General features: G+C 35.9%; 2 long non-coding RNA genes across 3 annotated transcripts; one reads left to right on the forward strand and one right to left on the reverse strand.

The window, feature by feature from the left end:
• The first annotated feature begins 14695 nt into the window (after positions 1-14695).
• LOC123598901 lies at positions 14696-55263 on the forward strand. 2 transcript variants are annotated; one of them, XR_006712869.1, is made up of 3 exons: positions 14696-14815; positions 30774-30902; positions 54013-55263. It is a non-coding gene; the product is annotated as an uncharacterized LOC123598901 (long non-coding RNA). The 2 variants fall into 2 exon arrangements; XR_006712868.1 differs by lacking the exon at positions 54013-55263 and adding an exon at positions 42304-42590.
• LOC123598902 lies at positions 41505-44198 on the reverse strand. The gene is made up of 2 exons (XR_006712870.1): positions 44049-44198; positions 41505-41739 (listed from the first exon to the last, which is right to left on the reverse strand). It is a non-coding gene; the product is annotated as an uncharacterized LOC123598902 (long non-coding RNA).
• Positions 55264-72089: the final 16826 nt, after the last annotated feature.

Consider the following 72089-nt stretch of genomic DNA (forward strand, 5'->3'; position numbering starts at 1 on the left):
CAACAATTTTACTTTTTCCTTACCAATTTGGATGTATTTTCTTTTCTTGTCTGATTGCTGTGGCTAGACTTTCCAGTACAATATTGAGTAAAAGTGGTGAGAGTATACATCCTTCTCTTGTTCTTGATTTTTAGGAAATCTCTGTTTTATACCATTTAGTATGTTTTGTGGGTTTATCATTTATGGCCTTTATTATGTTGAGGTAAATTCCCTCTAAACACACTTGGTTGAGAGTTTTTATCATGAATGGATGTTGACTTTCTGTCAAATACTTTTTCTGCATCTACTGAGATGATCATATGGTTTTTTTCCTCCTGTTAATGTGATCTATCATGTTGATTGGTTTGCAAATATTGAACCATCCTTGCATCACTGGAATGAATAAGTCACAGTTGATCTGGTGAATGAACTTTTAATGTATTGTTGAATTCAGTTTGCTAACATTTTGTTGAGGATTTTTATATCTAAATTAGGGACATCAGCCTACAGTTTTCTTCTTCTTTTTTTTTTTTTTTCAGTGTCTGTCTAATTTTGGCATCAGGGTCTGGTCTCAGAATAAATATTGAATTTTCCCCTCCTCTTCTGTTTTTTGGAATAGTTTGAGAACAATAGGTATTATTTTTTTCTCTAAATGTTTGACAGAATTCAGCTGTGAAGCCATGTTGTCCTGAACTCTTGTTGGTTGAGAGTTTTTTGATTACTGACTCCATTTTATTATAGTAAAGTTTGTTCATATTTTTTGTTCTTCTTGATTCAGTTTTGGAAAATTGTATATTTCTAGGAATTTATTCATTTCCTCTAGATTGTTCAATTGTTAACATATAGTTTTTTATCGTATTCTCTTCTAATCCTTTGTATTTCTGTGATGTCAATTGTTATTTCTCGATTTCTGATTTTATTTGATCCTCTGTTCTCTTGATGAGTCTGACTACAGGTGTATCAGTTTTATCTTTTCAAAGAACTAGCTCCTGATTTCATCAATCTATTTTTTTTTTTTTTAGTCTCAACTTTATTTCCACTTTAATCTATTGTTTCCTTCCTTCTACTAACTTTAGACTTTGTCCTTTTTCTGTTTCCTTAGGTGTAAGGTTAGGTTGTTTGAGATTTTTCTAGTTTCTTGAGGTATTCATAAATACTCTCCTAGAACTGCTTTTGATGTATCTCAGATATTTTGGACTGTTTTCATTTTCATTGGTCTTTATGTATTATTAACTTTGTCTTTGATTTCTTCATTGAACCCTTGGTTGTTTAATAGCATGATGTTTAGCATCCCTGTTTTTGTATTTTTTTCCATATTTTTTCCTATAATTGATTTCTAGTTTCATACCATTGTGGTTGGAAAATATGCTTGATATGATTTCAATTTTCTTAAATTTTGAGACTTGTTCTGTGGTTTAACATGTGATTAATTATAGAGAATGTTTCATGTGCAGATGAAAAGAATGTGTACAGTTTTTGGAAGGAATGTTCTATATATATCTGTTAAGTCCTTCTGGGCTAATGTGTTGTTCAAGGTCAACGTTTTATTATTTTTGTTTTAATTTTTGTCTGGGTGATCTATCCATTGATATAAGTAGGGTGTTAACATCCCTTACTAATAGTGTATTACGGTCAATGTCTCCCTTTATGTCTATTAATGTTTTCTTCATGTGTTTAGTTGTTCCTATGTTGGGTGCATGGATATTTACAATAGTTATATCCTCTTGTTGGGGTGATTACTTTATCACTACATAAAGCCCTTCCTTCTATCTTGCTACAGTCTTTGCTTTAAAGTCTATTTTTTTTATGATCTAAGTATGGCTACCCTAGGTTTTTTTTTCCTTCCATTTCCTTGAATTTTTCCATGACATTTTAAGACTGTCTGTGTGTGTTTGTGTGTGTGTGTGTGTGTGTGTGTGTGTATCTATCTTTATATATATATATATATATATATATATATATATATATATATAATCCATTATGCCACCCTATGCATTTTGGTTGGAGCATTTAGCCATTTACTCTTAAGTAATTATTGATAGGTGTGGACTTAGTGCTATTTTTTTAGTTGTTTTCTGGTTGTTTTTGTAGTTCTCTGCTCCTTTCTTCTTCCTCTGCTCTCTTCCCTTGTGGTTTGATGGCTTTCTTTACTATTAAGCTTGGATTCCTTGCTATGTATTAAAGATTTTTAATTTGTGTTTATCATGGAGTTCATATATAACATCCTAGGTGTTTAGCTATCTAAATTAAGTTGATAGTTACCAAAGTTTGAAGACATTCTAAAAGCACTAAAATTTTACCCCTCCCATGTTTTGTGTATATATCATATTTTACATCTTTTTATTTTGTGTATCTCTTGACTAGTTTCTATAAATGTAATTGATGTAGTGTGGACTTCCTTGGGTTCATCTTGTTTGGGACTCTCTTTGATTCCTGGACATAGATATCTGTTTCCTTCCCCAAATTAGGGAAATTTTCAGCCAGTATTTTTTCAAATAATTTTTCTGCCCCCCCGCCTTCTTCTAGGATCCCTATAATGTGAATGTTATTATGCTTGACAATGTCAGAGTGGTGTCTTAATATATTCTCATTTTTTATTATTTTTTTTTTCTTTTAGCTGTTTAGCTTGGTTGCTTTCCATTACCTTGTATTAGCAATCACTGATCTGTTCTTTGCATCCCCTAAGTTACTGTATTCTTCAGTTCGCCTGGTTATTTTTGTTTTTTCTCTTTATTGAAATTCTCACTGAGTTAATCCACTCTGCTATCAATATTAGTATTTTTATGACCATTACTTTGAAATCTTTATCAGGTATATTGCTTATCTTTGTTTCATAGCTCTTCTTGTATGATTTTAGTCTTGTTCTTTCATTTGGGACATATTCCTTTATCTCCTCATTTGTCTGTCTCTTTCCATGTGTTAGGTAGGTCAGCTATGTCTCCTGGTCTTAAAAACAGTGGCCTTGTGCAGCAGAGTCCTGTGGTGTCCTGTAGCACAATCCACCCTGTTCACCAGAATCTGGTGCTCCCTATGTGAGCTGTAGGCATTCTTCTGTTGTGGCTGAGACACAATTTCTGTGGACACACTGGGGGCCAGGGCTTGTTGGGGCCAGCCTTCGGGCTGGCTATTTACGTTTGATGCTTGGGATAGCTTTGGGCACACCAAAGAGCAAAGAGTAGGACTTGCTTTCTGCACACTCCGCTAAGAAGCCCAGCTGTAGAAACCGTGGGTGCTTCAGTGTGTATGGTTATCTTCCCCCTTGCCTTTACTTCAGGGCAGTAGTCACTTTGCAGGCAGGTGTGTTTGGTAGGGCAGGTACACAGGAGAATTCTAGTAAGGTAGATGGAAAATGTTGGCTTCCATGAGCATCGGCTATTTTGACTGAGGAAGGGCAAGAAAAAGGGTACCTACTGGCACTCTTATTCTTGGAAAAATCTCCTGCAGATTCCTGCTCCTCTGGCACATGTTCTAAAATAGGTAAATCTTCATGTAGACTCCAGGCACCTTCAAGCTGCTGCTTCTGCTTTTCTGCTGTCTCTGGACAGAGTAACAGAAACTTGGTTTCCTCTAACTGTCTGGCCTTTCTGGCATTAAGCCTTGCTGATTTTCAAAGCCAGATATTACAGGGCTTTGTCTTCCCAGTGTGGGTACTGTGAGTGCCCAGTGAGAAGTCTGATTCCCTTTTTCTTCCCTGAATGTGATGTCTTTTTCATTTGTGGTTAGTCATGCTGAGGGTTTTGTTCCCAACCATGTCTCCACCCATCCTATCCTTTTTGATATGGCCTTCTCTCTCTGACCAGCTATGGAAGATCTCTTGTGTCAGTGTTCAGGTCATTTTCAGAGTGAATTACAATACATGTAGTTGTCACCTCAGTGTGTCCAAGGGACAAGGTGGGCTCAGGATCCTCCTACTTTACCATCTTCCCGGACTCTCAGTGCAAAACCTTTTCTAACTTGCAGTCTGTGTGGAGACTACAGTTTTCCCTCTCCTGCTGTAAGTCAGAGTTTCCCTCACATTCACCCAAATCCATTTCCCCCCTCCCATACACCACTAACTCTCCACCAGAATCCAGTCAATTAATTCAAACTATTTGGACCTAGTCCCAAGTCCTGTCTTTCTGATACATGGTCCATGTTTGCCATGTAAGATAATATTCAACACAGGTTTGTTGAATGACTGAATGAAGAACTAGAAGAAAAAAAAATTAGAAGGAAAACATCTGATTCTTCTTTAAGCAATTCTTCTAGCATAATTTCTTTTTCCTAGCATAATTTCCTTGGAAAGTAAGAGAGCCATGCAGAATGGTACTCCTGAAAGGTACCCAAAGCTGTCCTCTCTATCAGGCATCAGGCTGACTAGTCAGCCAATTGAAGGGACTAAGTGTGGATAGTAAAGGAAAAGATTGGCAACTGGACCCCTAGAACTTTATAAAAAAATTAATGTTTATTCAGTTTTGAGAGACAGAGACCGTGTGTGAGCAGGGGAGGGGGCAAAGAGAGAGGGAGACACAGGATCTGAAGCAGGCTCCAGGCACTGAGCTGTCAGCACAGAGCCCAACACGGCTCAAACTCATGAGCTGTGAGATCATGAGCTGAGCCGAAGTCGGACACTTAACCAAATGAGCCACCAGGCGCCCCTGGTGGCCCCATACTTTGAATGTGAACACGGAGAGTTCAGTCTGAAGGAGAAAAATCGTAAATTGGCAGCATATTTATGGTTGAGTGAAGCCAGACACAAGGCTGAAAAAGGACAAATTTATCATTTTTAATTAATCTAAAGTTTTCTGATATTCAAATGTTATCATAATTGCCAAATCAATTTCCCTATGAGTTTAAGCATTCATGTAGGAAATGAAGTAATTTCTCATATTTAAATTCAAATATCTTATGTTTTAATATAAGAAAGATAAAATGCTAATATCTTCTTGCCAAGGAGAAAAAGCCATGAATTTCATCCCCAGCTTCCCAGTCCCTGACTGCACTTGCGAACTTGCCACACCTACCAGAATTCCTATTACAGGCAGAATATGTGTCTGTAGATACAAGGAAACCTCTAAGGGTGTCTGGTTTGTTAAACAATTATAGTTCTAAGAGCCTGGAAAAACACATCTGGCTCACAAGAGTGAGAGTCTTGGGACTGACAATATTAACAAATGTGAAAAATCTCTACTTTCTGTTCTTGTGAAACAAAGTCAGAGGCTCCATGCACATGGTCTTGGGCATTCTCCTACTCTGTCCCAACCTTGATCCTTCCATTTACCATCTTTCTTCTCCCTCTCTCATTCTCTGATTCTTCCTTCTTCAAAGATCAAAACAAACATAAGTGATTTTTCACATTCCAATACATCCAAATTGGAAAGATTCAGAAGCTTTTCTTCCAAATGCAATAGGCAAAAACCAACTTTCTGCAAATAAGATCGCTAGCTCAGGTGTCTGCTGCCACGTAATCATTCATATGTACCATATGCCAGGAAGGCATAGCTCTTGGTGCTTGGGAAGGGTAGTAGGCAGAATTTTGTCCCTCATCACCTTTACTCCCTGTTATTACTCTTGGGAATATGTTACATTATATGGCAAAAGGGTCTTTACAGATGCATTTTAGATCACTAGCCAATTGACCTTAAAACAGGGAGATTATTTAAATTCTTCCAGAGGGCTTAATGTAATCACATGAGCTCTTAAAAACTGAAGTGAGGGCAGAGGGGAAGTCAGAGGGACTTGAAGCACGGAAAGTATGCAATGTGCCATTGCAAGTTAGAGGACGGAGGGCCATGTGTGAAAGGATTGTAGGGAGGTCTTTGGGGTGTTTAGGAACTGAAAATAAGAATTCTGGCTGGCATCCAGTGAAGAAGGGAGACCTCATCTGCACAACTGCAAAGAAGTGAATTCTGCCAAAGAGTTGAATGAGCTTGGAAGTGGATTCTTCCCTAGGGCCTCCAGATAAGAGCCTAGCCTGGCTAACACCTTGATGTCAGCCTTGTGAGACCCTAGGCAGAGAACTCAGCTGAACTATGCCGGACTTCTGACTATAGAGAACTGTGAGCTAATAAAATCACACTATTTAAAGCCACTATATTTGTTGACCATTTGTTACTCAGCAATAGAGAACTGCTATAGAAGTGTCAGGGAATAAGATGGGGAGAGAATTGTGCCTATAGATTGCAGTGCATTTAATAGGTGGTCAGGGCCTCATGAGAAAGCATTTGAGCAAAGAGCTGGAGGAGGTGAGACATGAGTCAAACAAATACTTGAAGCAAGAACATGAAAGGCAGAACAAACGGCACAAGTAAGGTCCTAAAGCAGGACAGGGCGGGCTGGTCAGGGTCCGGGAATGCCTAGGAGGACATACTATGGAGCAGACTGGTCAAGAGAAGATCAGTAGAAGGGCAGTCAGAGAGGAGACAGGAAGCCAAATAACATAAGGCCTTCCAGGTTGCTCTGAGCCTTGGTTTTTAGTAAGAAAAATGGGAGAGCAGGGTTTTGAGCAGAGGAATGACATGAGGATTTCTAATAGTCTCAAGGTAAAAGGAGGATAAAAGACTGAAAACGAGTAGAAGGCAAATGTAATGTCCAGGTGAAAAATGACAGCTTGGACCTGGATTGTAGCAATGAAAGTGGTGAGAAGTGGTCTGTATATATCTTGAAGGTAGAGCCAACAAGATTTCACATTGGATTGGATGTGTGGTTATGAAAGAAAAGATTTTTAGAATGACTTCAAGGTTTTTGGACTGAGCAACTGAAAGTCTGAGTTGATATCAACTGAGTTGAGAAAGGCTATATATAGGTAGAGCAAATTTTATGGGAAAGAGAATTGCAGTCTTAAGCATGTTAAGTTTGAGGTGTATATTAGACCTATAAGTAGGGATTTTGATTAAGCAATTGTGTAAACTCAGTCTGTAGCTCATGAGAGAGCTCTGGACTGAAGAGCTAACTGGGGAGTCACCAACATATAGATGATTATTAAAGATACTGGGATAAACATGATTATCAAGGCTGTAATTCAATAAAAGAAGCTAGAATGAAAGTAGGAAATATGCCAACATTAAGAGGCCTGTGAGAAGAAAAACTTACAAATGGGACCTAGAAAGAGCTACAAGTGAGGTCACCAGCTTCATATATTTTCCCCAAACCCTTGACATGAATTCTTCCTTTCAGTTTCACTCCCCCTTCATCCCTTCCCAGCACCCAAATGCAAGTGATCGAAAAGCAACATTTCAAAATCCCCAATCTGCAAATTGCATGAGTAAGGGACATCTGGAAAAGGTCATTCTTAATCAAGTCCTATTGGCTAAACCAATCAATTTCATGCCTGCCAGAACATATGTTTTTGACCTAATTTTGTCCGTGTTCACATCGGTTGTGCCTTCTTGACTATCTTTATTTTCCATTTCCCAAACTCCAAAAGTGTTTGCTTATGCAACCTTCACAGACATTTTCAGATTCCTTGCATTCTTTATTTGTTGAGTCTTCCCTTGCTACTAGATTAAACTTTCCTTGAGAATTGAGACAATATTCTCTACTTTTTATAGTTGATAACAATTTCACTGGATTTATGAATTGTATCTTTGTTTTTCCACACATCTGATTTGTAGAAATTAGTTGGATCAAAGCATAAACTGTGCTGCCAAGTGACAGGTTAGAATGACAAAAGAGATTGTGTTTCTTTTGCATTAGATTTGAAAACTGAGCTTATGTTTGAGTCAAGTGTTTTCTTTTTTTTCTTTTTTCAAGCATAATTAACACACAGGGTCATGCTAGTTTCAGGTGCACAACATAATTCAACAATTCTATACATTTCCCAGTGCTTATCAAGGTAAGTGTACTCTTAATTGCTTTTATCTATTCTCCCCGCCTGGGCCCCACTGCTCACCTCCCTCTGGCAAGCACGAGTTTGTTCTCAGTGTTTAAGAGTCTTTTTGATGGTTTGTCTTTTTGTTTCTTTGTTCATTTGTTTTGTTTCTTCCTAATAGGAGTGAAATCATATGGTTATTTGTCTTTTTCAGACTGACATTTCATTTAGCGTTGTGGTTCATCTGTGCTGTTGTGATGGCAAGATTTCATTCTTTCGTGTGTGTGTGTGTGTGTGTGTGTACCATTTCTTCTTTATCCATTCACTGGACATTTGGGTTTCTTCCATATCTTGACTATTGTCAATAATGCTGCAATAAACAGAGGGGGCATATATCTTTTCAAATTAGTATTTTCATAATCTTTGGGTAAATACCAGATAGTGGAATTACTAATCATGTGTTAATTCTATTTTTAACTTTTTTAAGGAAATTCCATACTGTTTTTTAGAGTGGATGAAACAATTTGCATTCTTACCAACAGTGCATCAGAGTTCCCTTTTCTCAAGATCCTTGCCAGCATTTGTTATTTGTGTTTTTTTTTTTTAATTTTAGCCATTCTGACAGGTATAAGGTGATACCTCATTGTGGTTTGAATTTGCATTGCCCTGATTATTAGTGATGTTGAACATCTTTTCATGTGTTTGTTGGCTGTCTTTTTTGGAAAAGAGGACCCATGTCCTCTATCTATTTAAAAAATTGGATTATTTGTGTATTTTTTGTTAAGTTGTATAAGTTCTTTATATATTTTGATATTCATCCCTCATTGGATATATTATTTGCAAATATCTTCTCCCATACAACAGGCTGCCATTTCACTTTGTTGGTGGTCTCCTTCACTGTGCAAAAGCTTTTTATGCTGGTGTCATCCCAGTAGTTTTATTTTTGCTTTTGTTTCCCTGGCCTCAGAGACCTATCTGGAAAAATATTTCTACAGCCAGTATCAAAGAAATCAATTCCTATGTTTTCTTCTAGGGATTTCACAACTTCAGGTCTCACACTTAGGTCTTTGATCCATTTTGGATTTATTTTTGTGGATGGTATAAGATAGTGGTCCAGTTTTATTCTTTTGCATGTAGCTGTCCAGTTTTCCCAGCATCATTTGTTGAAGAGACTTGTTCCCTTTAAATATTCTTTCCTCCTTAGTCATAGATTAATTGACCATATAAGTGTGGGTTTATTTCTGGGTTCTCTATTCTGTTCCATTGATCTATGTGTATTTTTGTGCTAGTACCATATTGTTTTGATTACTACAGCTTTATGGTATATCTTGAAATCTGAGATTTTTATACCTCCAGCTTTGTTCTTCTTTTTCTGCTATTTTTAAACCTGGTTTAAAATTCTTTCCTGGGTCTTAGATACCCTTAACATGACAGCAAAAGAAGAAATTTTCAATTGGAAGAAAAGGTGCAGGGGAAAAAAGCAGGACTGCTTCTCACCTACATCCCATCTAATGTGTTATCAGCCATTATGTTCACTCATCTTAGAGGATTTTTTCCTATTTTCACAGATCACAGAGAAAATAATAACAATCCCAGTATAACTATTCCATTTTCATGAAGTTAATTGCAATGAGAAAATTCTACCTAGAAAAGTTTGGAAATGATTAGAGATTTCTTACTAGTTTTCTGAGGGGAGATGAGAAGGATTGGATTGCCCTCAGAAACAGACCCCAAGATTAGGAGGTGTGCATAAGCAATTAATGTGAAAGCTCATCTTAGGAAGAAGAAAAATGGAGAAGAAGCCAAGGAAGGGAAAGAAGCCAATAAATAGTGTTACCATGCCTCCAAGATACCTTGATAAAGGACAGAGGGAGCTGAGGTTTTTATCTACCTGTTCTTCCTGAATCATTGGTTGAGGTATGCCTTTAGGGGCATTCCCCCTCACTGACTTCTTGCCCTGTAGGTTGGCCTGGCCAAAAGAAAGCTCTTGGGTGGAGGTAAATTTAAGGGCTATAGGATGCTGTGAGCATGTTAGTGGAACAGTGAGTACTGAGGAATATGAGTGAAGCGCCAAGAACATGTGTTACACGAGTCCTAGAATGTTTGTGTTCATTCTACCTCACTTTTCTTTGGACAGAGTATCTTTTATTTCATGTCTATCCTGAATCCATTCTTTTCTGGAGCTGATGGGACTGTCAGTCAGTTTCTTCTTCTTACACCAACCCCTGGGCCAGTGAGGCAATTAGAATTGACCCAACATACTGGGTCACAGTGATTGCTTCTAGGGTGGGCATGTAACTCAATAAAGCCCAGTAAAAATCCTTCAGGACTAAGGGAATGAGACACATGTTGATAAAGAAGCTCCTGCCTTAAGGATACTAGTTAAAAGGGCTATGTAGGCCAGGTGCTGCTTAAGAAAACAAAGTAAGAATAAAACTAACACAGGGAAAGAAGAGGTGGAGAGAAACAGAGCTCTGATGACATTACCTGTGCACCCTAGATCAAGCTATATCTAAAGTAAATCCTAAGCCTGGGGCTGTAGTTTCTTAAGACAATGAATATTCATACATTCATATTCTCTATTTTAAGATTTCTTTTTCTTCTATAAGTTTGGGTTGATATTCAGTCACATGCATTCAAATAAATCCCGACTAATATAAATTTTATGAGCATTTCAGCAAATGGATACTTTGTTGAATATTTATCTAAATAATACCTAAGTTATTTGCAAGAGCATGTAACAATTAGAGGTGAAGCTTAAATAAATGAATATAATTTTTATGTCAATCTTTTGTGTACATTTTTTTCAGAACATATTGGAAGTAGAAACAAGAAACACTAATGTATATTGATTCTCTGCTAAGACATTCATGTTGACAAGTGATGTAATCCTCACAGAGACTCAAATTTTGTTTGTCCTGAGTCCCAGAGCTAATAAATTGCAGGTGGTGGGATTTGAATCCAGTCTTTTTGACTTTTCTTTAGCAACTTCTACTGAGTGCCTATGTTTAAGTCAAGTGCTGTGGGAAAGGGAGCTATAGAGATATAAATAAGGAAGCTCCAGACCACAAGGTAAAAAGGACAGAACAAACATATGAATAAATCTAGTCAAAAAAGCATATACTCCACTCAGTGCCATGTCAGTATATGGATGCAGATCTTCAGAAGAGGGACATTTGGGAAAGGTTGTGTTAAGGGAGTGCATTTAAGCTGGATTTCAGCAAGAAGACATGGGGCCAGTAGACATTTTAGATAGGATAGCACTGAAGCACAGAGACCTTTCAAGTTAAATACTATATGGAGATCCTTAGAGAGCAGTTGGGAGAACTAAAAAAGTATAAGGTCATATAGTATTTCCACAACTGTATTTCGTTCTTTCCCACATCTGTGGGGCAGCTGCACTATCATTTAATAATTTATATGAAAACAAGTTTGAATCAACTCACTTGTTTTTTGTTAAATTTAGTAATAGTATATGTAAAATCATGTTTTTTTGTATTATATTTTAAATGCATATTACAGTAAATACATAATTACCAAAATATTTAAATATCCCCTAAAACTACCTCATACTAGTATGGTGCAATGACCAGGGCTTCAGAGCTAGCTTGACCTGGTCTGTCTCCGAGATGTGCCCCTTAATTTTGATGCTGGGTACTGAACATTTCTGATGCTCCATTTCCTCCCTTGGAGTGTTGTGAATATTAGACGAAATAATGCATTTGTGACTCATGAGATACATTGTTTATACCACCACTCTTAACCCCATCCCCACCCAGCACAGATGCTGAGGCAGATGCTTTGTTTTGCTGAGCCAGATTAGAAGTGAAGATGCAGTGGAGGAAGAGAGAGTTTTCTAAATAATGAAAGGATGATGTAGTACCTGGGAAAAGAGGAACTTTGGAAGAAGAGTGGACATGTTTAGAGGGCATCTGGAGGCCATTTGTGTGTATACCTTGTAACTTTACATGCTCTTCATGAAAAGCTTCAGTAAAATCTTGAATCAGGATATGAGGTCAAGGAAACATAAGAATCAGCTGAGACTGGCCTAAGAACAAGAACAGACAAGTGGAGGCTGCTGGTGGCATTTTTGAAGACGATCAATATGAAAAGAGAAAATTATGTGGACAGGAGAAATCAGGATGGGTAGGAGTATAAGTTCTGGAGGCAGAAAAGCATGAAATCTGTTAGTCAAAGCAGGGGTAATAGAATCTTAGCTATGGATGAAGGAATAGATTTTTTTAAAAGGGAAAACATGTGGGAACAAATGAAAATAACAGTTTGTTGCCAAGCTTTGTTTTGTTGATTATTTTACTCTAGGCCTAGATCCAAAAAAGAAAAAAAAAAACTTGCAATACTTTCATGAAAGTTATGAACAATATTGACCAAACAATCTACAAATTGAGTTTCTGTACTTTTTAAAAAGGGCTTATTTTATCTGATGCTTAAAAAGTTAAAACCAACCCCAGAAGACCTTCCATGTCTCTCATCTGAACTATTATTGATCCAGATTTCCCACTGGTGATATGGACATGCCTAAGGGCCAAATGAAAAACAAGAATAAAAAATAAATAGACTGACGTACACCAGTTTTCTATTCTTCCAGACATATCCATGCCTGGTGATACAGCCAGTGCTGCCTTCAGGATTATTCTTTGAAAAGTAGTTCACTTTGAAACAAGACACTTTGGAATCTCAGGGCTCCATTTGGCTTTCCTATATTAATGAGCCAGCTATAGTTAATTACAATAATAGAAATCTAGCAACATGTGTTGGCAAAACTGAAAAATTGTCCCTAAAATCCTGGTGATTAATAACAAATGCTAAACTTGACCAGTTCCCTTGACACAGAGTGACTCATTATGGATAATGATAAAGTGAGGTATGTCATGTTGGACCACAAAATGGATCAGTGCTAGTCTGATTCAATTATTGTAAGTGATGAGTAGACTTAACTAAGCCATCTGACTCATGGATGCTAATGGGTGACATGGCCTCACACACCAGTGGTTATCAAATACACACTGGTTCTGCAGTTGCAGTGTGCATTCACCAGACACATGGTAATCTACAGAGTCAAGGGAGGAAAATGATTTTCTCAGTGATACCTTTTCACTGTGGTGAAGAAAGTGTTTAGCATTCAGTAGTTTACTAGCTTTTTACCTGCAGAGTCAAGTAGAAAGATTTTCATATACTCTGAGCATTTATAACTGCCTAGCTTTTTAGATTTTAAAATGCTTGTATTTTCAGACTCCACGCATTTACCTCACAGAGGTCAAGGAACTGGCATTAGTCTGGAGTGTTGGCTTGAGGTTTTTGGAACTTGGTTGAATTTAATAAGCTGATTGTGTATTCACATTTTCTTTGAAAAAAGGACAGTGGGAATAAAAGGAAAATATCATTGGCACTCAAACTCCCGATACCTCTTACTGAAACTCAGGGATTGAAATAAATGCCTATAAGTAATGTATTTCAATAATTAGTGATGATTCTCTAGTTTCATAACATAAAAATAGATGCTTATGTCATCAAACCAGATAACTTACACATAGTGATAAAAACAAAGATATGAATTTACAATAAGCCAGTGCTGTTTCCAGTGAGATCTAGAAATTTAGTAAGAAAAGCACGTGCGTTGAGTGTTTACTATATGCCATGCCCTGTGCCATTCCCTCATCATGTGCTGTTAATCATTGCAACAACACTGTCATAAGGTATTTTTATTCCCTGTTTCAAAATAGAGAAAACTGAGGTTCAAAATTAAATAACTTCTAAAGATCTTGTAGATTGTAGCAAAGCCAGGATTGAAGCTCAAGTCTGTCTCTGAAATTCATATTCATTCTAGAATTCTCAGAATAGAAAAAGCAAATCCCACAATAAATAAGCAAGATGAGACAAGTTTGGGGGCAAAAATAATTCAATAGACAAACACTCCATTACCAAATATGTTCTAATTTATACGAAGCATCTTCTAACTAATGTGTTTCTTCCAAGTATGCATTTTAAAACCACTTCATTTTAAATGTGCAATTAGGAATTCAGACCACTAGCGAGCAAAGAATGAAATCTTATGGATTTGTATATCTAGTGTAATTGATGTTTGAGATAGCACAGAATGACATAATCCAGTCTAGATCTTCTTTGTCTTAATTTTGTTTTTTCAAATGCAAAATTTTTCTTCACTTCAGGTTTTAAAGGACAATTAGCCTTTGACAATGTTCACCTCCGTGCTAAGTAGCATTTATTTTTAATGTCCATTAACAAAACTAAAATCAGAATAATTATGTGAAAGAGATGAATAATGTTTCCCCTTTAGAGAGGAAAAAATCCCATGTAGAGTCTATGGAAATAGTTACTGTTTCTAACTGAAAACCTAGTTTGTTATGCACTTGAGGACAAATTCTAAAAGGCATATGAAGAACAGGTGAAGCTTTTTAAGTTCGTTATTTACTATGAGCTCTTAAAGAAATGTGCAGTTCAAGAGGGTTATTGGAGCCAGTTACAGAAACGAAGCTCTACCAACAGCTTTCTAATTGAATCTCAAAAGACTGTAATTGTGTTCCACTCTGTAGTCAGCCTCCATTCCATGCGGCTACAGTCGGTTGTAGGTAATCAGATTACTCATGGGTTACTGCCTGAAGCCTGCAGGAGAGTGCCAAGAGTAAGAAGGCAACGTGTTGTAGGGTTAATGAAGCTTAATATGGTGCCAATATCACACTGAGCCATTGCCTACAGAGTGAGAAAGGATTATATCCCATGTTAATATGCCATTTGACCCGTGCCAGAGAAGCAGTCTAAATCACTGAATAAGTATGTAAGTCACCACTGAGAAGTGTTTGCCATGCCAGCTCTCATTGCTGTGAAAACAAGTTGTTCCTTAGCTTGTGAATTTTAACTTTGGTGCTCTTTAAATTACAGTTTCAACATTGGCGCCTAACATCCCTGGAAAGGCCATATCGACATGAGTCTCTAAATTGGAGCCAATGCAAGGAAACTCACATGCTTTTCTTCTGTTTGATCAAAACTTCTCTGGAGAATAAATCTAAGGTCAATGTACTGTAATTTCTTAACATCCATCAATCATGTTTGAATATTTCTCCAAACTTGACTTTTACAGAGATGTTTAGGTCCTCTTAAGCCTTTGGATTCTAACTGCTAATTAAGGTTTTGGCCAAATGATGCCCCAAACTATATCTCTGCAAGAGGTGAAAAAAGCTCAAAGAATTGATAGAATAGCAAACATTATTTCCATTTGTACTGCAAAAGCTCAGCCTCATAACAATAGAACAGTAGAACCTACACTCTAAATTCTCCTTATTCCCTAAAGTGTTCTTGATGTATTAGGATGAGAACGAAGGGACTCTCAATGGTGTAATTAATTCACTGAGAAACAGTTCTATTAGAAAATCTTGATTATGTTCTTAAATTCATGAATAATAAGAATTTAAAAAAACAGAATTTAGGATTTTATTTCTAAACCAAATTCTATACAATTTTCTACATGTTAATTTAGGTCACTTACAAAATTTTTTTAATACTTTTTCAAACCCTAGGTTATAGAAGCAAAAGATTAATATAAGTTAAAAAGATTCCAGAAAAGTGTAATATTTTGTTAATGTTTTCTTCTTGTACTCCTTTTATTTATTGTTTACAATAGAAAATACACATAGAGGATGTAAATTCCATCTTTTTGCAAAAGATGCAAAAAATATAATAGGAAAAGCAAGTATAGGTCCCATTTTTACTATAATTAGTTTGTGTATTTTTTCAGAAATATTCCATTCGTATACCTGCACGTGTCCATCTTTGTATTTAGTATCTATGAGTCTAACTGTATGTGCTTTTAAGTAAGTATATACATAAACTCAGTTTTTTGATTTTACATTATAGGGATTTATACTTAATCAGTTTTTTTTTTTTTTTAACAAAATACGACTTAAGGGCAAAAAACTTGTACAATTTCATAAGTTTTTACATAATATACAGCCAAGTAACTAGATTATTTCCAGAACTTCAGAAGTTTCATTTTGTAGCCTCCTAATCAGTAGTTATCAAAAAATTCATATTAATGGTATAATATAGTATATGTTTTTTGTGTCTATATTCCTTCATTCAACATTATGCTCGTGAATTTATCCATGCTGTTGTGTAAGCACTAGTTCATTTCTTTTAAAGAGTGTTTTTAAGAGCAGTTTTAGGTTCATGGAAAAATTGAAGGGAAGGTAGAGATTTCCCATATACCTCCTGCCCCCACTTATGTGTAGCCTCCCCCATTATCAACATGCTCTGCCACATCGACAGAGTTGTTACAATTGATGAATCTACAGTGACATATCAATCATAACGACCCCAAGTTCATATCTTATGTTAGGGAGTTCATTCATTAAAAATTTTTTTTAATGTTTATTTTTGAGAGAGCAAGAGAACAGGGGAGGGGTAGAGAGAGGGGAGACAGAGGATCTGAAGCAGGCTCTGTGCTAACAGCAGAGAGCCCAATGTAGGGCTTGAACTCACAAACCATGAAATCATGACCTGAGCTGAAGTCAGACACTTAACTGACTGAGCCACCCAGGTACCCCTCATTCATTTTTCTTATCTAATATTCTATTCCTATCCTAAAATTGGCATTTGGCTGTTTCTAAACAAGGGCTATGATGAATGAAATTATGAATATTATTTTACATGTCTCTTGTTAGACAATTAAAATTACTGGGTCATAGGGTAAATTTGTTTACCTTTAGTATATACTGGTAGTTTACCAAAGTGATTGTAACACTACACATCAAACCAGCACTGTTTAAGGGTTCCAATTACCCTACATTCTTGTGAAGACTCGGTGGTGTCAGTTCCTTCAATTTTATGTCTTGATGGGTCTTATAAGAGCTTTAATTTGCAATTCCCTAATAATTGCCAATGCTAAGCAACTTTTTACATGTTTATTGAAAATTTGAGTATCTTCTTTTGTGGAGTGCCTATTTAAATATTTGCTCATTAAAAAAAATCATTGTCTGTATTTTTTTCTTTAGTTTTATGAACACATTATATAGTCTACTTACAAGTGCATGGTAAATTGTATAGGTAGCAAATACATCCACCCATTAACTCTTGATATTGTTGTCTTTTGATATATAATTCTTGGTAATTTCTTTTTAAATACTTATCGAAGTATGATCATCTGTATATTGAAAATGTACAATTGATACCATTTAACATATGTTAATAATAATGAAGCCATCACTGCAAGGTATATAATACACACATTCATCACCTCCAAAATTTCCTTCCTACTCATCAAAATGCATTCTTCCCTCCCTTTACTCATATCTACAGACTACCACCAATGTGCTTTCTCTCACTATGTATTAATTTGTATCTTCTAGAATTTTATATAAAAGGAATTGTGAAATATGTACTCTTCTATTTTTGGTTTCTTGCACCTAACACAGTTGCTTTAAGATTCAACCATGTTATTACACGTAACACTAGTTCTTTACTTTTTATTTCTGAGTAGTATTCCACAATTTGTTTAACCATCTGGTACACATTTTGTTTCCAGTGTTAACTACTATAAAGGTTCTATGAATAATTATAAACAAGTGTTTGAGTGGATATAAGCTCATGTTTATTATAGGTAAATACCTAGGATAAAAAATGGCTGGGTTATATGGTATATGTTTAAATTTTTTTAACTGCCAATCTGTTTTCCAAAATAGTTGTGCCATTTTATATTCCCATATGTAGTATATAACAGTTCTAGCTGCTCAACATTGGTGCCAGCACCTAATATGATCAGTCCTTTTAAAATTGTAGCCATTCTATGTGAGACAGGAAACCATCAAAACCTTAGAGGAGAAAGCAGGAAAAGACCTCTCTGACCTCAGCCGTAGCAATCTCTTACTCGACACATCCCCAAAGGCAAGGGAATTAAAAGCAAAAGTGAATTACTGGGACCTTATGAAGATAAAAAGCTTCTGCACAGCAAAGGAAACAACCAACAAAACTAAAAGGCAACCAACGGAATGGGAAAAGATATTTGCAAATGACATATCGGACAAAGGGCTAGTATCCAGAATCTATAAAGAGCTCACCAAACTCCACACCCGAAAAACAAATAACCCAGTGAAGAAATGGGCAGAAAACATGAATAGACACTTCTCTAAAGAAGACATCCGGATGGCCAACAGGCACATGAAAAGATGTTCAGCGTCGCTCCTTATCAGGGAAATACAAATCAAAACCACACTCAGGTATCACCTCACGCCAGTCAGAGTGGCCAAAATGAACAAATCAGGAGACTCTAGATGCTGGAGAGGATGTGGAGAAACGGGAACCCTCTTGCACTGTTGGTGGGAATGCAAATTGGTGCAGCCGCTCTGGAAAGCAGTGTGGAGGTTCCTCAGAAAATTAAAAATAGACCTACCCTATGACCCAGCAATAGCACTGCTAGGAATTTATCCAAGGGATACAGGAGTACTGATGCATAGGGGCACTTGTACCCCAATGTTCATAGCAGCACTCTCAACAATAGCCAAATTATGGAAAGAGCCTAAATGTCCATCAACTGATGAATGGATAAAGAAATTGTGGTTTATATACACAATGGAATACTACGTGGCAATGAGAAAAAATGAAATATGGCCTTTTGTAGCAACGTGGATGGAACTGGAGAGTGTGATGCTAAGTGAAATAAGCCATACAGAGAAAGACAGATACCATATGGTTTCACTCTTATGTGGATCCTGAGAAACTTAACAGGAACCCATGGGGGAGGGGGAGGAAAAAAGAAAAAAAAAAAAAAAAGAGGTTAGAGTGGGAGAGAGCCAAAGCATAAGAGATTGTTAAAAACTGAGAACAAACTGAGGGTTGATGGGGGGTGGGAGGGAGGAGAGGGTGGGTGATGGGTATTGAGGAGGGCACCTTTTAGGATGAGCACTGGGTGTTCTATGGAAACCAATTTGACAATAAATTTCATATAATAAAAAAATAAATACATAAAATAAAATAAAATTGTAGCCATTCTAATAAGGATCAAGGGATACATCAGCAGGACTTAATTTGCATTCCCTAAACTCAGTTGGTGTTAAGTGTATTTTCTTATTTAATTTAATTTATTTTGAGAGAAACAGAGACTGTGCAAATGGGGGAGGGGCAGAGAGAGGGAGAGAGAGAGAGAATCCCAAGCAGGCTCTGTGCTGTCAGCATGGAGCCTGATGTGGGGATCAATCCCACGAACTGTGAGATCATGACCAGAACCAAAATTGAGAGTTGGATGCTTAACTGACTGAGCTGCCCAGGCACCCTGGTTAAATGTATTTTCATGTGCTTATTTGCCATATGTTTATTTTCTTTTACTTTTTAAACAATTTTAACGTTTATTTATTTTTGAGAGACAGAGAGAGCATGAGCAGGGAAGGGCAGAGAGAGAAGGAGACCTGAGAATCTGAAGCAAGTTCCAGGCTCTGAGCTGTCAGCACAGAGCCTGATGAGGGGCTGGATCTCACAAACTGCAAGATCATATCCTGAGTCAAAGTTGGACGCTTAACTAACTGAGCCACCCAGTTGCCCCTATTTATTTTCTTTTAATGAAATGTCTTCAAATCTTCTGTCCATTTTGAATTGGCTTGTGGGTAGTCTTGTCTTAATTCTTTGCAAATTCCACATATAAGTCCTTTGTCAGAGATGTGATTTGCAAGTATTTTATCCTAGTTGGTTGCCTGCTGTTTCATTTTCACAACAGTAGCTTTGCTTTTTATTTTTATTTTTAAATTATTTTTTATTAATTATATTTTAATTCCAGTATAATTAACATAGTGTCATTTTTGTTTCAGGTGTACAATGAGAAGTGCTCATTGTAATAAGTGTACTCCTTAATCCCCATCACTTATTTAACCTTCCTCCTCTCTGTTAACCATCGGTTTGTTCTCTGTAGTTAGGAGTCTTTTTCTTGGTTCTCTCTCCTTCTCTCTCTTTTTGCCTTGGCTCATTTGTTTGATTTCTTAAATTCTACATATGGGTGAAATCATATGGTATTTATCTTTCTCTGATTTATTTCACTTAACATTATACTTTCTAGTTCCATCTCTGTCATTGCAAATGGAAAGATTTCATTTGTTTTTAGGGCTGAACAATATTCCACTGTGTATATGTAACACTTCTTTATCCATTAATCTATCAATGGACACTTGGGCTGCTTCCAAAATGTGACTATTGTAAATGATGCTGCAATTAACATAGGGGTGCATTTATCCCTTTGAATTAGAGTTTTTGTACTTTTAAGGTAAATACCCAGTAATACAATTACTGGATCATAGGGTAGTTCTATTTTTAACTTTGAGAAACCTCCATGCTGTTTTCCACAGTGGCTACACCAGTTTGCATTCCCACCAACAGTGCTCGAGGGTTCTTTTTTCTCCACATCCTCACTAAGACTTTTTTCCTGTGTTTTGATTCTAGTCATTCTGACAGCTGTGAGGTGATATCTCATTGTAGTTTTGATTTACATTTCCCTAATAATGACTGATGTTGAGCATCTTTTCATGTGTCTGTTAGCCATCTGTATGTCTTCTTGGAGAAATATCTCTTCATGTCTTCTGCCCATTTTTAAATTGGATTATTTGGTTTTGGAGTGTTGAGTTGCATTATTTTTTTCTATATTTTGGGACTAACCTTTTACTGGATATATCATTTGCAAATATCCTCTCCCATTCAGTAGGTTGTCTTTCAGTTTTTTTTATTATATCCTTCACTGTGCAAAAGTTTTTTTTTTATTTTTTTTTATTTTGGTGTAGTCCCAATAGTTTATTTTTGCTTTTATTTCCCTTGTCTCATGTGATGTTTCTACAAAAATGTTGCTATGGCTGTTGTCAGAGACATCACTGCCTGTGCTCTCTTCTAAGATTTTTATGGTTTCATGCCTCACATATAGGTCTTTACTCCATTTTGAGCTCGTTTTTGTGTATGATGTAAGAAAGTGGTTCAATTTCATTCTTTTGCATGTGGTCGACCAGTTTTCCCAACACTATTTGTTGAAGAGAATCCATCTTTTCCCCATAGGATCTTCTTTACTCTTTTGTCAAAGATTAACTGACCATATTATTGTGAGTTTATCTATAAGTTTTCTATTGTGTTTAATTGGTCCACGTGTCTACATTTATGCCAGTCGCATACTGTTTTGATTACCACAGCTTTGTAATATAACTTGATGCCTGGAATTGTGATACCTCCATTTTTCTTCTTTTTCAAGATTGCTTTGGGCATTCAGGGTCTTTTGTGGTTCCATACAAATTATAGGATTATTTGTTATAGTTCTTTGAAAAATGCTGTTGGTATTTTAATAGGAATTGCATTAAATGTGTAGATTGCCTTTGGTAATATAAACATTTTAACAATATTTTTTTCTTCCAACCCATTGTATAGAATGTCTTTTCATTTTTTTGTTGTTGTTGTTGCTTTCAATTTATTTCATCAGAGTTTTATAGTTTTCAGAGTACAGGTCTTCCATCTCTTTGGTTTTTTGTAGATATTTTATTATTTTTCATGCAATTGTAAATGGGAGTGTTGTCTTAATTTCTTTTTTTCTTTTTTTTTTGCTGCTTCATTATTAGTGCATAGAAATGCAACATATTTCTGTATATTGATTTTATATCCTGTGACTTTACTGAATTCATTTATCAGTTTTAGTACTTTTTTGGTGGAGTCTTCAGGGTTTTCTATGTATATAATCTGTCATCTACAAATAGTGAAAGTTTTAATTTCTTCCTTAACAATCTGGATTTTTTTTTTTCTTTCTGTGTCTGATTATTCTGGCTGGAACTTCCAGTACTGTGTTGAATAAAAGTGGTTAAGAGTAGACATCCTTGTCTTGATCCTGATCTTAGGGGGAAAGCTCTGAATTTTCCCCCATTGAGTATGATGTTTTATGTGGGTTTTTCATATAAGGCCTTTATTATGTTGAGGCATGTTACCTCTAGACTGACATTGTTGAAGTTGTTTATCATGAATGGATTTTGTATTTTGTCAAATAATTTTTTTCTCCAAGTATTGAAGTGATCTTATGGTTTTTATCCTTTCTCTTCTTGATGTGATGTATGATGTTGATTTATTGATTGAACCACACTTACATCCCAGGAAAAAATCCCACTTGATCATGGTAACTGATTTTCTTAGTGTATTATTGGATTTGGTTTGCTATTATTTTGTTGAGGATTTGTATATCTGTGTTCGTCAGAGATACTGGCCTGTAGTTCTCTTTTTTTGTGGTGTCTTTATTTGTCTTTGGTATCAGGGTGATACTGGCTTCATATAATGAATGTGGAAGTTTTCTTTCCTCTTCTAATTTTAGGAATAGTTTGCAAATAATAGGTGTTAAGTCTTCTTTAAAAGTTTGGTAGAATTTGCCTGCGAAGCCATCTGGTCCTGTTGGGAGTTGTTTGATTACTGATTCAATTTCATGTCTGGTAATCAGTCTGTTCAAATTTTCTTTTTCTTCCTGGTTCAGTTATGGTAAGTTATATGTTTCTAGGAATTCACCCATTTGTTCTACATTGTCTAATTTGTTGGCATATAATTTTTCATAATACTATATTACAGTTGTTTGTATTTCATTTGTGATTTTGAGTTCTCCTTTTTTCTTTTCTTTTTCTTTTTTTTGTGAGTCTGGCTAGAGATTTATCAATTTTGTTATCTTTTCATAAAAGCAACTCCTGGTTTCACTGATCTGTTCTGTTGTTTTTTAGTTTCTATGTCATTTATTTCTACTCAATCTTTGTTTCCTTCGTTCTGCTGGTTTGGGGTTTCATTTGTTCTTTTTTTTTTTAGCTCTTTTAGGTGTGAGGTTAGGTTGTTCATTTGAAAATTTTCTGGCATTTGAAGGCAGCTTCTACTACTATAAACCTGCTTCTTTGAACACCTTTTGCTGCATCCTAAAGATTTTATGTTGTGTTTTCATTGTCTCCATGTAATTTTTTATTTCTTCTTTGATTCCTTGGTTGATACATTCATTGTTTAGTAGCATGTTACTTAACCTCCATGTATTTGTGCTCTTCCCAGATATTTACTTGTGGTTGATTTCTAGTTTCATAGCATTGTGGTCAGAAAAGATGCATGGGATGACTTCAATCTTTTTGAATTTGTTGAGACTTGCAGCCTAATATGTGGTCTATTCTGGAAAATGTTCCATATGCACTTGAAAAGAATGTGTCTTCTGCTGTTTTAGGATGGAATGTTCTGAATATATTTAAGACCATGTGGTCCAGTGTGTCATTCAAAGCCACTGTTGCCTTGTTGATTTTCTGTTTTGGTGATATGTTCATTGATGTAAGTAGGGTGTTAAGATCTCCTATTATTGTATTATTATCTATTCCTTTATGTTTGTTATTAGCTGTTTTATGTATTTGGGTGCTTTCAGGTTGGGTGCATAAATATTCACAACTGTATCCTCTTCTTAGATTTATCCTTTATTATTATATAGTGGCCTCCTTTGTCTCTTGTTACATTCTTAGTTTTAAAATTTATTTTGTCTGATATAAGTACTGCTACCTCAGCTTTGTTTTGACCTTCATTTGCATGACAAATATTCATCCATCCCCTCACTCTCAATCTGCAGGTTGTCTTTAGGTCTGAAATGAGTCTCTTAAGCAGCATATAGATGACTCCTGGGTTTTTTTCTACTCTGTCTCATTATGTCTTTTGATTATAGTGTTTAGTCTATTTATATTAAAAGTAATTATTGATATGTATGATACATGTGTTCATTGCCATTTTGTTACTTTTTTGTGGTGTTTTTGTAACTTTCTCTGACCATTCTCTTGCTCTCTTTCATGATTTATTGGCTTTTTTTAGTAACTACTACGATTTCATTTTCTTTATTCTTTGCATATAAATTACTGGGTTTTGATTTGCAGTGACTATTCAATTTGTATTTAACATGTATGTTAAGTTGATGGTCACTTAAGATTTTTTTGGTTTTGATTTTCTTTCTTTTTTTTGTTCTTTTTTTGTTTTTTGGGTTTTTTTGTTTGTTTTGTTTTTTGTTTTTGTTTTTTTTTGTGTGTGTGTGTTTTTTGAGGAGAGAATGCGTGAGTGAGGGAGAGAAGTGGAGTGGGTGGGAGAGAAGAGAAAAGAAAGAGAAGAGACTCTTAAGCAGGCTCCACACTAAGGGCAGAGCCCGACATGGGGCTCTATCCTATGACCCTGGGACCATGACCTAAGCTGAAATCAAGAGGCAGATGCTCAACTGACTGAGCCACCCAGGTGCCCTGCTCCAGTTCTTTACTCCCTTCCCCCTCTGTTTTAGGTATATGGTGTCCTATTTTACATCATTTTATTTTGTGAATCTCTTGACTGATTTTTATAGATATACTTATTTTTACTGTGTTTATGCTTCTAAATTTTTATGCTCTCATGGTTTTTCCTTTATACTCAGAGTACCCTTTGATATTTCTTGTAGGGTAGGCTGGTTTAGTGGTCATAAACTCCTTTAGTTTTTGTTTGTCTTTCTCTCCTTTTCTGACTGAGAATCCTACTGTATATTCTTGGCTGCAGATTTTTCCATTTCAGCATTTTGAATATGTCATGCCACTCCCTTCTGGCCTGCAAAGTTTCTGCTGAATAAACTTGTGGACTTTCCCTTGTATGTAAGTGTCATCTTTCTTGTTGCTGCTTTCAATTTTTTTCTTTATCACTGTTTGCCATTTTAATTACTATGTGTCTTGGTGTGGACCTCCTTGGGTTGATTTTGTTGGGGCATCTCTGTGCCTCTTGTATCTAGATATCTGTTTCCCTCCCCAGATTAGGGAAGTTTTAAGCTATTATTTTTCTTCAAATAAATTCTCTTCCTCCTTTCTTTTCTGTGATCCGTATAATGCACATATTATACTTGTTGGAGTTACTGATTTCCCTAAGTCTTTTCTTATTTTGTATAATTCTTTATTCTCTCATTTGGTCAACTTGATTACTTTCATTATTCCATCTTTCAGGCCATTAATTCATTCCTTTGCTTCATCTAGCCTGCTATTTATTCTATTACATGTATTTTTAATTTCATTTATTATGATCTTCATCTGATTGGCTTTTTAAAAAAATATTTTTAAAAAAACCTCATTGATGTTTTCTATGATTTTCTCAAGTCCAGTGAGTAACTTTATGTACTTTAAATTCTCTATCTGGCATATTGCATATATCACTTCACTTGGGTCTCTTGCTGTGGTTTTGTTCTGTTCCTTCATTTGGGACATATTTCTCTGTCTTCTCATTTTGTCTAATGCTTTGATTCTTTGTGATAGGAAAGTCAGCCATGTCTCTTGCCCTTGAAGATGATAGGTTTATGAAGAAGAGGTTCATTAGTGCCCTGCAGTCCAGTGTCCCGTTTTCTAGGAGCTGGCATTTCAGGGAGTATTTCCTATGTGTGTTGCATGTGCCCTACTGTTTAGTCCTGGCTGCTTTTTCCTTCAGTCCAGTTGTCTGCAGAGGTTCTCTTCAACTGTAGTGGGCAGCTCCCTACCATGTGGAGCATGTTGTAACAAGGTATGTGCTGGTCTGCTTCATAATGTGCCCTGCCACCACTGCCATCAGACCTGAGCCCCTCCCCCCCCCCCCCCCCCCCCCCCCCCGCCTGCCGCAAAAGTTGTGGGTGTAGATGCAGTGTTGGTGAGGTTTGTGCTGGTCTTCTGGGGGAAGAAGCCACATTAGTAGAACTGAGGAAAGCATGATTTGGAAGGGTGGATCTACTAAAGCACAGGGGTTCAGGGCTTGGTGTAAGCAAGTTAGACAGGTGCCTGCCAGCTCCTTTGTTCCTGGAGCAGTCCCCTGTGATCCCTACCTCTTTTGACCACTCTCTGAGATGAGTAAATCACTCTCCCTACTATCTACTTCCAGAGTTTTTCAAACTGACTCTTCCATGTTGTATCTCTGCTGCTGTTTGTCATGCTATCTCTTTAAGGGTAAGGATTCTATTTCCTAATTCCCTCTGGCCTCTCCCAGAGCTGAGTCCACCAGTTTTTAAAACTCTAAGCTTTCAGTTCCACTGATTGTCAGAAATCATGAGATTTGGTCCCTTTTACTTTCAATGTCAAATGTTATGGGGTTTTATTTCTGCTGTGCAGGTTCCCTGGTGTGGTAGCCTGTTTTTTTGCCCTTTTCCACAGCACCACCAGTTCCTGCATTAATGCAGATGGCTAAGGTCTGTTTTGCTCCCAAACAGCATCTTTGCTCTTTTGCCTTCTTCAATGTCACCTCTTCTCTACCTTTTAGTTGTGGAGTTTGTTCTGCCAGTCTTTGGGTCACTTTCTACATTATTTATGCTGATACTACTTGTATCAGGGGGACAGTATGGGCTTAGAGTCCTCCAACTCTGCCATCTTCCCAGCCTCTTAGTTCTCCACAATCGTAGCATTAGAAGAGCATAAGTTTTCTCCTGCTGAAGAGCAATTTCTTGATTTTATTATTTAATAATTCTTGCTTTTTATGTCTTATTTAAGAAACCTTTGCCAAATCCAAAGTTTCTAAGATATTATACAATATTTTCTACTAGAAATTTTATAAACTTAGCTCTTAGATCCATAATTATGCGATGGTATGTCCTCTGATGTAAGTAAAGGTCAAAGTTTTATTTATGTAACTATGTTGTTGTTACCAAATTGTTCCAGTTTGTTGAAAATGATAATTTCCCCAATTAAATTGTTTTGGCATCTTTGTAAAAAAAAATGCCTGTATATGTGTGTCTATTTTGGCATCCTATACAGTTCTAATAATCCATATTTAGTTACTATAGCTTTACAAGTCTTGAAATTAGATAAATTATCTTAAAAGGGTTTTTCTTGAATATTCTAAGTCTTTTGTATTTCTACAAATATTTGATAATCAGTTTTCTGATTTCTACAAAAAAGAGCCTGATTCTATTTTTATTGGGTTTGTATTGAATCTGCAGAAGAATTTGGGTAAAATTGTCATGTTAATAATATTGAATCTTCTGATCAATGAACAAGGTATATCACCTTAACTAATTTAGGTCATCTTTAATCTTTCAGAAATATTGAATAATTCTTAGGGTAGAAATTGTTCACACCTTTTTGCCAAATTTATACCTAAGTATTTCCTATTCTTAACGTTACTATCAGCGGTATTTTTAATGTTAATTTATGATTGCTTGTCACTAGTATATAGAAAAATAATTGATTTTTCTATAATGGCCTAATATTCTGTAATTCTAACTTTATTCTATTAGTATTTTGGTATATTGCTTCAGATTTTCTTTGTAGACTATTACGTAATCTGAGAATAAAGATGGCTTTACTTCTTTTTCAATCTGGATTTTTCTTGCCTCTTATTACATTGAATAAACCCTCCATCACAGTACTGAATAGAAGTGTTGAGGGTGGGCATCCTTGCTTTTTTCCTGGTCTTAGGTGAAAAACATTTATGTTTCAACAAAATGATGTTAGCTTTGGCATTTTCATAAATAATCTTTGTCAGATTAAGGGAGTTCCTCACTATTTCTACTTTTAGGATTTTTTATGTGTATGCTGCATTTTCTGAAATGCTTTTCTGCAAAATTAGATGATTATATGGCCTGTTAATATGCATTTCACAGATTCTTCAAACATCAAACCAAACTTGCATTCATGGAATAAATCTCATTTGGTCATGATGTAGTATCATTTTTATATAGCGTTGGATTTCTTTGCTAAAGTTTTGTTAAGAATTTATTCATGTCAGGCGCCTGGGTGATTCAGTCTGTTGAGTGTCCCACTTAGGCTCAGGTCATGATCTCATGGTTCGTGGATTCGAGCCCTGCATAGGGATCTGTGCTGACAGCTCAGAGCTGGAGCTGCTTTGGGTTCTGTGTCATCCTCTCTATGCCCCTCCCTTGCTCCACTCTGTCTGTCTATCTCTCTCTCAAAAAATAAATAATCATTAAATAATTTTTTTTAATTTATTCATGTCTAAAGGATATTGTTCTGCAGTTTTCTTGTTATGTCTTTTTGTGTTTTGTTCCTAGACTCATAGGAAGAATTTCTTTCTCTTCAATTTTCTGAAAGTGTTTGTATAGAATTGGTATTATGTCTTTATTTGTTCAGTGTTATTCATTAGCGAAATGGAAATAATTTTACCTAAAGATTTAATTATTTTAACAGGTATAGAACTATTCAGATTTCCTATTTCATTTTGAGTGAGCTTTGGTAATATGTGTATGTTAAGATACATGCTATTCATCTAAGTTACTGAACTTACAAGCGTAGAGTTTATGATAATTTTTTATTTTTTAAACTTCTGTAAGATGTATAAAGACTATCACTGTCTGATTTATGATCTTCACAATTCTTTTTATTTCCTGTCAGTCTGGCTAGGGGGGGTTATTAATTTTTAGATTCTTTCAAAAAATTAGCTTGTGGGGTGCCTGGGTGGCTCAGTCGGTTGGGTGTCTGACTTCAGCTCAGGTCATGATCTCACGGTTCGTGGATTTGAGCCCCGTGTCGGACTCTTTGCTGACAGCTCAGAGCCTGGAGCCTGGAGCCTGGCTCAGATTCTGTGTCTCCCTCTGTCTCGGCCCCTCCCCTACTCATGCTCTGTCTCTCTCTGTCTCTGTCTCAAAAATAAATAAACATTAAAAAAATTAGCTTGTGATATTATTTTTAATTGTTTATTTTTTGTTTTCAATTTTATTTCTTCTCAAAAATTCCCTTTATTTATGTTTACTTTGGGTCTAAATTTTTTTTCTGGTTTCTTTCAGTACAAGCTTAGGTTTTTGAGTTAACACCTTTCTTCTTTTCTAATATAGACATATAATGCCATAAAAATTTCCTCTAGGGACTGTTTTATATATAACCTACATATTTTGATTTTTCATTTTTAATCTGTTTTAAATAATTTCTAATTTTCCTTTTATGTTTTTCTCTATTCTGGTGGGTTATTTAGGAGTGTGTTGTTTTGGGGCACCTGGGTAGCTCAGTCAGTTAAACGTCTGACTTTGGCTCAGGTCATGATCTCGTAGTTCATGAGTTTGAACCCTGTGTCAGACTCTGTGCTGACAGCTCAAAGCCTGGAGCATGCTTCAGATTCTGTGTCTCCCTCTCTCTCTGCCCCTCCCCTACTCGTGCTGTCTCCCTCTCTCTCTGTCTCAAAAGTAAATAAACATTTTTTAAAAAGTGTGTTGTTTAGTTCCCACTTAGGAAGTTTTTAGATGTCCTTCTCTTACAGATTTATAATTCTATTGTGATCAGAGAGCACACTCTGGACTATTTTAAAGAGTTTTTTTAACCTTTACTAAGAATTGTTTTATGGCCTAACATGACATCTTTAAAACAATTTTGTCTCCATTTGAAAAAAAAATGTGTATTCTGCTGCTGGGTGAAGTGTTCTATAAATGTCAATTATATCAGGTTGATTGATAGTGTTGTTCATGTTTTCAATATCTTTACTAATTTTCTGTCTATATATTCTGTCAGATATTGAGAGAAAGATTTGAAATCTCCAACTGTAATTGCAGATTTGCCTATTGTACTTTGTAGTTCTACCAGATTTTCTTCATGTATTTTGAAACTGTTATATACATAACCTATGAGGATTTTTATGTACTCTTGATAAATTGACCCACTTATCATTATTAAATGATCCCTCTTAGCCCTGGCAGTATTCTTTGCTCTGAAGCATACTTTGATATTAATATAGCTTCTGCAATTTTCTCTTTGCTGCTGTTAGCAGGGGTATATCAATTTTTTTAGACTAAGGCTCAATATCCTTTTTCTGTTGAGGATCAATAATAAATATTTGGAGCTATTACTGATGCTTTGGTTTCATTGGCTAAGTCCTCTGTATGGGAAATGCATTTGTTGAGGGGCACAGGTTGCATGTTCTACAAATAGGAGTGGCAATATTTCACCTCTGCTTTCATACTGTAGATATGAATTTTTCCAGATCTCCTTTTACTTCCCATTTCACAATATATCTCATTATATCTCCTTTGTTTGCTACTGGAGTTCCTGCTTTCAGTGATCAGGCACCATCAAGGTGGTTAAACCCTCCACATGTCCATATAGCCCATGGGTTATTTACAATCCTTGCCAGTATAAAGACTAACACAGTTATTCCTTTTCCCCTGCCTTCTGCTCCTCTCCAAAACTCTTTCAGTCTTGCAAAAATAGATATAGAAGGAAGATCAGAAATTCCCTTGCAAAAGCAGGTTGCCCAGTTTAAGAAAACATGCCAATCATCCCTTCTTGTGACCACTCAACATTTACAAGTAAATCTTTTTGAGCCCTTCTCACTTGATTTGGGAAAAGGATTTGAGAAGATACCCTTTCATTTCCACTCTGAGCAAGGAGGAAAAAAGTCCGATATTCCATTTCTAACTTAATGATCCAGGACTCAGATAACTTTTTTGGATACCTGCCCAAACACTCCCAATTATTGACATAAAAGGAAGAGGTGACTAGCATAGCAGAGCCATTCAGCTGTTGCTAGATAAGTCCTGAGAAGGGTATGACCCCAGTTGTTTTTCAGCTCTATTCTTAATATGAAATAATTAAATCCCCCCTTTTTCCTTAGCTTTACATCCTGTTACCAATTCTGAGAAAAAAGTCGCAAGCAACACACTTGAAAAATAAAACAACAATAATTGCATACTATGCACCCCGCTCCTTTTTATTTTTAACATGCATTGGAGACTATTCCAGGCCCGCCTCCCTCTGCGTGTGTGTGTGTGTGTGTGTGTGTGTGTGTGTGTATCCCTGTTCAGTTACTTAAAGGTATAAAAAAGTTACACCAAACTTAATGGCATAAAACAGCAATAATTTTATTACTTTTATCTCTTTGAGTTCTGGAAGTTGACAGAGATTAGTTCTTGGGTATTCTTATGTTGCTGTCAGATAGTAACCATGAGCCATAGTTCAAGGTACCATAGTTACCTTGAATGCTTCCTCCTCACATGTCTAGTGATTAATACTGATTGTTAGCTGAGATCTCAGCCGTGGTGGTCAACTTAAACACCTACAACTGACTTCTTCTACAGGCCTTGGATCATCTCACGGTATGGCAACTGGATTACAAAAGCGAGTATCTTAAGAGAGACGTGGTACAAAGGAATGACTTATGCTTGGAAATCATGCAGCTTTCTTCTGTCAGATTCTCTTTGATAAAGGTGAGTCATCAAGGCTATACATACTTAAAGACAGGGGAATTAGATGACACCTTTTGATAGAAGAATTGTCAGTCCATTCTTTGAGCCCAAATTATTTCCTCTCTTTTCACATGAGAAATATACATGCTCACTTCTGCAGTACCTCCTAAAATCTCATTTATTATACCTTCAGTCTCAGGCTGAATTTCTATGATGCTATCGTCTAAATGAGATCCAGTTGACCTTGGGTATGTTTTTCAGGAATAGCATCTTGAGTATACTGTAGATCTGAATACAGGTGATTTAAAGAAACGAATGATCTACCTCTCACCCAAAATACAGTGATGTGAGAAACATAAGTTAGATATTCTCATATAGGGAGGGAAAGAAGGGAAAAGAAAAACGGAGATATACAACAGTAACTAGTCTGTTATAATTCTGAAATCCTTAAAAGCATATGTTACCATTTCTTTGATTAGGGAATAGTTCTGCTGTCTGACAATTCTCCATAGCTCTTGGTTTTTCCCTTTGAATTGTATTTCCTTTTGCCTAAAATGTAACCTGTGACTATAACTGAATGCTCTTCTCTGCTTGCTTCCTTCCCATAGAAGTTTGGGTACACCAAGAGTACTTTTCATTTCACACCATTGCTTTCCCTTTTAGTCCAAGCTGGCAGTGTTTCTGTCAGTATGATTTTCTTAAAATTTTTATGGATTTTTCAAGCAATATTTTTAGGGTTCATGCTATTAAATAAAAGCTGTTCACATAAAAAGTTTTGAGGCAAAGTCTTTTCTACCTCCAACTCCCACTAAAGTTTCTGTGGGATAATGCCCTAAACATTATTAGAAGCCCTATTTTTTTTTAATTGAGAGAAAATGTGAAGTATGCTCTTATGTGCTCTTAGGTGGCTTTCTTGTCTACTTGAAAAGGTATATGAGGCACCACTTTAAATCCTTCTGAAGTCTTACAAACTACTTTAAAGTCATTTTTAGACCATGTTTTCCTGGCAGTGCCCTGGATCTCATCTTTGCCTGAAAGCTATTTCTTAACTTGAGAATAGTTTACCATCTACAGGGACTGGAAATGAGAAACTGTTTTATTTTAAACCAAAGTCCTGGATTCTTTATACTTAATTACTTTTTAAAAGCTCTTATTTCTTTAGCTCTTTTCTCGTATTATGATAACCAGCTGAAGAAATCAGGTGGAATATTCAAAAGTATGCCTGGAAATTTCCTTAGGCAGATTATCCAGTTCATTAGGTATATTTATTTTCCAAATTTCAAAAGGCTGTTGGTAAATTTCACACAACTACATAACCAGGGTTTCTTTTCCTCCAATTTTTTTAAATGTTTATTTACTTTTGAGAGAGAGAGCAAGCACGAGCATGATTAGAGAGAGAGGAAGACCCAGAATCCGAAGCAGGCTCCAGGCCCTGAACTCTCAGCACAGAGCCCCACGGGAGGCTTGAACCCATGGACCATGAGATCATGGCCTAAGCCAAAGTCGGATGCTTAACCAACTGAGCCACCCAGGTGCCCCTCCTCCAACTTCTGATAAGTGTTTACTCACTTTTATTTAAGTTCTCACTGACAAACTCATCAAGACATTATAACAGGCAACAAACATTTTTGCTAACAGATTGAGCCTCCTCCAGCCACTTCTCATGTCTTAGTTCCAAAGCGAAGACCCTACATTTTATGTTTAGCTATGGCATCTAATATTCTCTAGTTCTCTGTGTGGCATTAAAATATTTTCTGGTTATCCATGTATCAAAACAAACCATCTTAGACTTAATACTAGTAAATGATTGCTTTTCTATGATGCTATCTCTGAGTTCTGAGGATTGAGGTCCTAGGCGGTTCTGGCCTAGGACCTCAACTTGCAGTTATGTCTCAGAACACCTACATGACACCTCAGTGTATGGTGTCACGGGTGCAAGAGCTAATGTCCCGAGACAGAACCAGGTTAAAGTAGCGTTGCCTTTTAGGACCTGGCCTCAGAATTTGTGGAGCATCACTTCCACTGCATTCTACTTCAATTCAAAGAAAAGGAAATTAGACGCTATATCTTAATGGGAATGGTATTAAAGACTTTGCAGAAATGCTTTAAAACCTCCACAGTCCTCAGGGTGCCTGGGTGGCTCAGTCGGTTGAGCATCCGACTTCAGTTCAAGTCATGATCCTGCGGTCTGTGAGTTTGAGTCCTGCGTCAGGCTCTGTGCTGACAGCTGGGAGCCTGGAGCCTGCTTTGGATTCTGTGTGTGTGTGTGTGTGTGTGTGTGTGTGTGTCTCTATGCACCCCCCCCCCACCCGGCTCATGTTCTGTGTGTGTGTCTCTCTCTCTGTCAAAAATAAATAAACATTAAAAAAAATTGAAAAAAACCTCCACAGTCCTCTTTAATGGATATGTAGTTGTATCATATTCTTAATGTGACATTTAATTTTTTAAATTAATTTAATAAAATTGAAAAAGAGGATAAAGAACATTTTCTTTTAAATATCTTAGAATAATCTTTTCAGTAAAGCATCAGTAAAATACCAAGGGAATGTGTCTACATTTACACAACTGCAACAGAGCACTAATTAGGAGATAGGATGTCACTGACCTAAAAATGTAAAAACACAAGAAAATGTCATTTTATATCATTGTATATGAAAAAGATCCAAACAGGGTGATGATATTTTATTAAATTTCAGAGACCAGGAAGAGGGTTGTCTCCTGTCTCTCTGCCATGCTTACTGTAGCAAGTTACGTATTATTCTTAAGAAATTTTTAGAAGAAATAAAATGTATGCTACATTTGCATGAGTTGAGAGAGGAAACCAAGGTATGGGGATAATAGAGAGACCAATTTGGGCTCCAAAAAGCTGATTTATGTTAAAATAACTTTTCCATCATTTAAAGTGTTCCAAATTTAGAGAAAGCTATCAGGAGAGGTTCATTCATTAGGGAAACTTTATTTGTCATTGTGAGCTTCCATAATAAGGTTATATAAGGAAAAAGGGAAAAAAGGAATTAGCGTTTTTATCATTTATTTTTATTGAGGTATATTGATATACAATGTTTGATTAGTTTCAGGTTTACAACATAGTGATTGAACAATTTTATACATTATTCTATGCTTACCGTGATAAATGTAGTTACTCTCTGTCATCATACAAAGTTATTAGAGTAGTATTGACTATATTCCCCATGCTGTACTTTTCATCCCTGGTGACTTATTTTATAACAGGAAGTTTGCACCTCTTCATCGTCTTTGCTTACTTGGCCCATCTCCCCAACTCCCTCCTCTCTAGAAACCACACATTCTCTGTATTAGTGATATTGTTTCTGTTTTGTTCTTTTTTTAAAAAATTTGCTCATTTGTTTTTTAGATTTCAGATATAAATGAAATCATATGGTATTTGTCTTTCTCTGATTTCTTTCGCTTAGTGTAATACCCTCTATGTCCATCCATGTTATTGAAAATGGCAAGATTTTCTTCTTTATAGCTGAGTAGTACTGCATTATGTGTGTGTGGACCACATCTTTTTTTAACATTTTTTTGAGTATACAATTTTTGACACACACAATGTTACATTATTTTTAAGTGTACAGCACAGTGATTCAATATCTCCATATATTATGTGAGACTCACCACAAGGGTAGCTGTCACTGTAAAACACTACTACAATACCATTGACTGACTATGTTCCCTTTGCTGTACCTTTTATTCCTGTGACTTATTCATTCTATAGTTAGAAGCCCGGATCTCCCACCACCCTTCCCTCATTTTGCATGTTGCCTATCCCGCATTCCCTTTTTCTCTGGCAATCATCAGTTTGTTCTCTGTATTTATAATTCTGATTCTTTTTGTTTGTTTATTCATTTGTTTTAAGATTGCACACATGAGGGAAATCACATGGTATTTGCCATTCTCCATCTCAAGTTCTTTCATTTAACATAATCCCCTCTAGGTCCATCCATGTTGTCACAAAAGGCAGGATCTCATCTTTATTTATGACTGTGTTAGATTCCATTGTATGTATGTACCATATCTTCTTTATCCATTCATCTATCCATGGATACTTGGGTTACTTCCATAATTTGGCTATTGTAAATAACCCTTCAATAAATATAGGGGTGCATATATCTTTTCAAATTAGTGTTTTTATTTTCTTTGGGTAAATATCAGGGGTGGAATAATTGGATCATATGCTATTTCTATTTTTACTTATTTAAGGAAACCCCAAACTGTTTTCCACAGTGGTTGCAATAATTTATATTTCCACTGACAGTACAAAATTGTTCCCTTTTCTCCACATCCACACTAACACTTGTTATTTCTTGTCTTTTGAATACTAGTCATTCTGACCACTGCAAGGTGATAACTCACTGCAGTTTTTATTTGCATTTCCTTGATTAGTGATGTTGAGCATCTTTTCATGTGTCTGTTGGCTATCTTTATAAACTCTTTGGAATAATGTCTATTAATGTTCTCCATGTTAAATTGGATTACTTGGGAGTTTTTCTGTGTGTGTTCAGTTATAGAAGTTTTTTTAAAACATATTTTAGATATTAACCATTTATTGAATATCATTTGCAAATATCTTCTCTCATTCAGTAGGTTGCATTTTCATTTTGTTGATTGTTTCATTTGCTGTGCAAAAGCTTTTTGTTTTGGTGTAGCCCCAATAGTTTATTTTTGCTTTAGTTTCCCTTGGCTGAAGAGACATATGTATAATAAATATGTTGCTAAGGCCAGTGTTCAAGTGATTACGGCCTATGTTTTCTTTTAGGAGTTGTATGGTTTCAAATCTCACACTTAAGTCTTTAATCCATTTGAGTTTACTTTTGTGTATGGTGTAAGAAAGTGGTCCAGTTTCATTATTTTGCATGTAGCTGTCCAGTTTTCCCAGCGCCATTTGTTGAAGAGACTGTTTTTCCCTAGTGTATATCCTTGCTTCCTTTTTGTAGTTTAATTGACCATATAAGTAGGGCCTCATTCTGGTCTCTCTATCCTTTCCATTGATCTATGTGTCTATTTTTATACCAGCACCACACTATTTTGAATACTATAGCTTTGTAGTGTATCTTGATATCATGGATTGTAATACTTCAAGCTTTGTTCTTCCTCAAGATTCCTTTGTTTATTGAGAGTCCTTTCTGATTTCATACACATTTTAGGATTATTTGTTCCAGTTCTATGAGAAATACTATAGGTAATTTGATAGAGATGGCATTGAATCTCTATCTACTGAGATATCTCAATCTATCAATGTAGATTGCTTTGGGTAGTAGTGGACATTTTAACGATATTCTTCCTTTATCATAGCTAAAAAAAAAAACAAGTGTAGAGAGGATGGGAAGCCATTGAATTTGGAAACTGAAGATTCACAGGGCATATCAGACTTATTTATTTCTGAGAGAGGATAACCAAAAACTTTAGCCCTAGCCCTGTCCTACTTATGAAGCCATCTTTAATATAGAAATAACCAGCAATGGATTGTGGCCAGTGTATCTGCAACATTCCTGTCCCAGTGACAAAACAGTCACTATTTTGAGGTGGATATATCAGGTCATCTTATAGTTATGCCATTAAATTTTCACATCTTCCAATTATTCTTATCTCAATCTTAAGCTCTTTAAGCAATTTTCACATAGACTTAGTTCCCTTTATAGGTCTTGAACTTCACGGGAAGGAATGGACTACAGGGATTCCTCCCGCTTTAGTGACAGTTTTTCTCTATGAATCAATACATCAACATTGCTTATTTACAAAACATGGGTTTTGGTTAATGAAACTATGGATCAGAAAGAGAGATTCACTCACCCTATGTCAAAAACAATCTGGCTTCCAAGACTCATACACAAAACTCTGCACTGTTACGTATTGACTGGCTTGTTCCTGAGTGAACGCATAACCCGATGTCTTAAGATAAGAGTACTTAGATGCAAGCATGCATTGTTCTGAGTTGCACTTCTGTGATAGCCATCATTATCACCATTTGATATATGAGAAATGGAGGTTTGGAGAGAATAAATTGTTCCTTCTAAACTTTCTTTGTGGAGTTTTTATCATGAATAGAGGTTTTAGTTTGTCAAATGCTTTTTCTGGATCTATTGAGATGATCATATGGGGTTTATCCTTTCTCTTATTAATGTGATATAGTACATTGATTTGTGAATATTGAATCACTCTTGCATCCTGGAATAAATTCCACTTGATAGCGGTGAAAAATTGCTTTTAATGTACTGTTAAAATCAGTTTTCTCGTACTTTGTTGAGGATTTTGCATCTGTGTTAATCAGAGATATGGGTCTTCTGTTTTCTCTGTAGTGTCTTTGTCTGGTTTGGGTATCCGGGTACTGCTGGCCTCACAGAATGAATTTGGAAGTTTTCCTTCCTCTTCTACTTTTTGGAATAGTTTGAGAACAATAGATAATAACTCTAAATGTTTGATAAAATTCACCTGTGAACCCATCTGGCCTGGACTTTTGTTTGTTGGGTGTTTTTTTGATTACTGATTTAATTTCACTATTAGTAGTCAGTCTATTCAAATTTTCTATTCCTAATTCAATTTAGGAAGTTTGTATGTTTCTAGGAACTTATCCACTTATTCTAGGTTATTCAATTTATTGGCATATAAATTTTCATAGTAACTTCTGTGGTGCTGGTTGTTTCTCTTCCTTCACTTCTGATTTTATTCATTTTAGTCTTCTTTCATGATGAGTCTAAATTTCTTTTAAAAGTTTTTATCTTTTCCAAGAACCAGCTCATGGTTGAATTGATCTTTTAGGTATGTGTCTTTGTAGTCTCATATTTATTTTTGTTCTGATCTTTATTATTTCCTTCTACTAGTTTTTGGTTTTGCTCATGTTAATGTTGTTAAACAAAAAAATTTGGGGGGGGTGTTAGAATATTTGAGATTTTTTTTTATTTTTGAGGTAGGCCTATAATGCTATAAACTTCCCTCTTAGAACTGCTTTTGCTGTCTAACAGACATTTTGGACTATTGTTATTTCATTTTAGTTTGTCTCCATGTTTTTTTTTAATTTCCTTTTATCATGGTAGACCCATTTACTGCTTAATAGTAAGTTATTTAGTCTCAATATAATGTTGTTGATTCCATATTTCTTCCTGTGATTTCTAGTTTCATACTGTTCTCAGAAAAGTAGGATGATAGGCTTTTATCTTCTTATAGCTAGAATTGTGTCTTAACGTATGATGTATCCTGGATAATATCCATGTGCACTTGAAAATAATGTATATTCTATATCTGATAGTATGTTCTATATGAATCTATTAGGCCCACCTGGTCCAATGCGTCACTCAAAGCCAGTTTTCTTCTTGATGTGATGCCTGGATGATCTATCCATGGAAGTAAGTAGGGTGTTACAACCCCCCACTATTACTATCTGTTTGTCAGTTTTTCTGTTAATACTTGCTTTATACATTTAGGTCCTCCTATGTTGGGTACATAGATATTTACAACTGGTATAACCTCTAGTTGGACTGATCCTTGAAGGGCATTGTTGTTTCCTTCTTTGTCTTTTGCTACCATTTTTGTTCTGGTCTATTTTGTCTGATATAAATATGGCTACCCTGGTTGGTTTTTATGTTTGAGAGTAAAAGGAGGAAAAAACATACCTCAGTCTGTATGTGTCTTTAGCTCTGAAGTGAGTCTCTTATAGTAGCATATAGATGGGTCTTTTAAAAATCCATTTAGCTAGCCTATGTCTTTTGATTGGAACATTTAGTCCATTTACATTTAAAGTAATTATTGAAATGTATGTACTTACTGCCATTTTGTTATTTGTTTTACAGTTGTTTTTGTAGTTCTTTTCTTCTCTTCTTCACTTTTTCCCTTTGCAGTTTGGTGGCTTTTAGCATTATGCTTTGATTCCTTTCTATTTATTTTTTGTGTATCAAAGTTTTTTGATCTGTGGTTACCATTGGGTTCACGTATAACATCCTCTTGTGTATAGCAGCCTACATTTAGCTGATAGTCACTTAAGTTTGAACATATTGTAAAAGCACTGAATTTTTACTGGGCAATATTTTATGTATATGTCCTATTTTATATCTTTATATTTTACGTTTTCCTTAATTATTGTAGATGTAGTTAAATTTACTACTTTTGTGTTTTAACCTCCATACTAGCTTTATATTTTATTTACACATAAAAACATAGTAAAAGTAGTAATTTTTTCTCTCATAATAATTTTCTTTTATTAGTTTTACTTGGTTGTAGCTAACCTTGGTTGTAGGTTTTTTCTTTCAGCACTTTACATCATGCTACTTCCTTTTAGCCTGTTATATTTCTGCTGGAATATCAGGTGATATACTATGGAGTTTCCCTTGTATGTAACTAGTTTTTCTCTTGGTGCTTTAAAAATTCTCTTTATTGGTACTTTGTGCAATTTTAATTTTTATGTGTGTTGGTGTGGATCTCCTTGGGTTCATCTTGTTTGGGACTCTGTGAATACTGGACATGGATGTCTATATCCTTCCCCACATTAGGGAAGTTTCCAGCTGTTATACCTTCAACTAAATTTTCTGCCTCCTCCTGTCTCTTCTCCTTTTGGGATCTCTATAATGTGAATGTTATTATGCTTGATGATATTGTAGTAGTCCCTGAACTTATTCTCATTTGTTATTTTTTTCTCTTTTTGCTGTTCATCTTGGTTACTTTCCATTCCCCAGATTACTGATCCATCCTTCTGCATCTTCTAATTGGCTGTTGATTCCCTCTAGCGTATTTTTCATTTTATTTATTCTTCAATTCTTTGGTTCTTTTTTTTTACACATTTTAGATCTCTTTTTTGAAGTTCCTTCTGAGTTCACCCACTTTTCTCTCAAGTCTGCTGAGAATCTTTATGACCATTAGTTTGAACTCTATCAGATGTATTGCTTATCTCCTTTAAGATCTTTTTTGTATGATTTTGTTTTATTTAGGTGATATTCCTATGTCTTGTTTGTCTCACTCTTTGCATGTATTCTATGTATCAGGTAGGTCAGTTACATCTCTTGATCTAGAAGGTAGTGGTCTTGTAGAAATTGTCCTCTGATATAATCCTCTTTGGTCACCAGAACCAAGTGTATTCCCAGTAGGGGCTATCCATAACTGCCTTCTGTGGTTAAGCCACTATTGCTGGGGAACACAGGTAGTTAAGGCTGGCCTTTAGCCTTGCTGGCTACAATGAGCCAGTGTGATAGCTGTGGGTGTAACAAGACGCAGAATTTGTGCAGCCAGCTCAGAGTCCTTGCATAGGAACTCCAGGTGTGATGTGTGGGGTTAGCTTTCTTGATTTCCATGATGAGAGTCACTTTGGAGGGGCACCTATGGGAGTGGGTAGGTTTGTGGAGGATATCTTCAGGAAGATGTTGAGGTGGGGCGCTTGGTGCTAGCAAGACAGATGGAGAGGGTTAGTGATAGCTCTGCAAGCACCTAACTATATAGGCTAGGGGAGGAGAGGAGAAATAGTACCTACCAGCACTTTTACTTCTGAAGAAATTTCCTGAAGGTCCCTGCCCCTCTAGCACACATGATAAAGTTAGTAATTAATCATCTCCTTCATGTATAACCCAGGCACATTTCAAAGAGCTGCTTCTGTGCTGTCTCAGGCTGAATTATTTAGTGATGTGGCTCTTTAAGGGTGTAGTATCGGTTTCCTGTAGTTTCTGGCTCTCCCAAAGTTAAGCTGCATTGATTTTTAAAGCTAGGTATTATGGGGGCTCCTATTCCCTGTGGGCATTCCCAGGGCTGGGGGGGGGGGTGCTGAGGGTGAGGTCTGATCCCCTTTCATCTGTGTGCTTGTGATGTGTCTCTTGTTTGTGGTTATTCATGCTGAGGATTTGTTTCCCAAGTGCATTTTCTTCCATCTTCCCTTATCAATGTGGCCTGTCACTAGCTGTGGAATACCTGTGGTACCAGTCTTTTAGTTGTGGAGTACACATTCCTTCACTGTGTCTATGGGATGAGCAGAACTCAGCATCATTTTCCCTTTCCCATATCAGGCTTCTAACCCATGGTTCTGAGCCTTATATTTTGCTTAGTTTCTTCTTCAAACTTACTAAGGTTCAAAGCAAGAACTGGTTAGTTATATAGACTATAGAGACAAACAGTATGGGAAAAAGTAGGCAAAGGAGGTTAAGGGTATCTTAATTTAGAGAAGGGACATTTTGGAGGCAACCTATGTCATAGTGCAATAGTTAAAGGGATGCTTAAAGGCAGGAGCTTTAGAGCCAGAGACTGCATTCAAATTCTTGATTTAACACATTACCTCTGTGAACATGGGGAAGTTACTTAACCTCTCTGATCTTGATTTTTCTAAATAAAGTTTGTAAAATACCTAGCAGATTGCAAGTATTAAATTGTAGCTATTTTATTACCATTATTAATTCTCCTCCTTAAAGAGGCCCACAATATGCCTTATTTTTTAATATCTTATTCCACCCTGGGAATTTCTCAATCTCTTATAAGATTAAAATTTCCCATGAGATTTAGGAAGAAGCCTAACCCAACTTTTATTTTAGACTTTTGTGCCTATTTTCTTCTCTTCTTCCTTCATTAAAAATGAAATACAATGATTTTATTCATTTAAAAGTCAGAAGATCCACATACAAATGGATCAATCTTGGGTACATGTAACAGAGAAAAAATTTAATTGAAAAAAAAATGGTCAGGTGCAATCCAAGCTCATCTGGTCCTTAAACTTAGGTTTAAGTACCATGTTGGAAAATTTCAGCCTTGCCATCCTCTCCATGGTATGTGTCTGTATGGGGTATTTTCAATGCAAGCAGCAGAAGAGTTTTTATACCAACTGCTGTTCTCCAAATAAAACTTCAGCCATCCGCATCATTGACACCAGCTGTTTCTGTTAAGAAAAAGAGTATAATTTTTTTTCATGAATTCATGAAAAAAATCTGTTCAATCTAGTTGATCAATCATGGCCATCAGAATTAAAAAAACAAAACAAAATGAATCACTCCCGTGGTTTGTAAAACTTGACCATCTACAAGAGACATTTGGGCACAGCCTGAGGAAGCCTGAAGGTATTTTGTAAAACTAGGTGAACCAAAATGTAATTCATCAAAACATATTTAAGAAGCACTATGATAGGCCCCGAGGGAAAACAAAAAGTGTGTACAAGCAGACTCCCTGTGTGACTAGTTTATAATTAATATTTACTTGTCTCTTTTGGTTGTTAGTGAATATGCTGTGTTATTGTGGAAAACACTCAGCCTCCCCACAAAAGCCATTTTAACCAATTTCATATCTGAAATAGAAAATAGATCATCTAAAAGAAACTAATAATGACCTAGCAAAATGTTGCTATGTTGAAAGTCATTTCCATTTTGATCTGAGGATGGCTGAACCAGCTCTATGTATTAATGACTCTCTCTCATCTCCCATCCTGTCTTCCTCCACCATTCAACAGGAGCTGAACTACCCCTGCCCCAACACTGCAGGATCAAATTTCAGAGATTTGAGGGCTAAAAACAGAGCACCAAGTCCAGAGGAGAAAAAGCTAGGAACCTCTGGATCTTCCTGAAGCTATTGTGCTGTGTGCAGAATTGTGGCCTGCCACCAAGGTCATGTGGGGTAGGTCCCATTCCAATATGACTGCTATCCATAGAAAAAAATATTAAGACATATACACAGACCAAGGAATGATCATATGAGGATACAGTGAGAAGATAGCCATCTGAATGCCAAGGAAAGATGTCACCTCCAGAACTGGAAGAAAATACATTTGTTGTTTAAGCAACCCAATCTGGGATATTTTGCTAAGGCAGCTCTAGCAAATATACCTGGGTACCTGTCACCTCTATTCCTCTAAGGGTTTTAAAGACTAGCAAATTCCCAATGATTGTTTCATATATGATTTCTCCATTCCCTGGGCATGAAAGCATCTAGACCTTTTCCTTATCACTGTACCCAGATGAAGCAAAGCTATTTTGTTTAATATCTAAGAGTTTTGAGGAGTAATGGGAAAAGCTTATATAATTTCCAAGATAATTCGGTAATTTTCCAAACTCCCACATGGCATCTGCTAATTAATAAGATACAAAATGTCAAAAGACTATATATTCACTAATGCTAATGCATCTGAATATTGGGTATCATGGTAATATCCACATATAAGTAGTATTACCCAGTTTATAAGTTAGGTATACAAGTACAGTCAATTCTTATTTTTCCAATTAATCTTCAGATTACTGTAGGCTTCCATTTGGAAAATTCTTCTGAACCCTATAAATAATGTTGGGGCTCACTTTCGATATTCTAAACACAAGGTAGAGAACTATAAAATCCTATCAGTTCAGGGCTACTGCCATATTGGTATCAAATGGTTGTTACTATAAATGATACCCTGATACAAGGAACACTAATAGATTATATAGTGATGGCCTTGCTGGCCTGTTTCTTGTCTCAAAGGGTCCAATACCTGCAGGTACATCCTGGCTCAGAAACATGTTTTGCTAGCTCTAATCTAAAAACAAAACACCTGGATCCATACTATGATCAGGTTACCAGCCATTTATCTCATAGTGAGAACCCTTCTGGGGCTTTTGGTATCCTTTATCATAAACTAGCCTTGGATTCTGCTATCAGCTGAATGTTAATGTCCTCCAAAATTCCTATGTTAAAAGCTAATCCCCAAAGCGACAGTATTTGAAGGTGAAGCCTTTGGTATTTGGGAGGTCATTAGTTCATGAGGGCTATCATTAAAAAAGATCAATGCTGAGAGAGGGGCCCAAGATAGTGACATAGGAAGACCCTGAACTTACCACCTCCATGGACACACCAAATCTACCTATTTATACAAAAATTATTCTGGAATTAAAATTAAGGGCTGAAGAGATTCTGCAAATCAAAAGACCACCTAAAGAAGAGCAAGAAAGATAGAGACAAGATAACAAAGGGATCCCTACACCTAGCACTGGTAACTGTAGTTGGTGGGGATAGTACAAGGGACTATGAGCAGATTTTTCCAGTGTCCCAGGACAGACAAAAGCCATGGTATTAAAGGGCAACTAGAATATAAAAGAACTAGCCCTAAGTCCTCCCAAATGGCTAAGGAGATGTTGGAACTCTCTCTGGGTCAGAGGGCCTGGTGAGCCCCACTGTTTATGTTCCCCCTCCATCTTGATAGTACAGATAGAAGTAGGGTCCTCATACCATAGCTGGCCTGCTGCCTCAGCGAGCCCAAGCCTCTAGGCCACACCAATCTTGCATGTCCTGGAACAGCAAACAAACAAACAAACAAGGTTTAAAACAGCAACTAGAACATAAAAATCCCAGCCTTAATTCTTTCAAATGGCTTGGAGACTGCTGAAACTTTCACTGGGTTGGAGTGACTACAGTTTATAGCTCCCTTCCACTTTGATACCAGGGTCAAGAGCAGTATCTGGCTTACCCTAGAGCTGGCCTACCAAAAAATTACTAGCCTACAATAGCCCCAGCCATCCCTCCAAGGCTGCCACAGGGTGGCACACACCTGGACACCTTTGGGCAGTCCTCACTGCGGCTCCAGATATCTTACTAAGGTAATACAAATCTAAAGTACTCCAGAATGCTCCAGGCCCATACCCTTTGGTTCCAGACAACTTTCCAGGGAACCCTCAGTATACAGCACCCCAGGAAAATTTCAGCTCCAGATTATGTACCAGGGTAGCCCTGTGCAGAACATCCCAGGAACTCCTGGCCTGCACCCAGCATGGCTCCAGCTACTCCATAGGGCATCCCCTGAGCAAAGTGCCCTTGAAAACCTCCAACCCATGCCTGTCTTGGCTCCAACTGTCCCACAGGAGCACCCCCTGCAAAGGGTGTTCCAGAACCATCCAACTTATACCTACACAAGCATCAGCAGTTCTGTTAGGGCACCCTCTGGGTGGAGAGTCCCTGGATTCCCCCTTGTACCTAGTTTAGTTTCAGCTGTCCTCCCAGGGCTCCCTTTATACAGAGAGTAGCAGGACTACCCCAGCCCCTGTCCACTAAAGTTTCAGTTGTCATGTCAAGAAGCCTTCCGTGCCAAGAGCCCTGGGACTTCCTTGGGCCATGCTCACTTCATCTCTGTCCATCTAACAGTGGTGGCCTCAGTTGTAATTCCCTTGGACATCAAGCCCATGACAGGCAGAGCTCCAGTCAGCCAAAGTCACGAGGCACATACAGTCTACATAAGGGAAGACCATGAACAAGATCATTACTTCACAGTATTGAGCATTTAAGAGAAGTAGCTGTTGCACTTAATTCATAGAAACAAAAGAAGAAAGTTAAAGAAAATGAGAGGAACACACTCCAAAAGAATGAACAAGACAAACCTCAGAAAAAGAAGAAAATGAAATGGATATAATCTACATGATAACATGTTAAAATTAATGGTAATAAAGATATTCCCCAGAATGTAAAGTAGATGAACTCAGAACTTCAATAATAAGACAGAAAATATAAAAAGAACCAGAGTTGAAAATTGCAGACACTGAAATAAAAAATGTATATATACCAGAAGGAATAAATAGTGAATTTGAGTATGCAGAAGAATGGATAAGTGATCTGGAAGAAAGTAATGGGAAACACCCAAGCTGAACAACAAAAAGGAAAAAAAAAGGATTTTAAAAATGAGGATATATTAAGGGATCTTTTGCACTACCTCAAGTAAAGAGGCAGAAAACTTACTTGAAGAAATAATTTTTAAAACTTTCCTAACCTGGTGAAGGAAATGGACATCCAGGTTCAGAAAGCACAAGGAATCCCAAACAAGAGGAACCCAAGGAGCACTATACCAAGATACTTAATAATTAAAATAACAAAGCTTGGGGCCTCTGGGTGGCTCAGTGAACCATCTGACTGGATTTCAGCTCAGGTCATGATCTCACAGTTTGTGAGAGCCTCCCATGTCAGGCTCTAACCTGATAGTGCAGAGCCTGCTTGGTATTCTCTGTCTCTCTCTCTCAAAAAAAAATTTTTTTTTAATTTTTTAAATTAAATTTTTTTTTTCAACGTTTATTTATTTTTGGGACAGAGAGAGACAGAGCATGAACGGGGGAGGGGCAGAGAGAGAGGGAGACACAGAATCAGAAACAGGCTCCAGGCTCTGAGCCATCAGCCCAGAGCCCGACGCGGGGCTCGAACTCACGGACCGCGAGATCATGACCTGGCTGAAGTCGGACGCTTAACCGACTGCGCCACCCAGGCGCCCCTAAATTAAATTTTTTTAATTAAAAAAAATATTCATTTTTGAGAGACAGAGCCAGACCATGAGTGGGGGAGGGCAGAGAGAGAGGGAGACACAAAATCTGAAGCAGGCTCCAGGCTCTGAGTTGTCAGCACAGAGCCTGACGGGGGGCTCAAACCCACAAATGGTGAGATCATGACCTGAGCCGAAGTTGGACGCTTGACTGAACCACCCAGGCATCCCAAACTTTTTAAAAAATTTTTTTCTTAATATTTACTTTTGAGAGAGACAACACGAGCAGTGGAGGGGCAGAGAGAGAGGGAGACAGAATCTGAAGCAGGCTCTAGGCTTTGAGCCGTCAGCACAGAGCCTGACGCAGAGCTCAAACTCCGGAAACGCAAGATCATACATAGCCTGAGCCAAAGTTGGTCATTTAACTGATTAAGCCACCCAAGTGTCCCTAAATAAACTTTTAATAAAAAAAAATAACAAAGATTAAAGATAAAGAGAGACTCTGAAAAGCACAGGAGAGAAATAACTAGTTATGAACAAGGGAAACCCCTTAAGGTTATCAGCTGATTTTGAGCAGAAACTTTGCAGAGTAGAAGGGAGTGGCATGATATATTTAAAGTGCTGAAAGGAAAAGAACCTATCTACCAGGCAAGATTATCACTTCAAATTGAAAGAGAGATAGAGTTCTCCAGACTATACTTGATCTTCACCAAAAGACTGAGAAGCAGTAGAGGTCCCAGACTAACAAAAGTAACAGAGTTCATCACTAACAAAAGTAACAGAGTTCATCAGCAACGTAAAGGTAGTAGATCAATATTTTAAAAACTAGTAAGAAGGTTAAAAGACAAAAGTAATAAAAGCAAGTGTATCTAAAATGTTATTTAAGATAACATATAAAAGAAAATATGTAAAATATAACATAAAATACATAAAATGTGGACGAGGGAATAAAAATGAAGTACCTTTAGCGTGTGTTCAAACTTAAAGGACCAAAAACCTAATAAAGAATACTATATTCCTAGAGTGTTATATACGTATCTCATGGTAAATGCAAACCAAAACTATACTAGATACACAAAAAATAGAAAGGAAGCCAAGTGTAACACTGAAGAAAGTTATCAATCACAAGGAAAGAGAGCAAGAGAAAAAGGAAGAAATACAAAAAAACAACCAAAGAACAATTTTTAAAATAGCATATACATATATACATATGTATATATTTATATAATCAAAATGTATATGTGTGTGTGTATATATATATATATATATATATATATATATATATATATATAAAATCAAACTCAAAAGACATAGGGTGACAGAATGGATATTTTTTTAAAAAAGAACAAGACCCAGGCATATGCTCACTACAGACCTAAAGATACATACAGACTGAAGGGATGGAAAAAGATATTCCATACAAATGGAAACAAAAAAAGCAGGATAGCAATACTTCTATCAGACAAAAGACTTTACAACAATGATAAAGGGATGAAATCAAGGGGTTTTACAGTTGTAAATATCTATCTAGCCAACACTAGAGCACCCAAATATGTAAAGCAACTATTAACAGCATATAATACAATAATATTGACAGTAATACAATAATAAGGGACTTTAATGTCTTACTGATATCAGTGGATAGATCATACAGGCAGAATATCAATAAGGAAACAGAGGCTTTCAATGACACATTAGACCAGATAGTCTTAATAGATACATATAGAACATTCCATCTAAAAATTATAGAAAACACATTCTCTTTAAGAGCACATGAAACATTCTCTAGATAGATGACTTGTTAAGCCACAAAACCAATCAATAAATTTAAGAGAAGTGATATCAAATCAAGCTTTTTTTTTTCCAACCACAAGGGTATGAAACTAGGAATTGTTCACAGGAAAAACTGGAAAATTGTTCACAGGAAAAACTGGATTAAACAACATGCAGCCGAACAACTGAAAGTCAATGAAGAAATAAAAAAATGCATAGAATCATATGAAAATTAAAACATGAGCATCCAAATCTTTGGGATGCACCTAAAAGAGTTCTAAAAGGGAAATATTGCATACGGAAATACAAGCCTATTTCAAGAAACAAAAAACTCAAACAGTGTAACCTTATAACTAAAAGAACAACAACAACAAAAAAAGGACAAAGCCCAAAGTTAATTGAAGAAAATAATAAAGATCAGATCAGAAATAAATGAAATTGAGAACAAAAACCAAATTGACAAACAAACAAAATAGAAAAGAATAACAAAACCAAAAGCCTGGTTCTTTTAAAAGGTAAATGATACTGATAAACGTTTAACTGACTCATCAAGAAAAAAGAGAGGGGCATCTGGTGGCTCAGTGGGTTAAGCGTCCAACTTAGGCTCAGGTCATGATCTCATGGGTTTGAACCCTGCATCAAGCTCTGTGCTGATAGCTCAGAGGCTGGAGCATGCTTCAGATTCATTCTCTCTCTATGTTATGTCTTTCTCTCTCAAAAATAAATAAACATTTAAAAAAGAGAGAAGACCCAAATAAATAAAATCTGAAATGAAATAGAAGCAACCAACACCACTGAAATACAAAGGATTTTAAGAGACTACTATAAAAAATTATGTGCCAAATTTGGAAATTTTAGATGAAATGGATAATTTTCTAGAAACATACAGTTTTCCAAAATAACTGAAAAGATTAGTAAATAGAAATGAAATTAAGTTGGTAATCAAAAAACTCCCAAAAAACAAAAGTCCACAACCAAATAGATTCACAAGTGAATTTTACTAAATGTTTAAGAAGATGTAACATTTATTCTTTTCAGAATATTAAAAAAAAGATGATGAAGGGAAGCTTCCAAGCACTTTCTATGAAACCAGAATTACCCTGATAACAAAACCAGACATAGACACCACAAAAAAAACTATAGGCCGATATCCCTGACCAACAAGGATGCAAAAATCCTCAACAAAATATTAGCAAACTGAATTTAACAATACATTGTAAGGATCATTTAACATGATCAAGTGGGATTTATTCTGGGTATACAAGGATGGCTCAATATTCATAAATCAGTCAACATTACACACTACATTAACAGAAAGATAAAAATTGTATTTCAATAGATGCAGAAAAAACATTTAATGAAATACAACATCCATTCGTGAGGAAAACTCTTAATAATGTGGGTTTAGAGGAAATATACCTCAACATAATAAAGGCTATGACAAACCCACAGCTAATATCATACTCAATGTTGAGAAACCAAAAGCTTTTTTCATAAGATCATAAAGAAGACAAAGATGTCTACTCTTGCCACTTTTATTCAACACAGTACTGGAAGTCCTAGTCACAGCAGTCAGAAAAGGAAAAGAAATAAAGGACAACCAAACTGGGAGGGGAAAAGTAGAATTTTTGCTATTTGCACTTGATGTGATACTATACATAGAAATTCCTAAAGACTTTACCAAAAAACTATTAGAAATAATAAATAAATTCAGTAAAGTTGTAGGGTAATAAATTAATATACAGAAATCAGTTGCATTTCTGTATAGTAATAACAAAATATCAGAAAGAGATATTACGAAAATAATTCCATTCACCTAGAAATAAATTTAACCAAGGAGGTAAAAGACCCGTACTCTGAATACTATAAGACGCTGACAAAAAAAAAAATTGAAGATGGCACAAAAACGTACATCATGCTCATGAATTGGAAGAATGACTATTGTTTAAATGTTTGTTTTGCCCAAAGCAATCTGGGATTTAATGCAATCCCTATCAAAATACCAATAGTATTTTTCACAGAACTAGAATAATCCTAAATTTTGTTTGGCACTACAAAAGACCACAAATAGCAAAATCAATTTTGAAAAAGAGGAACAAAACTTGAGTTACCACAATTCTTGATTGCAAGATACACTAGAAAGCTATAGTAATCAAAACTGTATGGTAGTGGCAAAAACATAGGCACATAGATCAATAGAACAAAATAGAGAATGCAGAAATAAACCCACAGTTATGTGGTCAACTAATCTATGAGGAAGGAGGTAAGAAAATATTGGGGAAAAGGCAGTCTTCTTCAAAAAAGGATGTTGGGAAAACTGGACAGCTACATGCAAAAGAATATAACTGGACTACTTTCTTACACCACACACAAAAATAAACTCAAAATGGATTAAAGACCTAAATGTGAGACCTGAAGCCATAAAACTCCTAGAAGAAAACATAGGTAGTAATTTCTTTGATATTGGCTATGGAAACATTTTTCTAGACCTGTCTCCCAAGGCAAGAGAAACAGAAGCAAAATTAAATGATAGGGATTACACAAAAATAAAAAGCTTTTGCACAGTGAAGGAAACCATCAACAAATCAAAAGGCAACCTACTGAAAGGAAAAAGATATTTACAAATGATATATCTGATAAGGGGTTAGATATCCAAAATATAAAGAACTTATACAACTTATTTAACACCAAAAAAACAATCTGTTACAAAATGGGCAGAGGACCTGAATAGACATTTTTCCCAAGACTTACAGGTGGCCAACAAACATAAAAATATGTTCAACATCACTAATAATCAGGGAAATGTAAGTCAGAACTACAATGAGATTTACCTCACACATGTCAGAATGGTTAGTATCAAAAAGAGAAGAAATAACTGCTGGCGAAGATGTGAAAATAAAGGAACACTTGTGCATTGTTGATGGGAATGTAAATTGGTGCAACTGCTGTGGAAAACAGTAGAATTTCATAAAATATAAATAAAATCAGAAATACCATATGATCCAACAAGTTCAGTACTGGGTATTTACTCAAAGAAAACAAAAACTAATTCAAAAAGATATATGTGGGGCACCTGGATGGCTCAGTTGGTTAAGCTTCTGACTTCAGCTCAGGTAATGATCTTGTGGTTCATGTGTTCAAGCCCCATATTGGGCTCTGTGCTGACAGCTCAGAGCCTGGAACCTGCTTTGGATTCTGTCACTGTCTCTGTCTCTCTCAAAAGTAAATAAACATTAAAAAAAAAAAGATATATGCGCCACTATGTTTATTGAAGCATTATCTACATTAACCAAAATATGGAAGCAACCTAGGTATCTACTGATATATAAGTGGATAAAGAAGATGTGGACTATATATAAAATGCATTATTATTTAGCTATAAAAGAGAATGAAATCTTGCCATTTGTGACAACATGGATGGACCTGGAAGGCATTAAGGTAAGTGAAATAACTTGCGGTGAAAACAGTGTAATGTATAAAGTTATGGAATCACTATATTATACCTCTGAAACAAAGGTAACATATATATCTATACTTAAAAAAATAAATAGGTCAGAGAAAAACAAATACCATGATTGCACTTACATGTGGAATCTAAAAAACAAAATAAAAGGAAGAAACAAACTCAAATACAGACAACTGGTAGTTGCTATAGGAAGGTAGTGGGAGGGATGGTTAAAAAGCAGTAAAAGAGTAATAGATAGAGGCTTCCAGTTAAGGAATGAATAAGTCATGGGGGTAAAAAGTTCAACATGGGGAATATAGTCAATGGTATTGTAATACTGTTGTGTGGTGACAGAAGGTTGGTACACATTTGGTAAGCATAGCATAACCTGCAGAGTTGTCAAATCACTATTTTATATTTTGTATACCTGAAACTAATATAAAATTGTCAACTATGCCTAAAAAAGTAAAATAAAAGAGACTATTTTCCTCATAAAAAGAGACCCAGAGAGCTCCTTCAACCCCTATGTCATGTGAGGATATAATGAAAAGATGACAGTCTGTGAACCAGTAAGCACCCTATTCCCAGACACCTAATCTGTAGAGACTTGATCTCAGATTTCCTCACCTTTGTAACTGTGAGAACTAAATTTCTATCATTTATAAACCACCCAGTTTACAGTGTGCTGTTATAGCCGCCCACATAGACTAAGACAGACTGGGTGACTTTGGCCCACCCGTATAGGTTTCCTTAATTTCTAATCTCAAGGATAAGAGCCAGGATATTACATTCATTCTTACCAGACTATATCCTGGCTTCTGGTCATCTTTCTCTCAAAAGACAACTCTGAAAACAAATAGGTGCCAAAAAATGCTTCTATTGCAAGATTCCTCCAGAACAATAGGACTTTCTTGCTTTACAACTGCTTAACTAAAAAGAATCACTGAAGTAAATCTTCCCATAATGACAACTCTCCTCTGAGATGATTTGCAATTCCCACCTCTGAACATAGAAGCTATTAACTTGTCACATATTGCTTTACCTACTGTAAACATACATTGAAAATAATAGTTTTATATCATATGACATATAAATATACATACTATGCATTCTGAGATGTAATAGTTACTAAGTTTTCACACACTACTTAGTGCACATGTGCTATCTCTTGGTTGGCAACCATGGACTTCAATCCTGTAGGTTAAAGAAAGGAAATAAATGATAAACATTTGAGTTGGTACTTCAGAGGTAAGCTCAGTCTCAGTCTTCTGCATATTTGACTAAAATAACAGGATGAGAAGTGTTAGTACAAAGAAGAATTGTGAAAATTTATGGGACTGATGGGGACAGCTACCAGCAATGTAGAGCAGGGGACTGGTAGTATTGTTAAGGGGGTGGGGGAGGGGGAAGGAATATTCACTTACCATTCAGTATCTCTGTCATCCTGAAGCCTTTGTCTAGAGAGAACAGTAGGGTCTACCAAAAGGAGGGGAAAGGGCTGTAGAATACGAAGAAAATCCTAACAGAGTCCACCGGTGTGGCAGCTGTTCTATCTAGAATAACAAAAATGCATAGAAAACAGAATTAAGTGATATTTTTAGTTATCAAAAGTTTAATAGAGAATGGAGAAATGTATTGATTCTTCTCTCTCCCATAATTTTTGTTTCCCTCAGGTATTTCTTCTCCTTGCAAGTTTCCCAGTATTTACAGAATAAGGTGGCATTTTATCTGAAAGCATTTGGTGAATGTTCTTTGAGTCTAGAAGGCTGCAATTTAACAAATGGCTTCCTCACACAAACTATAAGCATGATACAGAATGATTGACAACTATGCCAGCATTTGAAAAGCAGCTAAGAGCTTTAAAGCATATAGTAGTTGAGACCAGGATGGAGTTTATCTTCAACCTTGAAGATTGTGGTTTATGTTGGCAATATAAAATATCTGTCACTTTAATACATCTCTTACAAAGATTTTTAAACATGTCATTAAACAAATATACCAGAAAGATGGGCCCAGAGAAAACCAGTTTTGAGAGAACAGCAATAGAATCAAAATACATTATCACCAGATAATAGTCTCCTACTGTTTGATAAAGGACTCAACTTCTAAAGGCAAAACAAACACAGAGGCATAGGAAAGATGTTTGTTTTAGAAGTAGAAGACATTGATCTTATGACACATTTCTATTACAATGGTTTTATTTCTGTCACAAAGCAGGCTAAAGTTACAATTATTCTAAATTCAGAAGTGTTCAGAGAAAGACAGTCAGTGTATCTTAGCATAGTTATCACCTGTGTGCAGACATAGAGAAGTCCTCCCTCCTGCCACCCATTATCCCTTCCCAGAACAAACCCAAACATGATCTGCACCTTAGAGACTAAAACGATAGGAACCTACAGGAGATGGAGGGGGGGGAGGGGGGTGGTGTGGAATAATGTTCAGAAGTGGTAGTCTTTATTACAGCATTTTGAAAACTCACATTCAAAGCTGAACCCTGCACCTACCTCTTCCACAGAGCTCGGGACTTGCTTGGAAGGTCATTAAAAGTGACTTAAAGCCATCTTCAATTCTATTGCTTTAATATTTAAGTATATTTACAGTATCAAAGAGACCTGGCCTGTTTTGTTAGGGATAGGATAAAAGTAATGTATGAATAACACCTTGGACACTGAAGTCACTTTCTTGCTGTTGTTTTGGAATAACACTCTTCTCCTCTTTCATTCCTATATTTTACCCAGTGTCATGATGGAAATGAAACTCCTGTCTTGCAGTCAAACCTCAATGAGGTTTGCTTCCTGCACTGGCTGAACCTACATGTCTTCCTAATTTGTATAATCAGAGGCCACCTGAAGAATGGATCAGTAGCATCCTGGAAGAGCTGCGAGGAAAATTTACCTGCTTAAATTATATCCTCAGTCTAAAACTCCCACACCTGTCGTGTTTTTGCACTTTCTTCATTCATGCCTCCTCTGTGATCAGCACTGGGCTTCCCAAATCATCCAATCTTCCAGCAGGTATCAGGTGGTATGTCTATTTTTAGCATTATCATGGGCTAAGTGTTGTAAAGAAAACAATGATACAAAGATGAATGGATCAGAGATTCAGACATAAGAAGCTCCCTATTAAGGTGGGGGGACAGATAAACAGACAAATTAAAAACTGTGACAAATGCTAACACCTCTCTCCTAGAGAGTACTGAATTAAATTGAAAAAAAGTCCCTCAAACTGGCAATTAGATCTCAATGATGGCACCTTAAAGAGAGCAGTTTCAGGAAAGAAGGTGAAAGCCACGTTATTTTGGAGTTGTACTGATTGGGTGGTTGTAGAATGACCACAATGAACTGTTCTATAGTAAATTTTGCATAAAAATGTATCACCACAAGATGGTAGCTAATGGGAACTCAGATGTCAGGAGAACATTTGTTTATCTGCTTTAAAGATGAGAGATTTGTGGTATGAACTTGCTATTGTGAAGGAACTTCATGCCTCAAATCTCAGAAGTTTGTGTGTTTTTTTGTTGTTGAATTTTGCTTTTTTTTTTTCAAGTTTTTAAGTCAACTTTTAAAATGCAAATACTACTGAGAAGAGTAGGCTCTTAGTAAAATCTGTCAGTTGTCAGTTAACACCTTAGCAGGGCACAGGATGCTAGGGGGTGCCAAGAGCAGACAGGAGAAATGCTGCTCCTGACGAGGTGGGAGAGCACCCAATATCCGTTTCTTCACAGTTGCGCCTGGGAGTCAGCCAGAGAATCCCAGCTGGTCCTGGTTTGACAAACAATCCTCATTCTCATTCAATTGCCCAGAGTATAGGAACACAAACAGGACTCAAATAAATGCTTTTGCAAATTGTTCTCCCTTGCTGGGATTAGTTTTTAAATCAATGAAGATATAGATTATAGAAGCAAACCAGGGATTACAGAAGAATAATTTTGATTACTACAAATAATACTAAAATGATGCATGTTTATGAACAGCTAAAAAATATAAAAGTTAGAATAAAAATGAAATCTGCCTTCATCTCCTCCCTATTTAATTACCCCCCAATGGTAATTATAGTTACCAGCTTGGTGAAGGACTTTCTACACTTATACTGTGCATTTATATACACACATGTACACATTATATATATGTCATCTGGCCCTCTTGCCAAGCTGTTTTCCCTGGTCTAATTTATACTTGTCAGTAGGAATGTGACTGGGAAGTTCTCACCTATCCTTGATAATAATAACTGTTAATATTTACTAAGTGCTCTCTAGATTCAAGATATGATACTAAGCACTTTATTTTTTAATCTTACAAGTACTAATTACCTGAACGTATTCCCATAAATAGCCAGAAAACCCTCCACAAAGCCAAAGTCCCCATAGTTACTCTTCCTAACCCTACACCCTTCTTCTGACATAACCACTGTTGCCAGTTAGGTAGGTATGCTACACATTTAAAACATTTATATACATACCTATATGTATATTCAGAAATATAATTTGTTTTTGTAATTATCATCATTCTATAAATATTATGCACAACTCACATCTTTTATTTTGGTCATACAGAGCTTTCCATTTCAAGCCGTGTAAATACAGCTCATTCTTTTTAACATTTGCATAGAAGGGATGCTAATCCATTCTGTGGTTTCATCACAGATGAGCCAGTCATTCTACTGGCTGACACTGAGGTTGATCTGACTTTTTCATTATAAGAATGAATGGCCTAATAAAAAAGCTCATACAGGCCTTTTGGACATGTATACCACTATTTCCTTTTGTTAGTGAGAAGAGCAGTTGAAGGATGGAAAACAGAGAAGGCATTTACCTGGCATCCATTCCTTGCTCCTCCATTTGCAGGAGTTCTCATATTCCATTCAAGCTCTTTGCTACTGGGGCATCAGACTACAGTAGAAGTGGATCTTAGGACAAGCTAAGGCAATGAACCCATTTAATACCTCTGATCACAACAATGACTAACCTAGAGGATGGCACATGTCTTATAACGGTTCTAATAAAAATAAAATTCAAGGATTTTGATACCAATTCTGAGATACTTATTCTTTCTTACTGTACATGTACAGAAATTACATAGACCTGGAAGATGTCCATGCCATCTGTAATAGTTTGCTAGCGCTGCTATAACAAAATATCACAAACTGGGTGGCACAAATAACAGAAATTTATTTTCTCAGTGGTCCAAAGCCTAGGCGTCCAAGAGCAAGGTGTCGGCAAATTGATTCCTTGTGAAGACTATGAAGGAAGAATCTGCCTCAGGCCTTTCTTCGTGGTTTGTAGATAGCTATCCTCTCCCTGGGTCTTTACATCGTCTTCCTTCTGTGTGAGTTGTGTCTAAATTTTCGCTTCTTGTAAGGGTACCAATCATACTGCATCAGGGCCCACTCTGGAAACCTCATGTTAATTACTTCTCTAAAAACCCTATCTCCAAATACGTTTATATTCTGAGATATTTAGGGTTAGGACTTCAACATATGTATTTTGAGGACATAATTCAACTTATAACACCATCTTAGTATCATAGTCGGAGGCAAACGTAGGACAGAAGGGCGAGCTGAGAAACAGAAGGAAATGGATGCTTGCAGGTCAAGCCTTACATAAAGCCAATGTTCCCTTGCTCAATTCCTTTCAACTGAAATTTTCAGTTGAAAGCGTCAATAATTTGTTTGAATGGCACAAGCAAGTTTAAATAGGATTTTTTTCTTGCGACCAAAAGAACTCAGGCTTTTAGAAAAATATGTTACAGTCTGAAAGATACTGCTCAGTTAACCTCCTAAAAGGCATTTTAAACATACTCTCTCACTGAGGGTACATAAAAGTTCCATGTCCATTCATGGTCATCAACAAAAATTGTTCATCACCATTCTTTTCAGTGAAAACTGATATCTTACCATTTTAATTCCCCCTTCCCCCTGATTGTTAGGAAGTTGAACATCTTATCCTTTGTTTATTGGCCATTTCAATTCTGCAAATTGTCATTTTACATCTTTTGCCAATTATTTTATTTGGCTAATTGGCAGTTTTCATACTAATTTTCTTACTAATTAGAAAAAGTTAATAAAAGAAAATATTTCCTCCTGTCCTGTACCTGTTTGTAAAACTCTATATATGGTATTTTATGTTATGCAGACATTTCTAAATATTAGTTGGTTAGAATTGTCAATCATTTTCTTTGTAGTGTCTTCCTTATAGTGTTTCCATGCCAAGATTACAAAAACATTTTCCCATAATTTCATACATGTAATACCTTTATTGTCAGTTTCCCTTATATTTAGATCCTTAGTAGATTTGGAATCTATTTGAATGTTGTGATATAGAAAATGTAATTTATTATTCTAATGGATATCCAATTGTGCCTAAATCTTTTAGTAAACAATGTGTGTCTTCAGTGATTTGAAATATCTTCATTATGTATTAAATTATCATATTTATAATCTGTTTCTGAAAAATCAATTCTGTTCCATTGATCTTGTGTTTATTTCTCTACCAAAATCACACTGTTTTATTTAAGGTAGCTATGTAACATAGTAAATATTATTTAAAACATAATGTAACTTTTGATATGTTTGAAGGAAACTATTACCTTATTGTTCTTTTTAAACATATTTTTGGCTAGTATTTTTCATTTATAGGACATCAGAGATTATGGTTTCTTAAAAATGGTTGTCATCTTCCACATGAGACACAAAAGTAAAAGATCACACCTACACTTGCAACAAAAAAGAGACAGATTAACTTCAAAACTATAACTTTTTTGAGCCCATCATAGAGCTGAGGCCCAATGCATAGTTCCGAACATCTAAAGAGAGATGGTGCCTACAGGGAGACAGGAGAGCAAGCATTCACTCACTTTAGATAGACAGGAACCAGATACAGTTAAAAAAAAAAAGTTAAACTAGTACATTTGAAAAATTTGTAAAGGTGAGTGTTGGCTGGCAGAACAGTGAGAAACCCATAAAGACCATAGAAATTACTTATGTCCTTATGCAGGCTGCCTCTTCATAAATCGCATGGGGTGTACTCACGGAAAAGTTTGAACCAAGCCCTAGGAAGTGTGTATTATAGGAAAAAGCAGCTATGTGAAAAGGCAAGAAACTGTCTGCCCTTCTTCTCTATCTCCACTAAGAAACAAGAATAATCAGCAATTATCACCAGGGAAAATCTGCATGACATTAGGTTAGGCAAAGAGGTTTTGTCTATAACGTCAAAATTATCCACAAAAGAAACAAATTGAACTTCTTTAAAATTATTTTTTTCTTTAAAATTAAAGATCCTGTTAAGAAAATGAAATGACAGGGGCACCTGGGTGGCGCAGTCGGTTAAGCGTCCGACTTCAGCCAGGTCACGATCTCGCGGTCCGTGAGTTCGAGCCCCGCGTCAGGCTCTGGGCTGATGGCTCAGAGCCTGGAGCCTGTTTCCGATTCTGTGTCTCCCTCTCTCTCTGCCCCTCCCCCGTTCATGCTCTGTCTCTCTCTGTCCCAAAAATAAATAAAAACGTTGGAAAAAAAAAAAAAAATTAAAAAAAAAAAAAAAAAAAAAAAAAAAAGAAAATGAAATGACAAACCATAGGCTTGGAGCATATTACACAATTATGAAAAAAAGACTTTTCCCCAGAATATATAAAAACCCTCAAAACTTAATAATTAAAAAAAAATGGACAATCACAGGCACCTGGGTGTTTCAGTCGGTTAGGCATCCACCTTCAACTCAGGTCATGATCTCACAGTTCATTGCTCAAGCCCCATGTCAGGGTCTGTGCTGACAGCTCAGAGCCTGGAGTCTGCTTCAGATTCTGTGCCTTCCTTGCTCTCTGCCCCTCTCCTGCTAACATTCTGTCTCTCTCTCTCTCTCTCTCTCAAAAATAAACATTAAAATAATTTTTTTTAAATGGACAATCTAATGAAAAGTGGGTAAAAGATCTAAACACATCTTTCAGTAAGATAAGTGGGCAACAATTAAGTTCATGAGATGTTCAACATTAGGAAATAGGGTAATTCTAATTAATACCACAATGTGATAATACTACATACTTATTACAATGTCTAAAAAAACAAAAAAAAACAAAAAAAAACTTGTCATACCATTCTGACAAGAACATGGAGCAACTGGAATGCACATAAGTTGTTACTGGAAATTCAAAATGCTAGAATCAATTTGGTAATAATATATCAATTTCTTGTGAACTTAATATGCAACTATGCCACTCCTAGTTACCTACCACAGAGAAATAAAACCATGTTCACACAAAAAAACCTGTATACAAATACTTCCAGGAACTTTTTAAGCACCAAAAACTGAGGGAAAAAAACCCATATCTCTTTCAACTGGTGAATAAATAATGTGTAGAATATCCATATAAGAGAATATTACTTAGTAATAAAAATAGCAAACTATTATTTCACATGAGATGCATGAATCATAAATATATTTTGCTAACTTAGAGAAGTCAAACCCAAAAAGCTACATAGTACCTAATTCCATTTATGTGATATTCTGGAGAAGGCAAACATAGTTGCTGGGTTGGGGGTTGATGAGAGGTGTTGTCAACAGAAGAAAATTTGGGGGAAACTGTGGGTGTGAATACATGACTGTATATGTTTGTCAGATAAATACAAACCACAAAGTGTAAAAATCACTGCATCTAAACTTTTAAAAAATAAGTCAACCAAAATTTTTGTGGGGCTAGGGATGGAATAAAAGATGGAATAAAAAAAAAGATGGAATAAAAAAAAAAGAAAAGATGGAATAAAAACTCTGATGAATGAATATAACTGAATTGCAAATAAATCACATGACCATATTAAAAGGAATGGGAAGAAATAAGATGATTAAGAAATTTTAGAAAATAGTACTTTGGATACTACAATGCTAAAGATTAAGAAAAGTTTTTACTCAAACACTGTAGTGGAGTTGGTACATTGTTTTTCACAGATATGGGTTAGAAATTCTAATTCTACTTCATTTTCATACTTGAACAAACAAGTAAATGTATTATAGATAACAAATGCCAAGTAAGTAATTACAGTTAAAGAAAGAAAGTATAATGAACCCTGTAGTGCTAGGTAAGAGGCAAAGGCGTCAATATGGACGTATGGTTAAAATGTACACATAATATAGATACAAGTGTCTATACACAAGTGTGTGTGTGTCCTAACTCTATCTACTGACAGGACTAGAAATAGTAACACCCCAGAAGCAATGAGTATACCTGCACTTCAGATTTTGGTTTCAAAAAACCATTCTCTAGTAAGAGAGCTCTTTGGAGAACTGATTTAGTCCAAAGCCAAGGCAGGTAAAAGACAAGATGAACCCAAAGCATCTTGTGGTGGCAGGAAGCAAGGAAGCGTTAAAAAAAGAAAGTAACATATCAAAAGTCCATAGAGCCAACCTGAAAGCTTCTAGTAGTAGTCAATGGTGGAACATCTTGATCAAAAAAATAATTATAATATTGTATTATAGTTCAAATAATACAATATTCATTAGCCCATAATACACTGATATAAATTAAAATAAATAAATAAGTAAATAAATAAATAAAATGACAACTCTTCCTTATGGAAGAATACCAATTGACAAATGTAAGGAGGCAACTGAAAATCACTGTGAGAATACAATGGTAATAGTTACTGTAGGCAAGATACACCAAAGGATTTCAAATTAATAGATGAAAGTTTAAGTAGAGACAAACTAAGTGTCTTGAGGAAGAAAAAATGAATAACATGATCATAATAAAGTAACTTTAAAGACATGATTAATTTTGGAAAACAATGTTTTTGGTGGATACTGTAAAGCTTAAGAAACAATACTCAAACATGGCACTCTATAAATTTTTAATTACAAAGGGGTAAGTAATTAGAGTGCAGAATCCTGGTAGATACCAATTAATAAAATGATCAAGGTCAGTGTCACCAGTGATAGATATCAATCTCATGTACCCCTGACATAATGCACTGAAAAAGGCATATAACGTCTGTGGTATCCTTCCCAGTAATGCAGAACCACAAAAAAAATTCAATTAGGCCCAAACTGGGGGGAAAGTCTACAAAATAACTGACTCTTCAAAGTGTCAAGGCCATGAAATAAAAGGAAAGACTGAAGGTCTTTGATAGGTGAGAGGAGATTAAGAGAAATGATAATTAAATTCAGTGTAGTATCCTATATTGAACCCTGGAAGAGGCAAAAAAATATTTGTGAAAAAAAATCAGTGAAATCTAAGAAGTTTTATATTTAATTTAATAGTATTTACTAAGGTTAATTTCTTCCGATAAATATTCGAACTATGTAAATATCAAGAGGCAGCTTACTGAAAAGTAAATGGGAATACTTGTAAATTCTTCTACAAGTTTAAAATCATATCAACATAAAAACATTAATTCTAAATAAAGGAAAAAATGCATTGTTAGTGGGATGTTAATTAAGGATAACTTGAAATCACAGATTAAGTTGAGAATTGATATTCTTATAATAGTAAATCCTACCTCCAGATATCATATATCTTTCTATTTATTCAGTGTTTCCTCTTTTGTCTTTTTATCAAGTATTATCAATGAACTTAATATATAATATTTCCTTCTAGTAGTTTTTTGTGGAGTCTTTAGGATTTTCAATGTATAGTATCATGTCCTCTGCAAATAGTGAAAGTTTTATTTCTTCCTTACCAGTTCAGTAGCCTTTTATTTCTTTTTCTTGTCTGATTGTTGTGGCTAGTATTTACAGTATTATGTTGAATAAAAATGATGAGAGTGGACATCTTTGTCTTACTCCCAATCTTAGAGGAAAAGCTTTCAGTTTTTCACCATTGAGTATGATGTGATCTGGGGGTTTTTCATATATGGTCCTTATTATGTTGTACTTTCCCTCTAAAGTCACTTTATTGAGATTTTTCATCATGAACAGTTGTTGAATTCTGTCAAGTGCTTCCTTGGCACTTGCTGGAAAGATCATATGGTTTTCACATTTCATTTTGTTAATGCGGTATTTCACATTGATCGTGATATATTGCATATATTGACCCATTCTTGCATGCTTGGAATAAATACCACTTTATTGTGGTGAATTTTAATGTATTGTTAAGTTTACTAATATTTCGTTGAATATTTCTAATCTGTGTTGATCAGAGATACTGGCTTGCAGTTTTCCTTTTTGTAGTGTCTATGTCAGCTTTTGGTATCAGGGTAATGGTGGCTTCAGAGAATGTGTTTGGAAGCTTTCTTTCCTCTTCTATTTTTCTGGAATAATTTTAGAAGAGTATGTATTAACTCTTTAAATGTTTGGTAGACTTCACTTCTGAAGCCATTTGGTCCTGGACTTTTGTTTGTTGGGAGTTTTTTCTGTTTTGTTTTGTTTTGTTTTTTTAACTGGCTCAATTTTGTTACTAGTAATTAGTCTTCTTAGATTTTTTGTTTCTTCTTGATTCAGTTTTGGAAGACTGTATGTTTGGAATTGAAGCATTTCTTCTAGGATGTCCAATTTTTTGCCACATAATTTTTCATAGTAGGAGGAAGGTAGAATAGGAGGACCCTAAGCTCACTTTGTCACACAGATACAACTAGATAACACTCACATCAGTGTAAATAACCCAGGAAAAGACCCAAAGACTTGCAAAACAAACTCCACAACTAATGGTAGAGAAAAGTCCACGTCGAAGAAGTTCTGAAGAGTGAAGATGTGGTTTGGGAGTGAAACAGACTGTGGCTGTCCATAGTTGGAAGGAAGGCCGGGGTGCAGTGAAGGGCAAGAAACAGATTGTCACACTGTGGAGCCCACACAGGGAAGAGGAATCCTCATAACATTTGGCTTTGAAAGCAAGCCGAATTTTGTGAGTTCTTACAACTACTGTGACTTAAAGCCTGGAATTATAAAAATCAGCAGGTTTGGCTCTGGGAGAATCCAGAGGGCATTAGGAAATGGAGTCCTCACCCTTAAGGAGACAGCATGACAAACAGCTAGCAGAGATACAACATAGAAGCAGCAGTTTATAAAACACTAAGGCCATAGTGGAGGGAGGGTTATTTATTTATCTCAGAACATGGTCTGGAGAAGCTGGGGTCCTGGAAAGACCCCTCCAGGAACAAAGGAGCTGAGAGAACATTTCCCTCACTCACCCCTCAGCATAAACACATGACCATCTGCATAAACATTGCATCACCAACATTCACTACCTAACCTGCGTATACCAAATCTCACCTTCCCATGCTTCAGGGGATCTGCCCTTACCAGTCACTCTTGCCTTATCTCCCATGCGGGAGGTGCCCTTGTCCAGAAGACTCACCCAAAACTCACCATTCTCATCTCACAACCTGTGTATTTTGCGGGACCTCAGTTCTGGCAGAAGTGGGAAGTCTCATTTCACAAGCATATCAGTGCACACCTTGTTAAAATGAGACCCTCCTGCCCAGGGACCAAACGCTGGCCACAAGAGGCAAAGATACCAGCTGCAGACAACTGTACTGAGGGAAACAGAGGTCGGGACTCAACAGCAGGACATACACCACACATATAGAGGCCACTCTGAAGCTCTAGATCTTCGGGAACAGGAGACACTGCACTGCAGGGCACTATAGGAACTCTTGTTCATAAAGCCATTACTTTGAAGAACAAGAGATGTAGCTGACCTTTCTCACACAGAAGCAGCCCCAAGGAGTTAGACAAAAAGAGGAGACAGAGGAATATATCCAAAATGAAAGGACTGGAAAAAGCCACAGAAAATGATATAAGCAAACTGTCATGAGTAATATGCCATGAGAAAGTAATGATAATAAAGATACTGAACTTGAGAAAAGAATAGAGGATCTCAGTGAGGCCCTAAACAGAGAAGAAAAAAAAAACAGATGAAAAACACAATAAATGAAATTAAAAATACACTTGATAGAATAAATAGTGGGCTAGAGAAAGCAAAGGAATGAAATGATGGCCTGAAAATTGGAGTAATGTAAAGTAAGCAAGCTGACCAAATGAGAGGAAAAAGAATTATGCAAAATGAGAATACACTTAGGGAAATCAGTGGCCCAATTAAGAATAACAACATTTGCATTATAGGGAACCCAAAAAGAGAAGAGAGAGAAACGGGGGCAGAAAATTTATCTGAAGAAATAACAGCTGAAAATTTCCCTAATCTGGGAAGGAAACAGCTATCCAGATCCAGGAGGCACAGAAGTTCCCCCAAAAAATCAACCCTTGGAGGTCCACACCAAGACACATACTAATTAAAATGGTAAAAAGTAGTGATAAAGAAAAAAAATGAAGGCATCAAGAGAAAAGGAGACACATATAAAGGAAAACTCATAAGGCCATAAGCAGATTATTCAGCAGAAACTTTGCAGTTCAGAAAAGAGTTGCATGACATATTCAACATGCTGAAAGAAAAAAAAAATTGCATCAAAGAATACACCATCCAGGAAGGCTATCATTCAGAATAGAAGGAGAGATAAAAGGTTTCACAGATAAACAAAAGCTAAAAAAGTTCATGGCCACTAAATGAGCCCTACAAGAAATATTAAAAGGAAGCAGACACTCAGATCAATGGAACAGAATAGAGAACCCAGAAATGGACCCACAAACGTATGGCCAACTAATATTTGACAAAGCAGGAAAGAATATCCAATGGAATAAAGACAGTCTCTTCAGCAAGTGGTGCTGGGAAAACTGGACAGCGACATGCAGAAAAATGAACCTGGACCACTTTCTTACACCATACACAAAAATAAACTCAAAATGGATGGAAGACTTAAATGTAAGAAAGAAAGCCATCAAAATCCTCGAGAAGGAAGCAGGCAAAAATCTCTTTTACCATGGCCATAGCAGCTTCTTACTGAACATGTCTCTGGAGGCAAGGGAAACAAAAGCAAAAACGAACTATTGGGACCTCATCAAAATAAAAAGCTTCTGCACAGTAAAGGAAACAATCAGTAAAACAAAAAGGCAACTGATGGAATGGGAGAAGATATTTGCAAACGACTTGTCAGATAAAGGGTTAGTATCCAAAATCTATAAAGAACTTATCAAACTCAATACCCAAAAAACAAATAATCCCATGAAGAAATGGGCAAAAGACATGAATAGACACTTTTCCAAAGAAGGCACCCAGATGGCCATCCGACACATGAAAAAATGCTCAACATCACTCATCATCAGGGAAATACAAATCAAAACCACAATGAGATACTACCTCACACCTGTCAGAATGGCTAACATTAACAACCCAGGCAACAACAGATGTTGGCAAGGATGTGGAGAAAAAGGATCTCTTTTGCACTTCTGGTGGGAATGCAAACTGGTGCAGCCACTCTGGAAAACAGTGTGGAGATTCCTCAAAAAGTTAAAAATAGGACTACCGTATGACCCAGCAATTGCACTACTAAGTATTTATCCAAGGGATACAGTTATGCTGTTTCAAAGGGACACATGCACCCCAATGTTTATAGCAGCACTATCAACAATAGCCAAAGTATGGAAAGAGCCCAAATGTCCATTGATGGATAAATGGCTAAAGAAGATGTGGTATATATATACAATGGAGTATTACTCTGCAATCAAAATGAATGAAATCTTGCCATTTGCAACTACATGAATGGAACTAGAGGGTATTATGCTGAATGAAATTAGTCACTCAGATAAAGATGAATATCATATGACATCACTCATGAAGACTTTAAGATACAAAACAGATGAACATAAGGGAAGGGAAGCAAAAATAATATAAAAATAGGGTGGGGAGTTGGGAGGAGCACTGGGTGTTGTATGGAAACCAATATGACAATAAATTTCATATAAAAAAACAGTGCGGGGACAAAACATAAGAGACTCTTAAATATGGAGAAAAAACAGAGGGTTACTGGAGGGGTTGTGGGAAGGGGATGGCCTAAATGGGTAAGGGGCATTAAGGAATCTACTCCTGAAGTTATTGTTGCACTATATGCTAAATAACTTGGATGTAAATTAAAATAAATAAATAAATAAATACATAAATAAATATTAAAAGGGACTCTTTGAATGGAAACAAAAGAACATTTGTGAGAGTATGAAAATTGGGAAGCACAAAAGCAGTAAAACTCTGTAAAACTCAAGTCAAGGTATTCACAAAATAAAAGGATGTAAAATATGACACCACTTACTAAAATGTGTTGGGGGGGGCGGTAGCAGTAAAGAATGTTTCAAACTGAAGTGACCATCAACTTTAAATATAGATTGCTATTTGCAGAAGATTTTTTATATACACTGAATGTTAACGTAAATCAAAACCAAGTAATAGATATGCAAACAGTAAAGAGAAAGGAATCTAAGTATGTCACTAAGGAAAGCCAATGAACCATGAATGAGAACAAGAGAAAAAAGGATTAGAGAAAATATACAAAACAACCACAAAACCAATAACAAAATGGTAATACCTACATATCAATCAATAATTACTTTGAATGCAAATGGTCTAAACACTCCCATCAAAAGACATAGGGTGACACAGTAGATAAAAACAAGATGCATATATATGCTACCCACAAGAGACTGATTTCAGACCTAAGGGCACCTGCAGACTGTAAGTGAGGGGATGGAAAAACATTTATTATGCAGATTGATGTCAAAAGATAGCTGAGGTAGCAATACTTATATTGGACAAAATAGAATTTAAAACAAGGACTGTAAGAAGAGGCAAGAACACTATATGATAATGAATGTGACAACCCAACAAGAAGACATAACAATTGTAAATACTTATGCAACCTATATGAAGTCCTCAAATACATAAAACAGTTAATAGCAAATATGAACTAATTGATAGTAATAAAATTATAGTAGGGGACTTTAACACCCCACTTACATCAACAGACAGATCATCCAATCAGAAACTCAACAAGAGAACAGTGGCTGGGAATGACACACTGGACCAGATGGACTTAACAGATATGTTCAGAACATTATATCCTAAAACACCAGAATATACATTCTTTTCAAGTGCACATGAAATATTCTCCAGAAGAGATCACATATTAGGCCACAAAACAAGTCTCAATAAATTCTAAAAGATCATAGTCATAGTGTTCTTTTCTGACCACAACACTACACAACTAGAACTCAACCACAAGAAAATAATCTAAAAGAGCATGAACACGGAAGTTAAATAACATGCTACTAAACAACGAATTGTCCCATCAGGAAATCAAAGAAGAAGCCTAAAATTACATGGGAACAAATAAAAATGAGAACAGACTGATCCAAAATCTTGGGTTGGAGTAGGAAGAGCTGTTCTAATAGGGAAGTTTATACCAATACAGGCCTATCTTAAGAAGCAAGACAAATCTCAAACAACTAAACCTTACACATAAAGGAGTTAGAAAATGAAGAACAAAACACAAAATTAGTAGAAGAAAGGAAATAAGGATTAGAGCAGAAATAAATGATACAGAAATGAAAAAAAAAAAAAAAACCAATAGAACAGATCAATGAAACAAGAAGGTGGTTCATTGAAAAGATCAACAAAATGGATAAATCTCTAGCCAGATTATTTAAAAAAAGAGGATTCAAATTAAAAAATCACAAATGAAAAAGGAAAAATAGCCACTAACACCACAGAAATATGAAGTATTGTAAGGGAGCATTATGAGAAAATATATGCCCACAAATTCAAAGAACTAGAAGAAATGGATAAATTTCAAGGAACATAAAATCTACCAAAACTGAATCATGATCAAAGAGAAAACTTGAACAGATGGATTACCAGCAATGAGATTGAAACAGGAAAAAAAAATTCCAACAAAGGACCAGAGAGCTTCACAGGTGAATTCTACCAAATATTTAAATTTTCTTTTTAATGTTTATTTTTGAGACAGAGAGAGAGAGACAGAGTGTGAGCAAGGGAGGGGCAGAGTGAGAGGGAGACACAGAATCCAAAGTAGGCTCCAGGCTTGAGCTGTCAGCACAAGAACCCAATGCATGGCTCGAACTCATGGACTGTGAGATCATGTCCTGAGCTGAAGCCAGATGCCCAACTGACTGAGCCATCCAGGCACCCCAAATTCTACCAAACATTTAAAGAAGAGTTAATATCTATTCTTTTCAAACTATTCCAAAAACTAGGAGAAGAAGAAGGAAAGTTTCCAAATGCTTTCTATGAGGCCAGCGTTATCCTGATGCCAAAACCAGATAAATACCCTAGAAAAAGAAAAACTACAGGCCAATATCTCTGATGAACATAGATACAAAAACCCTCTGCTAAATGTGAGCAAACAAAATCCAACAATATGTTAAAAAATTCATTTGCCACAATCAAGTAGGATTGATTGCTCAAATGCAAGGCGGTTCAATATTTGCAAATCAATCACCATGGTACATCACATCATCAAGAGAAAGGATAAAAACCATATGATCATTTCAATAGATGCAGAAAGTACATTGGACTAAGTATAACACACACACACACACACACACCAAGAAAGTGTACAGGGAACATGCCTCAACATAAAAAAGACCATTTATGACAAACCCATAGTTAACATCATATGCAATGCTGAGAAACTGACAGCTTTTCCCCAAGAATGACACATGGATGTCCTCTCTTACTACTTTTATTCAGCATAACATGGAAGTCCTAGCCACAGCAATGAGAAAACAAAAACAAAAACAAAAACAAAGAAATAAAAAGCATCCAAATTAGGAAGGAAGAAATAAAATGTTCACTATTTTCAGATAACATGATACTATACATAGAAAACCCTTAAGACTCCACCAAAAAACTACTAGAACTGATAAAAAAAAATTCAGTAAAGCCACAGGATACAAAGTCAATGTACAGAAATGTATAGCATTTCCTATACACTAACAATGAAGTAGCAGAAAGAGAAATTAAGAAAACAATTCTATTTACAATTGCACCAAAAATAATAAAACATGTAGGAATAAACTAAAGAGGTGAAAGACCCATACACTGAAAACTATAAAATATTTATGAAAGAAATTGAAGACAATCCAAACAAATGGAAAGACATTTTATGTTTATGGACTGGAAGAACCAATATTGTTAAAAAGTCCAGATTACCCAAGCAGTCCAGATTTAGTGCAATCCCTATCAAAACACCCAGCATTTTCACAGAAAAAGAGAAAACAATCCTAAAATTTGTATGGAACCACAGAATAACCTGAATAGCAAAAGCAATCTTGAAAAAGAAAAATTAAATGGAACGTGTCACAATTCCACATTTTAAAACATACTACAGAGCTATAGTAATCAAAACCATACAGTACTTGCACAAAAAACGGACATATAAATCATGGAACAAAATAGAGAGCCCAGAAATAAATCCATGATTATGTGGTAAATTATATTCCACCAAGGAGGTGAGAAAATGCATTGGAATAAGAGAGTCTCCTTAACAAATGGTGTTGGAAACACTGGACAGCTACATACAAAAGAAGGAAATTGGACCACTTTTTGGCAACATACAAAAAAATAAACTCAAAATGGACTTAAGACCTAAGTGTGAGACCTGAAAGTATAGCAATCATAGAAGAGAACACTGGCAGTAATTTCTCTGACACTGGCTATAGAAACATTTTTCTAGGTATGTCTCCTGAGGCAAGGGAAACAAAGCAAACAGTAAACTATTGTAACTACATAAAAATAAAAAGCTTCTGCACAGCAAAGGAAACAACCATCAAAATTAAAAAGCAACCTACTGAATGGGAGAAGGTATTTGCAAATAAAATATACAATAAAAGGTTAGTATCCAAAATATATAGAAAACTGATACAACCCAATACCCCCAAAAACCAAGTAATCCAATAAAAAAATGGATTGACATGTCATGAAGACATGAATAGACATTTCTTCAAAGAAGGCCTACAGATGGCCAAGAAACACATGAAAAGATGCTCAACATCACTCATCACAGAAAGGCAAATCAAAACTACAAGGAGATAGCGCCTCACACCTATCAGAATGGACAAAATCAATAGCACAAGAAGGAACAAGGGTTGGTGAGAATGTGGAGTAAAAGGAACTCTGTGCACTGTTGGTAGGAATGCAAACTGGTACAGCCATTATGGAAAACATTATGGAAGTTACTCTAAGAGTTAAAAATAGAACTACTCAATGACAGTGTTTATAAATACCCTATGTTTATTACAACACTATTTACAATAGCCAAACTGTAGAAGAGGCCCAAGTGTCCATGGGTAGATGAATGGGTAATGAACAGGTGGTATATATACACACGATGGAATATTATTCAGTCATAAAAAAGAAGGAAATCTCGTCATTTTCAATAACATGGGTGGATCCAGATAGTGAAATTTATTCCACTTAGCATTGCACTCTTATGTGGAATTTAAGAAACAAACAAAAAAAAAAAATCAAGGAAAAAAGGAGACAAACAAAAAACAGACTTAAATATAGAGAACAAACTGATGGCTACCAGAGGGGAGGTGAGTGGGTGGATGTGTGAAATAATTGTTTGGGATTAAAGAGTATACTTTTCATGAAGAGCACTAAGTAATACTTGGAATTGTTGAATCACTAAATAAACTTGCAACTAATATAACTAATTAGTAAACTTGAAACTAATATAACATTGTATGTTAACTAAAAATAAAGTTACATTTTCTTCATAGTAATCTATTATTATCCTTTGTACCTTTTAATTCATAAATTCCTTCTTATATATTTTATCATTTTATTAATGCAATATAAATTATATATTCCTATTAGTTCCTAATTGGTAATTACTCAAGCTATTGATTTTATAAATGGATATAAAATGTGTGAGTGCTAATTAGAGTCTTAATGTGTTTCAATTATTTTTTCAGGATTTTCTAAGTAGGCATTGTCAACTTCACAAATATAACAGTTTTTGCTTTTTCTATTTGTGTTGTATAAACTTATATTGGTTAGGTTCTACCAATTAATTTGAACAGTAACAATGATAGGTATTACTGTCTTATTACTGACTTGAATTTGGAATGCCTTACCATAATTGGGTGGTTTTTATGATTTTTATCTTTGATATCCATGAGTTATAGAACTCATTCTTTTCATCAAGTACCATCATTATTTAGTTAAATATTTTAATATACTTCACATTAAAGTTAAAAATTGTTCGATAACTAATCTTCATTCCAAACAAAATTTTCAACATAACTAATTTCTAATTTTCATCAATCTTTTCTATGCACTTTTTTAGAAAGCATTTTAGAACTTTATTTTCCACATTTTCTGGAGTATAACCTCAGTTATTTGTTTCCAGTTGTTTTGTTGGTAATAAATTCTCTTAATCCTTTTATTATGAGCATGTTTTCCTTGGCCTCTGCTCTCAAAAGTTAGTTTAACTTAATATAAAAAGAAAGCTATGTTCTAAATTACATTCTTTCAATACTTTGAATAATTTCCTTCCTTGTCCTTTACCACCTGTACCATAGATGAGAAGTCTGATGTCAGTATGAGGATTATCCTTTATAATAAAGTAAAATTTTGTTTTTTGGAGGGATAGGATTTTCTATCTTGGTATTCTGAAATTTCACCAGGGAGAATTTGGATATTCCTTTTTTGTTTTATTCTTATTGATATCCCGAAAGTACTTTAAATATTAAGGCAAATCTGTCTTCAGTTCAGGAATGGTTTCTCCTACTATGTTTTCAACTATTGCTTTCCCTCTATCTCTTCTTTTTTTTTTTTTTTTTTAATTTTTTTTTCAACATTTATTTATTTTTGGGACAGAGAGAGACAGAGCATGAACGGGGGAGGGGCAGAGAGAGAGGGAGACACAGAACCGGAAACAGGCTCCAGCTCTGAGCCATCAGCCCAGAGCCCGACGCAGGGCTCGAACTCAC

The sequence above is a fragment of the Leopardus geoffroyi genome, chromosome C1 (assembly GCF_018350155.1).
Source record: "Leopardus geoffroyi isolate Oge1 chromosome C1, O.geoffroyi_Oge1_pat1.0, whole genome shotgun sequence".
Lineage (NCBI taxonomy): Eukaryota > Metazoa > Chordata > Mammalia > Carnivora > Felidae > Leopardus > Leopardus geoffroyi.